At 43.3% G+C, this 72,089-nt stretch overlaps 1 protein-coding gene across 1 annotated transcript; it reads right to left on the bottom strand.

Moving 5' to 3' along the window:
- Positions 1–36,790: 36,790 nt before the first annotated feature.
- Positions 36,791–48,063, bottom strand: PHB1 (prohibitin 1). Its single transcript, XM_020997660.2, has 7 exons — positions 48,012–48,063; positions 46,075–46,200; positions 44,793–44,954; positions 41,257–41,399; positions 40,972–41,088; positions 38,561–38,656; positions 36,791–37,148 (listed from the first exon to the last, which is right to left on the bottom strand). Exons 2-7 carry the CDS (start codon positions 46,160–46,162, stop codon positions 36,936–36,938), a joined length of 819 nt encoding a protein of 272 aa, XP_020853319.1. The 5' UTR covers positions 46,163–46,200; positions 48,012–48,063; the 3' UTR covers positions 36,791–36,935.
- Positions 48,064–72,089: the final 24,026 nt, after the last annotated feature.

Below are 72,089 nucleotides of genomic sequence, written 5' to 3'. Positions count from 1 at the left end.
ATTAAGTGCCTGCTGTTTGCAGGTGCTGTGCTAGACACAGAAGGTACAAAGGCAAACATGAAATGGTCCTTGCTGTAAATGAATCCACATTCCACCTTCCATGGGGGAGGGCAGAGGGAGAAAAGGATGACCCATAGATACATAGTTATTGAAAGACAAAGCATATATATAAGCAATGGCAAAAAGGAGAAAGTGCAAACAACTGTGGAAGCCAGGGATGATCTTGGGTCATAGGCAACATGTGAAAGAAGCTAGGCAGGGGAGAAGCACCACTGCAAAGGCCTGGAGACAGGAAAGGGATTGTTGTGGGGGCAGGTGGGGGAATCACCTGGTCAGTTACATGGGGTATCCTTGAAGCTTTCAAAAGAGATCATGGATCTAAAAGGGTCTTCAGAGGCCATCTAGCCACCCATTTTACAGAAGAAGGAACTGGGAGGTCAAGTGACTTGCCCAAGGCCATGTAGGTAGCAAGTGTCAGAGGGGGGATTTGAACTTAGGTCCTCCTACCCCTAAGCTGGTGCCCCTTCCACTGTGTCATCCTGCCTAGGGAACAAGCAAACCTTCACAAATGATATTCTGTAGCAGACTATATCTTTCCAGTCATACAGTGGACTTAAGGGTACAGAATATACAAGAACCCATTGGGTTTGTTATATGTCAACTGGAAGAAAACATTTGTTTCAGTAGAATAAAACACAACTTTAAAAGTTTTCCTTGTCAGAGTGTTTTCCCATGTGTATACCAAAATACAAGAATCCTTGAAAGATATAACAGTGGATAGATTTGTTTAGCCCTGTGATTATTAATATTAAGTAGGAAGATAGATGCTTGACCAACATATTTGCCACTGTCTTGGAGAATAACTAGTGTAGAGTTCCAATAGAGGAGAGATTCCCTATAGTTGATAAAATTCTTTAAATGTTCCTATTTGCAAATGACATTGTGTTGATGGAGTCAATAATAACTGACATTTATATATTACTTTTAAAGTTTTCAATACCTTTTGTCTACATTGTCTCATTAGAACCTTACAACAACCCAATAACGTAGGTACAACAGCTTTTATTTTCTCCATTTTACAGAAGAAGAGATTGAGGCTTAGAGAGTGATTAAGTGACTTGCCCATAGTCACAGTGCTAATAAACAAATGAGCAAGATTTGAACTCAGCTTTTCCTGACTCCAAGCCCAGTAATCTCTCCACTATACTACTTTGCAGTCATGTGAGTGAAATCTACACTCACTCAAAAAAATTAAGCCTACCTATCTACACAGGAAAAAACAAGTGGATGGAGAATGTCTGTTGTCTAGACCAGAGGTGTCAGACACAAGGCTCTTGGCTGCATTCTGAAGCACAAATACTCCATGAGCCAGATTAGAATGTAATTGAGAAATATTTAATAAAATAACTAAAGATATACTCCAACATAGATGATGCTAATAGGTAGTTTTCTGAGTCTGCAGGGACCCTTGTGTGTGGTTTGAGTTTGACGCCAGTGATAAGCAGTTGGATGGGTAACACACAGTACGAATCCACGTATGTGGTATGTGTATGTCAAGAAGTCTTATACAAACATTGAAGATGGAAAATAAGCTGGGCCTAAAAACTGGACAGAAGGAGGAAAGTGGGCTAAATTGCTTTTGGCAAATTGTGTACTGCAGTTGAAGACCCAAAACAAAGGTTCATCTTTTTTGTTTTAAATATCAATGATCTTCAGGTGATGTTAAATTGCTGCAAGTCATGGGATGAAACAGTCTTTGAAGAATTAATGATGATAATAGTTAACATTTATAGAGTTCCTACTATGTGTGAGGCACTTGCTGAGTACTTTTATAAATATGATCTCATTTGATCCTCGTAAGAACCTCTGGGAAGTAGGTGCTATTATCATCCCCATTTTACAGAGGAGGAAACTGAGGCAAGAGACCTAGCTTCTTTCACAGTCGCCTATGACCCAAGATCATCTCTGGCTTCCACAGTTGTTTGCACTTTCTCCTTTTTGCCATTGTTTTTATACACACACACACACACACACACACACACACACACACACACACACACGCACACACACACACACCTCTCTCTCTCTCTCTCTCTCTCTCTCTCTCTCTCTCTTTGTCTTTCAGTAACTATGTATCTGTGGGTCATCCTTTTCTCCCTCTGCCCTCCCCCATGGAAAGTGAAATGTGGGCTCATTTACAGCAAGGACCGTTTCATGTCTGCCTTTGTACCTTTTGTGTCTAGCACAGTACCGCAAACAGCAGGAGGAGAATCAGGAGCTAACAGGGTCCCAAAAACCTAAAGAGAAGAGGATGATTGACATTGTCAAAGGCTGCAGAGAAATCACTAGAAATTAAAATGCTAATATTATTATGAAAGTAGTTTTGGCCTTAAAGAACCCTGAGAGTCTCAGTGACCCTGAGATATCTTCCAGACCATGTTTTAAGAACCACTGCACTGGATAATCCCTAAGCGCTGACTCTAACATGCTTCTCCCCTATGATTCTAGAAGTAAAGTTTGGGTTCAGAGGTTGGGGAAAGCATCTTGGAGAAGAAACTTGGGTAGGACTTTTAAGGACAAATGAAACTCAAATAAGCTAAGAGGAAGGAGGCTTGGTGTTCCAGGAGGATGGCCCAGTATAAGCAAAGGGCTAAGTTGCAGGGGCAGTTGTTGTTGGCTTTTGGAGACAGAGGAAAAAAATTCTAATCACCAGCTCTTTACCTCCAGCTTTACTTCCCTCCACCTCACTTTTTGGACAATAGCCTTTATGTGGACACACCCTAAAAAGTAACTCCATTACTACCCTTCAGATCTGCTGCCTCCTCCAGTCATTCCAGAGATTTGTCCTAGCGCAACCACAAGAGTCATCCCCAGGGTAATAATGGAAACACTGACTAGGTAGAACACAGGTCAGAAGTAGAATTTGGGACCTGGGAATTGGGCTTCCCATCTTTCTTCATTTTTCTTCTAAAAAATAACACACACCCAAATAATAAACACAGAGAACAGACTAAATGAAAACTGTTCGAGGTCAGTTACCTCTGGACTGGGCAAGAACATCGAGGGTGTGAAGAGCAGTCGTGGGAAGACAACGCTGGGAACTGGTGAATATTCTCTCAAACCCCAGTAACTTTTAAACTCTGTCCGTGCTGGGCACCTCTGTAGGAGAATACGGGCAACTGAGCTAGAATTTCCCTGACGCCTCTTTGTGTGTAAGTTAACTGAAGGCAGAGTACTGCAATGCAAAGAGAGATTTTAAATCAGAAGACCTGGGTTTGAATGCCCACCTGGTTTACCTCTAAGGCCCCTTTTCCACCTAGATCTGTGTTCTTAATCCTTATTCTCCCTGACCTCTCTTTAGTCTTGGGCACTGTTGATCACTCTCTCCTCCTTGCTGCTCTCTTCTCTCTAGTTTTTGGGATACCACTCTCTCTTGCTTCTCTTCTTACCTATCACACTGCCCTTTCTTAGTCTCCATCACTGAATCTGCCTCCAGGTCATGGCCTCTAACCATAGCTGTCCCTCAGGGTTCTGTCCTGAGCCCTTTTCTCTCTCAATATTACTTAATGATTTCATCAGCTCCCATGGATTTAATTACCATTTTTATGCTAATGATCTTTCCTGCCCTAGTCTGTCCTGACCTTCAGTCTCACATCTCCAATTTCTTTTCATACATCTCAAACTGAAATGTCCAGTAGACATCTTAAATTATGTACAAAACAGAACTCATTATCTTTACCCCTAAACCCTCCACACCTCTTACCTTCCCTATAGGGTGACACCATCCTGCCAGTCACTCAGGCTCACTATGTAGGAGTTGTCCTGGCTTCTTCACTATCTCTCACTGCCCCCTCCCCCCCATATCCAAGCTTTACTAAGGCCTGTAGATTTCATCTTTGCAACATCTCTCCAATAGCCCTTCTCTGTGACACTGCTATCACTCTAGTGTAAGCCCTCATTGCCTCACCTCTGGTTTATTACAGTAGCCTGCTGGTGGGTCCACCCCAATCTATCCTTCCTGGAAGGATTCAGCCATTGAAGATTTTCCTAAAGTTCACATCTAATCATGCCACCCCCTTACTCAATAAAACTCCAGTGGCTTCCTTCTTTCCTCTAGTGACACCCCCACCTCTAGCATCTGGCATTTTCTCTGGCTGTCCCCCGTGCCTGGAATTCTCTCTCTCCTCTGCTCAGACTACTGACCTCTCTGGCTTCCTTTAAATCCCAGTTAAAATCTCACCTTCTATGGGAAGCCTTCCCTCTGTTAGTTATTTCCTATTTATCCCACATATAGCTTGCTTTGTTTATATTTGTTTGCATGTTGTCTCCCCCATTAGATTGTAAGCTCTTTGAGGGTAGAGACTTTAGTATCACCATCACTTAGCACAGTGCCTGGCACATAGCAGGCACTTAATAGATGTTTAATGATTGATTAATCTTACAAAGCTGGAGACTACTTGAATTTTCAAATACATGATACTTTCTCTTCTTTTCTCTCTCTTCCTTTATCTCTTTTCCTTTTTCTTTCTCCTCTGTCCCTTCCATTCTCTTTATTTCTGTCTTCCTCTCCTACTTCTTTTCTCTTTGTCTTCCTTTCTTTCTTTCTCTCTCTTTCTCTTTCTCTCTTTCTCTCTCCCTGTTTCTGTCTCTCTCCCTTCCCCCATTCATCCCTGCCCATATATCAAATCAGTTGCTACAACCTGTTGATTTTACCTTCACAGCATCTCCTGTGTGTGCTTCCTTCTCTTCTCTGACACTGCCACCACCCTCGTGCAGGGCCTCCTTACCTCACACCTGGCATACTCCAATAGCTTTCTAATTGGTTTCCCTGACTCAAATCTCTCCCTGCTCCCATATATCCCACCCTCAGATGTCAAATTAATCTTCCTGAAGTTCAGGTCTGATCGTGCCAGCCCCCTTTTCAGTAAAATCCATTGGCTCCCTGTTACCTCCAGGATCACATATAGAATCCTCTGTTTGGTTTGTGAAGCCTTTCAGACCCGGCCCCTTCTTCCCTTTCAGTCTGCTTATACTTGACTCTCCTCCATGGACTCTGAGAGCTCGGTACAATGGCCTCCTTGTTGTTCCTCACACAAAACACTCATTTCCTGACTCAGGGCATTTTCACTGGCTGCCTCCCAAGCCTAGAATTCTCTCTCTCCTCACCTTAGCCTCCTGGTTTGCCTGGATTTCTTCAAATCGTAGATAAAACTCCACCTTCTGCAAGAAGCCTTTCCCAGGCCCCCTAATGTGAGGGCCTTCCTTCTGAGATGCTTTCTCATTTATCCTCTGTATGTCTGTGTACACAGCTGCATGCTGTCTCCTCCATTAGACTGTGAGCTCCTTGATACCAGGGGCTGTTTTTGCTTTTCTTTGTACCCTCAGCACTTAGTCCAGTGCCAGGCACATAGTAGGTGCTTCATAAATGCTACATGACAAACCACAGGTGGGTAACTGTCACAAGAGGAATTCTTCCATGGGTCTTCCAGCCATCCCAAAGGATGAGATATTCTGTCCATCCAAATACCTTCCAAGTCAGTTGTCATGCCACCTCTTTCAGGGCATTTCCCACTCAAAGCCCTTTGGTGTCCCCATTACCCTTCACAGCCACTAAAAAGTCTGTCTGGGGGGCAGCTAGGTGGCTCAGTGGATAGAGCACAGGCCCTGAAGTCAGGAGGACCTGAGTTCAAATCCGGCCTCAGACCAAACACTTGACACTTACTAGCTGTGTGACCTTGGGCAAGTCACTTAACCCCAGTTGCCTGGAAAAAAAAAGTCTGTCTATAAAATGTCTATTGTTAGTCTCCAACAGTTCTATTTAATAAATATATATGGTGTGTGGGGCCTAGGGTACCTAAAAGTGTGAGGCAAAAGATAAACTGTATAAGCAATGGCCCCTGCCCTTTCAAAACTGGCAATATAATATGGAGCTGGGACTTTTTTTTTCTTTTCTTTGTATTTCAAGTGTTTAGTACAAGGACTGGCACATAGTAGGTAACTAATACTGTTTTAGAGCAGCTAGGTGACACAGTGGATAGAGCACCAGGCCTAGAGTCAGGAAGACCTGAGTTCAAATTCTGCCTGAGACACTGTCTACTCCAGGCAAATCACATAAGTTCTGTCAGTATATGTTTCCTTCTTTGTAAAGTGGAGATAATATTAACACCTTCCTTACAAGTTTGCTTGCCTTATGAATTTTAAAGTTCTATACATTGGCTAGTATTATTTATAATTCAACATGTAACTTCCAAAGTCTGCTTCTCTGTTTCCTTCTGCTCTTTTCTGTGCATTTAAAAAAAAATTGCTTCAGTGACTCTCTTTTCTTTAAGGGGTTTGAGCTTAGTGTATGTGTGCAAGGGTGTGTGTAAGGGTAGGTTGCAATACTGCTTAGATTAGAGAGTCCTTCCATAATAGGCAAATTGGATGCAGGGTTCTGGGAAAGGATGAAGGAATGGGGCCCAGAGTCCCAAGGCAGAACTTCTGCAGCCCTATTCAGGGTCCTGAACTTTACTAACTAGCCCCATTGCTCTATCATCCTCGCTTCTGCTTCACGCTAGATAAGGGAAGTCATGAGGGCGATGGGATTTCCCTTAGTTCAGATTAAATGTATGGAAAGTGAATCCCAAATCAGAGAGCCTGGGCCTCTCCTCGAAGCCTACCGGATCTCTCCATCCCTGTCTGCTCTGCTGTGGCAGTGATGGGTTTTGGTTACTGCTACCAGACCACAATCTAGTCCTGGCACAGGGATTCTGTTCCTTTCCCTAGTCTTCTTTTTCCAAATACACGTAATGCTGCCACGAGACAGTCCTTGGTGTTCCTCCTGTCTGTCTCGCTTGCTTTGATCTGGTCTCTGCAGGCAGGGACATGCATCGATTGGAGGTCCAGCACACAGTCATAGACACCTTTCCTTCCCTTCCTTGGAGCCACCCTCTGGCCTGGTGCCCCTTCTCCTAGCCCATCTTTATGAGATCTGGGCTTCTCTGATCCTCTGTTCCAGAGCCTGGCCTCTGACGCCAGAGCACGGGATGCTTTCACTTGTCAGCAGTGTTACCCCACCCCTGCCCACAATGTCCTTTTTTCCTCCAACCCCCCCCCCACAGAGTGTTGAGGAGGACCCACCCTCCTGGCAGCCCCTTCTTGCTAGATGTGAAACTGAGAGCCTGACCTCATGGTGCCCGAAGCACCTGGCAAGGAGGATACCTACTCTGCTATCCTGGCTCCATCCCAGTTCTTTTTCCTGCAATCCACACCTCCCTTGGCCCTTTTCCAAGCCAGGAAAGGTTCTAGCTCACCACTCTTGCTGGGAGCAAGCATAGTCTGGTAAAGAATAGGGGCAGGAAAGTAGGAGGGAGGAGGGCTCTACTGCCTCAGTTTCCTTGTTGGAGAAAAAAAAGGGTGCTTATCCCCAAGTTTCTGGGGCTCAGATGGAGATCAATACCATAAAGTACTCTGAGCTCACTGGGGGAGAAAGCCACAATCACACGGTGTTCCCATGGAGCCAGCAGCCCTACCCCACCCTAGGAGTAGGTACTGGTTGGTGACGCTGGTAGAGAGGCAGGGTCTTGTGGGATGAAAGACTCAGGGAAAACCAGAGTAGGAACAATAATGATAATCATCAGCAGTGGCGTCCTAACCATCCAAGAATGTGAGGCCCCACACCCTGCCCGCTTCACACCTGGGACTCTACCAGGGTTCCTCTCCCTTGCTTTTATTGCCCAGATCCCACAGTCTGAAATTCCCATCCCTCCCCTTCTGCTTCCCCAGAGCTACCGTCCAGCTACCCTTCTCACTTGAAACCCTAGGGTTACGTGGGAATCCTCGGCATAAAAACCTTCATGCAGGCAGCAGGGGAGGATACCCAGCAGCTTGGAAATATAGGCACCTCAGCTTCCCAGGATAGAGATTGCCAGCCTCTGGCCAAGGGCATTTTTCTACAGACCTATAAACCTCTGAATAGCTAGGAGACTTTGACTATTCCAGTTTATGCCCATCCTTTCAAATATGAGGTTCAAACTCTCATTTTGTTATATGTGAAGTCAGCTAAGTCACTTAATTTCTCTGGGCTTCAGTTTCTTTCCCTATGAAATGGACATGTAGGTGGTGCAGTGGATAGAGTGCCAGCTAGAGTCAGGAAGACTCATCTTCATAAATTCCAATATGGTCTCAGACACTTACTAGCTGTATGACTCTGGGCAAGTCACTATACCCTGTTTACCTCAGTTTCCTCATCCATAAAATGAGCTGGAGAAGGAAATGGCAAACTACTCCAGTATCTTTGCCAAGAAAAACCCCAATTCAGGTCACGAAGAGTCGAACACAGCTGAAGAAGAACAAAATGAAGGAATAATCCCTGCACTATCTACCCAAGACTGTTTGGGTAATTTTTTTTTTGGCCAAGGTGGGGGTGTTGGGTATGGGAGGGGAAGGCAGCAGGTTGAAACATATCATTTCATTGGTGTGGGTAACACTTTGGGTGGAGATTGGTATAAAAAATTCTATGAATTTTTGTCCTAGAGCCCAGAGAAATCAAGTGACTAATCCAAGGTCGCATAGCCATTATGTGCCCGAGATCTTCGTGATTCACAGACTGGTCTTCTATCCACTAAGTCAGGCTGCTCCTCCTGACAAAGCTTCTGTCTCTGACAGAGAAAAAAAAAAGAAAAAAGAGTAGGCAGAAAAGCAAATCATTGAGTCATTTTTTTAAAAATCTGGGTTTTTTGTTTGTTTGTTTGTTTGCTTGTTTGTTTTTGAGGCAATTAGGGTTAAGTGATTTGCCCAGGGTCACACAGCTAGTACATGCCTGAGGCCGGATTTGAACTCAGGTCCTCCTGACTCTAGGGCCAGTACTTTATTCACCCACCTAGCTGTCCCTAAAAATCTTAAGAGGAAAGAAGGAAGGCCCAAAAGAATCACAGACAAGTGGGACAGCTCTGAAAGTTAGATGTTGAATTTATTATGTATTTTTTTTAAAAACCAAGCTGTACATAATAGAGATCCACAGTTTCACGTACACTCCTCTTTTGTTCTTCATTGTTTATGGAAATGTCCATTTAATTTGGGGTTTAAGTTCAATATAAAGAAGAATGCATTAAAACATTTTGTAGGTAGTAGGACTCAGGCTCTGATTTCCCAGTGCAGGTGGGTGCTTTTGGTATCTACTGGATGTGGGTTGGTGTTGTGGGGAGGTTTTTACCTCAGAGTATAGTCACTATTCCTGCCCCAATATCTAATATTTTTTAAATGTTTTATTGATGTTTGTTTTTAAAAGTACCCCTGCTTTTGAAGCCTCCATCTGACACATAAAGACTTTTCTTCTAACAAATAAATACAGCCTTAAAAAATTAACGCTTGGTCATATCTGAAAATACATGCTTTGCCTACACTCACTCTGTCAAGAGGCAGCAGGAATATTTCAGTGTTAGTGTTCTGAGGTCAGGATCAGTCACTGCATTGATCAGAGAGAGCTAGGAAGTCTTTTGGTCCTAATATCTGTTTTTCTTCCAGTGAAATGTGAATTCTTTTCTTTTCTTTTTTTTTTGGGGGGTGTGTGTGTGGCAATTGGGGTTAAGTGACTTGCCCAAGGTCACACAGCTAGTAAGTGTCAAGTGTTTGATCTGAGGCCAGATTTGAACTCAGGTCCTGCTGACTTCAGGGCTGGTGCTCTATCCACTGAGCCACCTAGCTGCCCCCCCCCCGAATCCTTTTTTTTACCAGAGGACAATAGCAGCTAGGTGGTACAGTGGCTAGAGCTCAGGATTTGGAGTCAGGAAGACTTGAGCTCAAATCTGGACTCTGACACTTACTAGCTGTGTGACCCTACTGGGCAAGTCATTTAACCTGACTCGGTCTCAGTTTCCTCCTCTATAAAATGAGCAAAATAAAAGCATCAACTTCCTAGGGTTTGGGTAAAGATCAGAGGAATTAACATATGTAAAATACTCTGTAAATCTTAATGCTAGCTATTATGATTATTTCTGGACTTAGGTTTTTGGCTTTCTCACTAGCCACCATTTCTCAAGGATGGCACCTCCAGGTATGGAAGACCTCTGATTTTAAAGGATGGTAGATTTAAAACTGGAAATCACCTTAGAAATCATCTATCCCTGCCTCCTCATTTGACAGATGAGGAGACTGGTGCCAGAAAAGGGAATAGGCTTTTAAAGTTGTTCACGACCTGACTGCTTTCTACCATTCCAGTCTTTACTCCTGAGTAATCCATGATCCAGAGACACTTGTTTCTTACAAATGCTCCTGTCTCCCTTTTTAATGGCTGGCCCTCATGCCTGGATTGCTCTTCCTTCTCACCAACGCTTCCTGGCTTCTCTGACTTCCCTCCAGACTCATCTCCAGTCCTACCTTTGGCTTCCCAGTACATTTAAAAAATATGTTTACACTATGCTGTAGTCTATTAAATGTGCTAGAGTATTGTGTCTTAAAAAAAACAATGTATGGGGGCAGCTAGACGGCGCATAACACTCACTAGCTGTGTGACTCTGGGCAAGTCACTTAACCCCAATTGCCTCACCAAAAAAAAAATGTACATACCTTAATTTAAAAATACTTTATTACTAAAAAATACTAACTATCCTCTGAGCCTTCAGTGAGTTGTAATCTTTCAGGTGGTAAAGGATCTTGCCTCAATATTGATGGCTGCTGACTAATCAGGGTGGTGATTGCTGAAGGTTGAGGTGGCTGTGGCAATTTCTTAAAATAACACAAAAATGAAGTTTGCCACATCAGTTGTCTCTTCCTTTCACTTGAACACTTAGAGGCCATTGTAGGGTTATTAATTGGCCTAATTTCAATATCGTTGTGTCTCAGGGAATAGGGAGGCCGAAGGAGGGGGAGAGAGACGTGGAATGGCCGGTTGGTGGAGCAGTCAGAACATACACACAACATTTATTGATTAAGTTTGCCATCTTATATGAGCATGGTTCATGGTGCCCCAGAACAATTACAATAGTAACATTAAAGATCACAGATATAATAATAATGAAAAAGTTTGAAATATTGCAACAATTAACCAAAATGTGACACAGAGACGATGTAAGCACGTGCTGTTGGAAAAGATGGTGCTGACACAGGATTGCCACAAACCTTCAATTTGTAAAAAATACAATATCTGCAAAATGCAATGAAACAAAGTGCAATAAAAACAAAGTATGCCTTTAATAACTTATAACTATTATAATATTCTCCAGGGAGGTTGAGACAAAGTATCAGAAAATATCGGGCCATACCATACATGTTCCATGTGGCACTGCTACTCTTGCTAAAAAAGGAAGGAAGAGGGACAAGAGAAGGGTCTTGAATACAGATATTCCTTGTTCTAAGTAAACTTCAAACAAAGAAGTTCAAACTTCCAGAATCAAAAAAGTAGGGAATTAATTCATTTCCGTGGAACTGAACCCAAGAATTTAAGGAATTTCCAGCTCAGATCACATCATCATGTACTGGATGGTAACACCTGCTTGTGAAGTATAATATTGCTAAACAGCTTGATTAGACATTTAATGTTGTTGTTTAGTCATTCAGTTGTGTCTGACTCTTCATGACCCAATGGACCATACTGTTCATGGGATTTTTTGGGCAAAGATATTGGAGTGGTTTGCCATTTCCTTCTCCGGTGGATTAAGGTTAAGCAAAGGTTGTGACTTGTCCAGGGCCACACAGCTAGTAGGTATTTGAGGCTGGATTTGAACTGAGGTCTTCCTGACTCCTGGACCAGCACTTTATCCATTGAACCATCTAGCTGCCTCCAAGACATTGAATACTCCCAGGCAAAAGGACAGCAACTCTATAAGTGACCCAACGACCTACATATTGAAAAACATCTGTCTTTGCCAGTTAAGAGTTTATTCTAGCTCTTAGAATTGCCTTCTCTCCTGCTGAATGAGGCCCCCCCCTCCCCGTTCACTCCCCTTCCTTACTTCCAACCCCCTTTGCTTGACTGAAGCGGTTCCGTCACAGGAGACTCTTTGTTCGTTACCTGCTTCCAGTCTCTCAGATTTTCTCTCTTTATTCAAGCAAAAACTAAATGTCCTCTCAAAGTTGGAGGTCACACCTCGGCCACCACACAAATTAGGTGGGCTGTGTAGGTACTTGACTTTGCCCTGCATTGATACTGTGAGTTGTGTGGACTATGCATGTCTAGAGGAAGGTAATCAACTCTTTAATAATTCCAATTTCTTCTCCTTTATGGAGAAGGAGTCCTGTCCAGGGTCTCGAGGACATAGGCTCTTGGAGAGGTGGGGCTAACTTGTTGTTTCACTTCATAGTACCGTAAAGTTCTGTGTCCTTACAGGGAGTCCCACTCTGAAGGATTAGAAATCTGGAGGACTTGCTAGGTCCCTGGGAAGGAAGAACCCCAGGAAAAGGAAGGGGAGTTTTCCTGACTGTTTATAGGCTTTCGTATGAGCACTTTGTGTTATTTGTGGGGTTGTTCTACCTCTCTATTTTAAAAAAGAAGAATATCCCAATGCCCTAAATTCCCCAGCCCTCCCCCCGGAAAAGACAAATAACTCCAGTCCTTCCACAGCTTCATGGGACACATGCTTTATTTTTCTGAGGATGTTCCCCCCCTGATAAAAACTCTATACCAGGATTCAAGAAAGGCATTCACAGCCTTTGTCTTAGTAGGTCATCATGCTCCCATTGAGAAGACCTGATCTAGAACACGCCCTGAGAGGATGGCCATTTTGCCCTCTCACACCCTATGCAAACATCTCCCCTGTGTTTTTTGCAGAAGATGCATAGCACCCATTTACCTGAACCATTTCTGTCAATAATGTCTCATCTTCCTCTGGGGCTTTCTGTCAACTCTTTTTTGATTCAGCCCCACACTTCCTTCCTGTTCTTATTTCTCTTTACAACAAGCTGCATATTTTTAACCTGAGGTTTCTTTTTACCTCTTACTGTCCCTGATGGGGTAGTCTGGGAGTGTTTTTGCTGGCTCTCAAATCTGACAGTTTGGGTCACATCTACCCTACTATCCACACCCTTCCCGCCTCTGCTGGCTTCACCGCTTTCTGCTTCCTGAGGTGGCCACTTTGAAAATCCTCTGGCTCAAGCTTTGAAAGCCAAAAATGGAGGGCTCAGGGGAGTTTGCCAGACACTCTCTCAAAATCTAAAACTCAGAGGCTATGAGTTGAGACCCTAGGTTAACCCCTGGGGCCATCCTTGGACCACTTGGCTACATCTAGTCATGGACTTCAGCATGAGCCATTGGCCCAGGTTGGTTTCCCAGCCTTTCTCCAGAGAGCTCTTCCTCTTACTACCCTTTTCTTTTTCTTTTTTTTAGACAATTGGGGGTAAGTGACTTGCCCAGGGTCACACAGCTAGTAAGTGTCAAGCGTTTGGTCTGAGGCCAGATTTGAACTCAGGTCCTCCTGACTTCAGCGCCAGTGCTCTATCCACTGTGCCACCTAGCTGCCCCTACTCTTACTGCCCTTTTCAATGAACTCCAGTGGCCCCCTGTCACTTTTACGATCAACCAAGTTCTTCTGTTTAAAATTTACAGCCCTTCACAACCTGGCAGTTAGGGACAGGTGAGTGGTGACACAGAGCACTGGGCCTAGAGTCAGACAAACCTGAGTTTAAATCCTGCTTCAGACACTTCTTAGCTGTGTAACCCTGGGCAAGTCACTTTAAACCTTTCTCAGCCTCGGTTATGTGCCTGTGCAAGGTGGATAATAAGTGCTCCTACCTTACAGGATTGTTGTGAGGCTCAAATGGGAGAACACATATAAAGCTTTATAAATCTTGGATGCTGTTTTTATTATCTGCTCCCTTCCTGCTCTCCCCTCCCTGCCCTCAGCTTTGCCGGGCCACTTATTTTTGCTCATGCATGGTGCTCCTTCCTCATTCCTGGAATGCTCTCCCTCCTTGGACACTTGTGGTTTCAACACTGGTCAAACTCTGCCTTCTTTAGGAGGGCTTTCGCAGGCCCCTCAGGGGCTAGTGCCTTCCCTTCTAAAGTTACCTGATAGCTTAATTAGGTGTATCTTTCTAACTTTTTTTTTTATGTGCACAGGTTTGTACCTATTTATGTCCAATGTTTCCCCCATTAGAACGTAAGCCCCTTGACGGGCAAAGACTGTTCTTGTTTTTTCTTTGTTTCCCTAGTGTTTACCATAGTACCTGAGTAGGAGGTATGTAGTAGACAGCTCAAGGGATAGATTGCTGGTCTGGAGACAGAAAGACTCTTTTCATGGCCCCATGTACGCTTGTGGAATGCACGCTGAAACTGTGCACGTTCGCCTGAGACAAATAATTAGGAAGAGAAGTTTGGAAAGGAAAGTCAAAATACAAACATACCTCACATAAAGTCCATTATGATCTTACAATAACATCATTAATACATTGAAATCAAGTCTCGACATAATATAACAAAACCTTACTGGCAAGACACATCTCCCCACAGAAATGCCAGGCCTATCCACCTTCTAGTTGCTATAAGGAGAGATCAATCTCCCTGGGCTCCTTTCAAACTTTGGCCAATCAGGAATTAGGCCTGGGGCAGGATCAATGAATCACAAGGACCTTTCCAGCATTCACACTGGGATTCCGTTAAGGAACCCGTCAGCTCCAGGGAGAGAGTAGGGAGGCACTGCTTAGCTTTAGACCTACCCTGGGAAAAGACCCAGTGTGGCATTGGAGAAGACAGCAAGCCTTTCCCTCTCTTCACCATCCAGTCTAATACGTAGAATAGACATAGAGGGGGATGTGTGGGGCAGTTACCCATCCCCCCTGTGAAGAACTGAAGTATTTTTTATAATTCTGAGGGTGAAATTTGATAGTGGAGCCTACTTTAGGTATACACGTCTGCTTGTATTCACAGGAATGGGCAGAGACCCAGGACCCAGTCAGGTTTGGGTGTGGCACCCCAACTGACTGGGGTTGTAGAACAAAATGTTAAAATCACCACTGGGCTAAACTCAGCTAAATAGACCCCAAGCAATGCATGAGGTTCTGGGAAGGAGAACGGGGATTCTAGGTCAGGCCACAGGGGGAAGAGGCCTGAGTGGAGTGGGCTCCACATCCTGATTAAGTATAGCAAAATTCCATGAGGTAACTGTCCAGAACCTTGTTAGGCTGGAGAAAAGCTAGAAGTGTTTAGGAAATCTGAGAACCTTTTAACTTAGGCAGGTAGTTTCTTTAACATTTTTATTCTCTTTTGCTAAATTTGTGATTCTTGAATATACTCTTTTTAAAAAATCAGCAAACATTTATTTAGTAGCCACAAGGACCTGCATTAGGCACTGGATTAACAGATAGTGAAAAAGACATAGTTCCTATCCTCTAGAAAGGGGAAGCATAGATATGACATGTACACAGCAGTTCTCACAGTTGGCATTTGTTGCTGGGAGGTTTGTGGGAGGCGGGAAGGCTAGGGAACATGTCCTTCTCCCTTTCCACTAAGGGGGCATCTGCTTTGGACCCATGCATGTGGCTCAGTTTGAGGAGGGAGCCTGACTTCTAATGACAGGAATCAGGCTCTTTTGCTCTTACTCTTCAGCTCTTTATATGCCCACCTTGGTGGTCCAGGGGAACATGTAGGGATATCACCAGTCATCCTGGCCTATGGACTCCAATGACTCTGGAGAAGAGAGTGAGGTTGATGACTGTACAGCTCTGCCTCACTTAAATCCAATTCACTTACAAGTCAAGACATTAGTCCTCTTTAAGAACGAAGGACAAGGAGCAGCTAAGTGGGGCAGTGGATAGAGCACTGGCCCTGAACTCAGGAGGACCTGAGTTCAAATCCTGGGCCTCAGACCAAACACTTGACACTAGCTGTGTGACCCTGGACAAGTCACTTAACGTCAATTGTCTAAGGGGGAGAAAAAAACAAGAAAGAAGGACAAATGACAATACTCAAAGCTTAAGTCTGAGCTTATGTCTAGATTTCCTTCCAAGTAGGGAATAGAAAGGTACTCAATGTACCTTTCTACTCCCCACTTGCACAATGTAAGTCACTTATGGGACAGGTATTTATTTTCTACACACAAAAGAAACCCAAGAGACCCTCATCAACTTTCTTTCTCTTTTTTTTTTTGGCAATTGGGGTTAAGTGACTTGCCCAGGGTCACACAGCTAGTGAGTGTCAAAATGTTTGGTCTGAGGCCTAGGATTTGAACTCAGGTCCTCCTGACTTTAGGGCCAGTGCTCTGTCCACTCCTCCACCTAGCTGCCCCCCTCACCAACTTCCACTGATAGAAAGACTTAAAACAGAATCCTGTAACACCATTCGTATTAGAATAATATTTTCAGAAACTTGAAGCCAACTAAAGGGACAATAATAATTTTTGTTGTATTGGGAGGTTGATTTAAATGAACATGAATCAGTTTATATTTGTACTGAATAAGCGTCACTACATTTCGCTTTGGCTCTGTACGTCCAAACAATTCGCTCAAGATACGTATTTTCTGGCCAGCCAGGCCAGCGCTTTGGTTTATCTTCTTATTGGGGAGATGGAGGGAATGAGCATTTATGTTGTACCTACTATGTGCCAGGCACTGTGCTAAGCACTTTACAAATATTCTCCTGTTTGATTTCTCACAATAACCCTGGGAGGAAGATGCAGTTATTATTCCCATTTTACAGCTGAGAACACTGTGGAAGCAGAGGTTAAATGACTTACCCAGGGTCACATAGCTAGTGAGTATCTAAGCTCATATTTGAATTCAGGTCTTCTTGACTCCAGGCCCAGCTCCCTAGCCATTTTACCACCTAGCTGCCTTTTGTTTTGGTTATTTTCTCCACTGCAGAAACTCTTCCTGCTATGAGTCAGCTCTGACCAAGGGACAGAATATTTTCTGATGCTCGGTTTCACAAGGCCACCATCAAGGCTGTACATATCCACCTCAGGATTGATGTTCTATAACCAGGGATTAGGCAAAGAAACACAAAGCAGAAGAGGCAGTCAGAGGCCCAGGGTGTGGACTTTAACTATCTGAGCACCAGTTCTAGCTGCCTTGTGGAGAGTAGGCACTGTATTGCCAGGATGGGGGTAAAAAGGCACCAACCCTACAAGATATTCTTTTTTTTTTTGGCTAGGCAATAGGGTTAAGTGACTTACCCAGGGTCACACAGCTAGTACGTGTTATGTGTCTAAGGCTGGATTTGAACTCAGTCCTCCTGAATCCAGGGCTGGTGCTCTATCCACTGCACCACCTAGCTGCCCAGGTTTAGGCTCTTGATGAAGGGCATATTCAACTATAGGCTTCTGGTGGGTTCCTAGTGGTGAGTGGAGAGCAGGCTCTGTCAAAGAAAATGGGCCAATGAGTGAGTTTCTCACTGGGTGGATTTTAGAGGGAAAGAAAATGTTCATTCTCGGTCTCTTCTTTCTCTTTTCATCACATGTGTAGCTTAGGATTCCAATAGCTCTTCCTTGGACTTCTCACAGAGGGGAAGAAAATTTCTTTTTCCTCTTCCCCCTGGAAGCTATGAAGGCTTCTTAGAGATAGGTGTAAGAGACAAGATAGCTGATTGTCTGGATGAGACTGAAGCTGGATCTCGAGGCCCTTTTCTACTGCTAGCTATCTTCCGTTTTGTGTTTCCAACTGAAAAGCAATCCTGAGATGGATATTTCTAACCTTAGTGGCAACCTCATGAAATTGACAGGTTAAGAGTTCCTGGGTCCAGTGGCTGGTTGTCCAGCAGGAGGAAATGTCCGAAGCAAGAAGAGAAAATGATCGCTTCCAGGAAGAGGAGACCAAACTTACTCTGGGTTGCCAGAAAATATGCACTTGAGAGAGTTGCTTAGACAATGCAAAACTGAAGTAAAGGTGAAATATCTGTTTAGCAAGTTGTAGTATATGAATGTAATAGAATACTATTGTGCTAAAAGAAATGATGAGCAGGCAGACTTCAAAAATACCTGGAAAGACTTGTATGGACTGATGCAGAGTGAAATGAGCAGGACCAGAAGAACATTGTACACAGTAACAGCCACGTTGTGCAATGACTGACTTTGATAGATTTGGCTCCTCACAGCAATGCAAGAATCTAAGACAACTCCAAAAACTCACGATGAAAATTGCTATTCACATCCAGAGAAAGAGCTATGGAGTCTGAATGCAGATGGAAGCATACTATTTGCTCTCCTTTTCCTTTGTTGTTTTGTTTTATTGCTTCATTCTCGTGGTTCCTCCCATTAGTTCTAATTGTTCTTTACATCATGACTAATGGGAAAATATGCTTAATGTGAATGTATAAGTAGAGCTTATATCAGATTGCATGCTGCTGTCTTGGGTGGGGCAAGGAGTGGGAAGGGAGAAAACTTAAAACTCAAAATCTTATGGAAGTGAATGTTGAAAACTAAAAATAAATAATTATAAAAAAAGAAATATCTGTTCAGCTGTCCACAAGAGCTTTGTGTTTCAATTTTTAAGTATCAGTTTCCCAAGGGAGTATGATGTGTGATAGGGAGAAGGGAAGGGGAAGGGAACAAGCATTTATATACCACCTACTCTGTGCTAGGCACTCTACTACACACTTTTTTTTTTTTACAAATAATGTCTCATTTGATCCAAATAGTGACATATATTTTAGAGGTACTGGATTAGGGATAATATTTCAGGGCTGGGCACTGAGTTCATAGTGGTCAGGGGCAAAACATGAGTAAGTAGAGGGGCCAATGACTTTGGGACAGCTTTCTCATTTCAGGATGAGTCTGGTTAAGATCTAGGGCCCTCAGTGAACCATTGAAATAGCATGATCTCAGAGTATCCCCTCAAACCCTTCCTCCACCCACCAGATAAAAAACCCCAATTTCTTGGGGCAAACAAGGATGAAGTTGTGGTGAGGGATTATTCGTATCATTTTTTTAATCATTGTAAAGGTTATTGTCTTAGATAGCTAGCTAGGCAGTTGGATAGATAAATAGAATATCTAGATAGATAGAACATTTATTAATCACCTACTGTGTGTCAGACACTATGCTAAACACTGGGGTTACAAATACAGACGAGACAGTCCTTCACCTTGAGGGGCTTACATTTGGAAGAGGGAGCTGGCTACCTGTCATCCTGAAGTGGCATGAATCTGAGGGTGCATGGCAAGTGTAGCGAGAGAACTGAATAATAAGGCTTGTTCTTATGAGTATGTAGAGTGCTTTTAAGCTTTGGAGCATGTATAGACATTGTGTAATTGGTTTTGGTTGGCTAACGACATGGTGAATAGGAGCCTCTTTTACTGGCTATAATTGCGTTGCTAGAACTAGGGATGCATTCAGAAGCTACCAGTCAACCTCATCCCTTCTCTTGGCTTGACTTCTAGACTGGTGGCATTTTGATGAGACACAATGCCATAAGGGGAGTGGCCTCAGACCCTCCCCATCCAGGGCCGATGTGGCTCTTGAACATGGACCTTGGTTCTTTACTTCAGTATTTGTTCTTTTGTTTTAGGTGAGGAAAGCTTCAACTACTGTAAGAAATGATGAGCCAATTGATTTTAGAAAAACATGGAAAGATTTACATAAATAATGAAGACTGAAGTGAACAGAACCCAGAGAGCATTGTATACAGTAACAGCACTGTTGTTCTAAGAACAACTATGAACAACTAAGTTATTCTGAAAAGTATAAATATTCAAGTAAACTGCAAAGGACCTATGAAGGAAGATGCTACCCACCTCCAGAGAAAGAACTGATAAATAGAAGTATGCATAGTATGGTTTTACATATATACACATATATGTTACATATATGTGTATGTGCATGTGCGAATATGTGTGTCAAGTGGTGGCCTTCTCTAAAGTGCGGGGTAAGGAGGGAAAGAGATGGGTCAAAAACAAATGAAATGTAACAAAAATGGAGCAAAATGAAATGAAATAAAACAAAAAAAATTTAAAAAATAATTTATAGGACACCCCCTGCAAAAAAAAAAAAAGGATTCAACTTTGTGAGTTTTGAAATGTCAGGAGAATGAGCCACCAGGAAGTCCAGAATCAGTGCTGAGGGTTATAGCTAAAAAGTTTAGCTTAAGGACACAGCCCAGTGTGGTAGAGCCAAGAGCTCATCTGGCAGGGATGCTGCTTTGTACGTCAACTTTGTGGGACCGAAGCTATGTAGAAACTGTGTTAAGTTGGAACCTGCTCTTCTCTGGCACAAAGGTAGTGTGGAGGAGAGTGTGCTCCGGAGGTATTGCACGGAAATGTTTGTACTTTGGTTCTTGTTCTAGCTTCAATTAAATATGCCTTTATAAAAACTAATTGGTACTAATTGGTTAAATGGAACTGGGGATCTTACCATTGGTGACTCACAGTAAGGGGGGGGAACCACATTAGAATGGAGGTAATAGTATTAGAGAAAGAAAAACCCCAACCCTAGAGGGACCACCCCCCTAGAACTCCGAGGGGGAGATGTAGCTGGCCTGGCTCTGGGATAGGTCGGCCAGAGAATAGTCCTAGATAGGTAGGAAGATAGCGAGATAGATACATAGATAGAGCATTTATTAATTGTATACTGTGTGCCAGGAAATGTGCTAAACACTGAAGAAGCAAATGCAAACAAGCTAGACAATCCCTACCCTTAAGAAGCTTACATTCTAATGGGGAGCTAGAAAGGGGGGAGGGAGAAAGAAAGGGTGTGAAGGCAAGTTAAGGCAAAAGCTCATCTATCAGAGCCCTGCATCCCAGGGTGCGTCCCATAAATGAGATAAAGGTGATGACTAGAGTGTAGGGAGCATCCTACATAGATGGCCAAGAAGTGGCATCTGTAATGATCCGACTGAAGTTTTTATAAGTATTAATTTTAGTCATCCAGAAATGTATATTGCATTTATAACATTGTTAATTTCTGTAGAACCAAGTGCCCCTTGTAATGTTATTTCATCTGATCTCATACTAGGTGGAGGTATGCCTGAAAAGTATTCTAAAGTTCAATGTACATGGTTCATAGTTATGTTTCATTCTGGCTCACCTGCACCATTGCTCTCTTTTATTAACATGGATGAATAAGAGTTGATTGCATGGGGTTTCCAAACCCACTTTCTCTCTATCACGGCCAATTGTGATTGAGTCGTTTTTCAGGCATGTCTGACTCTTCATGACCCCATTTGGGGTTTTCTTGGCAGAGATATTGGAGCGATTTACCATTTCCTTCTCTGGCTCACTTTACAGATGAGGAAACTGAGGCAAACCAGGGTTAAATGACTTGCCCAGGGTCACATAGCTAGTAAGTACCGAGGCCATATTTGAATCCAGGAAGATGAGTCTTACTGACTCCAGGCTAGGCACTCTATCCATTGCGCCCCCTAGCTGCCCAGCCTAAGTAGTAATAATTATAGGAGCATTGATTTAGATTTGGAAAGGATCTTGGAGATAATCTAATTCAACCCTCTTGTTTTACATATGAGGAAACTGAGGCCCAGAGCCAAGACTCAAACTGAAGTTTCCTTATTCTGATTCCAGTGCTCTAAGGCTCCAAAAAAAGAAGCAAGAAGAGCTCAACAGCACCCATCCATTGTTCTCTATTCTGGGGGACCCTCTGGCTAGGCAGGTTTTCGATATGAGGCTACCATCCAGGCCTCTCAGCAAGGGTTATGGGTAACCCCAGGTTTTATCCTACTGAAAAAAGGTTTTTTGAATGTAATTGCTTTATTCTGAACTTAAACACCAACTAAGAGATGACATTTCCACATGCATAGTAGAATAGAAAAAGAAACTTTGAATCTCTCTTATGCACAGCTTGTTTTTAAAGTTTTTAAAGTCACCATATGACTTTAAAGCTTTCCTGATTGTTATTCCTTCTGTCCATTTAAAAAAAAGTGCGCCCAGTGACCCTCTTTTCTTTATTACTTTTTTTGGTCTACTCTGTCCCTACCTGACCCCCTTTCCTCTTATCTCCCCATTACCCAGTTGAGAAAAACAAAATCTTTGTAATAGGTAAGCACAGCCAAGCAAAACAAATTCCCATGTTGGCCACGTCCAAAAATGTACATCACCTTCTGCACCCTGCTTCCATCATGAGTCCTTTAGAATTGTGGTTGATCACTGCATTAATTAGAGTTTTAAAGTGTCCATCTTTACAATGCCATGCTTATGGGCGAGACAGACCCCACACCCACAGAGTGTCTACATCAGGATGTCTCCTACAGAGAGGGTCAACCTGACCTTTTTACCTAGCTCTGCTGCAGGCTTCAATACACTCCCTATACAAACATTGTGCTTTTTTTTCCCTCAGCGTGGAGGCAAGTCATTTCAATGCTGTCTACAGGTTTCCTGCTGCCACCCAGTGGACATTGCCTCGCATGGTTTTGCTTCAATGCTGGAAGACTTCGGAGGTGGCTAGTGCAAACCTCTTCATTCAATAAGTCAGAAAATTGAGGACCAGAGTGATTTAATGAGGGTCACACAACCAGTAAATGACAAAACTGAGGACCTAGTCTCCTATGAAAAATGCACTCTGGGATTTACCCTATCAATCAAGAAATCAACAACCATTTATTAAGTGCCTACTATGTACCGGGCACTGTTAGTCACAGAGGGAGGAGACAAACATTTATTAAGCACCTACTACGTGCCAGACGTTGTGCTAAGCAGTTCACAAATATTATCTCATTTGATCCACACAACAATCCTGGGAGGTAGGTGTTATTATTATTCCCATTTTACAGTTGAGGAAACTGAGGTTGAAGTTAAATGACCTCTTCAGGGTCACACAGCTAGTAAGTGTCCAAGGCTTTATATGAACTCAAGTCTCTTCTGACTCCAGGTCCAGCAATCTATCCACTGGATCACCTAGCTGCCTCAGGAATAAAAAATGCAAAGAATGAAGAAATCCCTATTCTTTAATATCATCATTATCATTATGGGCAAGGCAATCAGGGTTAAGTGACTTGCTCAGGGTCACACAGGTCATAAGTGTCAAGTGTCTAAGGCTAGACTTGAACTCAAGTTCTCCTGACTGCAGGGCTGGTGCTGTACCCACTGCGCCACCTGGCTGCCCCAATTCCTGTTTTTTAGAAGCTTATGTTCTATCAAGGGAATAATATACATACATACATACATTCATACATACATACATACATATATGTGTGTATATATACACATATATATATATACACATATACACACATACAGAATAAATACAAATAAAGTAAGCTAAATAAATAAAAGGTGGTTGCAGAGAGAAGGCACCAGCAATTGAGGGGGGTTCAGGAAAGACTTTATTTCAGAAGGTGGTGCTTGAGCTGTTTCTTGAAGGAAGAAAGGAATTCTATGAGTTGGAGGTGAGGAAGGAGTACATGTTAGGGATGGAGATGGCCATTGCAAATGCATAGAGATAGGAGATGAAGTGTTGTGTCTGAAGAACGGAGAGAAGACCTGTACAGGAGGATGCTAGAGTGTGGGAAGGGGAATAATATATGTGAGCAGTGAGTAGTGAGTAGTGAGTGAAAAGAGATGTCAAGGATAGCACCAAAGTTGTGAGACTGGGTGACTGGGAGGGTAGTATCCATGGCATAAGCTGGAAGGTTTAGAAGAAAAGCAGATTTTAGGGGGGAAATGAGTGGGTTCATTTTTGGATGTGTTAAGTTTGAGAGGCAAAAGTTTGAACTGGAGAACGGGTGACACGAGATAAGCTCAGGAGAGAGGTTAGGGCTGGATGCATGGATCTGTCAGTCACCTGTCTAGAGGTGACAATTAAACCTATGGGAGGTGATGAGGCTACTAAAGAAACTGCAGAGAGGGCGGAGAAAGTGAGAAGATACAATGATGATCCAGTAAGGAGACTGAGAAAGAACAGTCAGAGAAGAAGTAGTAGAACCAGGGGGAGAAGTGTCATGAAAAGCCAGAGAAGAGGGAGGGAGGGTCAGATGCAGCAGAGAAGTCAATAAGGGTCACGACTGAGAAAAGACCGTCAGACTTGGTGAGTGACAGGATCACTGGGACCTTGGGAAAGAGCAGCTTTAGTAGAAGGATGAGGTTGGAAGGTGGATCACAAAGATTTGAAGAGTGAATGACAGGAGGGCAGGTGAGGCAAGGATGGTAAATAGCTTTTTTTTTTCTAGGAGATTGGTTGAGAAAGGGAGGACAGATAAAGGTCAATAGCTTGAGAGGATGTAGGCTCCAAGGTTTTTTAAAGGATGGAAAGACTCGGGTATGTTTGAAATCAGTAGGGAAGTAAACAGTATGTAGGAAGAGGCTGAAGATTCAAGAGAGTGGGGATGATTGTAGGGGGCGATCTGCTGGAGAAGATGGCAGGGGATGGGGATCAAGGGCCATGTTTCTTTGGCAAGGAAACGCGCTTGTCTTCTTTTATCTCTGTAGGAATGGTGTTGGAGGCTCTTCTCTAAGCTAGTAGCAATCACATTCCATTAGACCCCTGGACAGGATTTTCAGGAACATCAGGACCTCTCCTCCTTTAAAACCCTAAAGGACCCTCTGTCCCCATACACAACCCATTGCCTCATTTTGGGGAGTGGGGACAGGGAGGAAAGGGAGGAATAGATCCTGCTTCATTCAGGAATTTCATCAGAGTCTATTGGTTCATATATCATTACTTTATAACCATCCAAGTAAAAGAGGCTCTTGGAGTTGGGAGGACCACATCAGATCACTGAACTTTTCAGAGCTCCAGTCAGTTCTGTGTGATTAGAAGTTGTAAAGAAGTGGTTAATCAGTCTACCTAAGGGGAGTTTCCACCTATGTAATCACAAGTCTAAACCAAACCCAAAATAAAACAAAACAACTCAGTCATGCAAAGTAAATGTCCAAAGGAGCAAACAAAATCATAAATAATACTGGATACTCCAAACTATTTATTATCTGCTGCAAAAGGTAGAGGAAAGGGGATAGACAAATACTTATATAGCACCTACCGTATGCCAGGTCTGGGACAGCAAGGTGGTACAGTGGATAGAGTACCAGGCCTGGAGTCGGGGGGACCTGAGTTCAAAAACCATCAGGAGAAGAAAAGCACAAACCACTTCAGTATCTTTGCCAAGAACTTCAAACGGGGTCATGAAGAGTCAGACATGACTGAAGAACGGTGTGTGCCAAGTACTGTGCTAAAGAGCTTTACGAGTATTATCTCATTTGAACCGCACAACTTTTAGAGGTAGGTTCTGTTACGACCCCCCATTTTACAGTTGAGAAAATTGAGATAGACAGAGTGATTTACTCAGAGTCACAAAGCTCTTAAGTGTCTGAGGCTGGATTTGAATTCAGGTCTCTAAACTCCAGATCCAACACTCTATCCATTGAACCACCACATAGTGTGTTTCTGTTTAGTTGTTTTTCTCCTGGGCAGAGATACTGAAATGGTTTGCCATTTCCTTCTCCAGCTCATTCTCCAGCTGAGGAAACTAAAGCAAACAGGGTTAAGTGACTTGCCCAGGGTCACACAGCTAGTAAGTGTCTGAGGCCATATTTGAACCCAGGAAGATGAGTCTTCCTGACTCCAGGCCCAGAACTCTAACAATTGCACCACCTAGCTGCCTAGTAGTGTCATAGAAACTTCAATTAAAGAATAGCCATCACATTTTGCTTTGCTTCCAAGTCACTTTTTCTCATCACTTTTTCTTCTGTGTATATTATCGGATTTTGTTAACATATATTTTAAATTTTTAAAAAAATTAAAATATTTTAAAAATAATATATATTTTAAAATATATAGAGTCAGAGGCAATATATTTGTTGTTGTCCCAGTCTTGCTTTCTTCACTCTGTATCACTTCACGTAAATCTTTCCATATTTCTTTGTATTCTTCATGATTACAGCATAATGATGACCCATTACACTGATATAACAAAAATTATTTAGCTCTTCCCCAGTCAACAAGGAGGAGGCATCCAGGTACAATGGAAATGGCCTTGAGGTTGGAGACAGAAGACTCGGGTATAGATTCTAGGTCTTTTACTCACTCTCTGTGTGACCTTGGATATTTCCTTGACCTCTCTGGGCCTCTTTCCTCATCTGTAAAATGAGGGATTTGTCCATATTCCTGACTTCAGATTCTATGAGATGTTTTCAGGTTTTTGCTATTGTAAGTAATGAGTATTTTTGTACAGAGAGTTCTTTTCTGTTTCCTTCCCTCCTTGCTAATAATATCCTTGAGCGGTTACTGAGGCACATCCAGGCCTCCTGGCAGGAATATGGGCAATCCTGGTATAGTCCTAATAGTGGATTTGCTGGGTCAAAGGGTCCAGTCAGTTTTGTAACTCTTACTGCAGCTTGCTAGATAGCTTTCCAAAAAGATAATATCAATGCGCAGTTCTACCAGCAGTGTGATAGTATGTCTAGTTTCCCAAAGCTGTGCTAATGTTGGATTTTGTGGGGGTTTTTTAACCATATTTGTCCATTTTTGGTTGTTAGGTGGTATTTCAGAGTTGTTTTAGTTTGTGTTTATTTGACTATTGGAGTTCGAACAGCTAGTTATTTTTTTTTAATTAAACATTTTTGAATTTTAAATTCTCCTCTTTCTTATCTCCTCCCTACCCATTGAGAAGGCAAGAAATATGATATCAATTATACATGTGAAATTACGTAAAACATATTTCCATGTTGCAAAAAAAGTAAGAAAAATAAAGTAAGAAAAATTATGCTTCAATCTGCATTCAGCTTCCATCAATTCTTTCTCCGGATAGCATTTTTCATTATATGTCCTTCAGAACTGTCTTGGATCATTGTATTGATCAGAATAGCTAAGTCATTCATGGTTGATTACTGTACAATACTGCTGTTACTATATACAATGTTCTCCTGTTTCTGCTCACTTCACTTTGCATCAATTTATACAAGTCTTCCAAGCTTTTTTCTGAAACCATCCTATTTGTCATTTCTTTTTCTTTTTTTAGGCAATTAGGGTTAAGTGATTTGCCCAGAGTCACACAGCTAGTAAGTGTCAAGTGTTTGGTCTGAGGTTGGATTTGAACTCAGTTCCTACTAACTTCAGTGCTCTATCCACTGCGCCACCTAGCTGCCCCTTGCTTGACATTTCTTATAGCACAATATTATTCCATTGCAAACATATACCACAATTTATTCAGCCATTCCTCAAATGACGGGCATCCTCTCAGTGTTCAATTCTTTGCCACCACAAAAAGAGCAGCTGTAAATATTTTTGGTACATATAAGTCTTTTTCCTTTTTCTTTGATCCCTTTGGGATACAGACCCAGCAGCGGTATCGCTAAGTCAAATAGTATACACAGTTTTATAGCCCTTTGGTATAGTTCCAAGTTGTTCTTGGTTTGATCCAAATTGGATCATGAACAGCTGGTTATTGGCAAATTTTGTTTCTTCCCCTGAAAAATATTTGTTCATATTCCTTATCCCTTGGGAATAGAATTGATTTTTATTTTTAAGATTGTGCCAATTCCTTATAGATTCTGGATATAAGATTTATATCAGATATGTTTACCATATTTTCTCCCATTTGTTTTTTCAGTTATGGAAACTTTTTTTAGAATAAAATCTCATAATTTCTTCCATGTTCAATAAATAAGATTTCTTCCTCTTTTTCACAGTGGTGATAAAAATCATTCTCTTTTCTTTTAGTTTTTATTGTATTGTTTAAAAAAATGTAAATTATTGAGCCATGTGGAATTTCTTGTATGCTATCACAGATCTGGTAGTCACGTGACAATCCAGGATTCTAGTCTCTGGGATAAGAACTAAAAAAGAATACTTCATTTTGATAAAAAGCCTCTCTCATTAATCTCAAACTACTCAACCGTTGGCTCTGTAGTTATTCAAAATTCCAATTGGAACCAACATGCATTTATTAAGCACCTACTATATACAAGTAGTCAATTTGTGCTCCAGTCATTTTCTTGTGTGTGTGTGTGTGTGTGTATGGTTTTTTTCCTTTTTTTTAGGCAATTGGGGTTGACTTGCCCAGGGTCACACAGGTGGTAAGTGTCAAGTATTTGGTGTGAGACCAGATTTGAATTCAGGTCCTCCTGACTTCAGGGCTGGTACTGTATCCACTGCACCACCTAGTTGCCCCTGTGTTTTTTTTTAGTCGTTTTCTTTAATTGACAGTTTCCTATGCAAGTTTTTATGTGTGTGTGTATTAGCTTTCTACTCCTCCAACCAGCACTTGAACTCTGACCCTTAGAACCACGGACTCTTGGTGGTGACCTTTTAGATTAGCTTGTCTAGTCCCTTACTATTCCACTTTACAGTCATCTTCAAACCACACTGCCATCCATATGCCTTCCTGTCATGCCTCCTCCTCCAACTCTAGCTCCTCCATATGTATCATCTTTCCCCATTAGAATGGAAGCTCCTTGAGGGCAGAGGCTATTTGGATTGATATATTTGTATCCCCATCACTTAGCACAGTGGTGCCTGGTACTTACTTAGTAAATGCTTAATAAAGGCTTTTTAAACAATTTATTCACGTATCATATTACTCCCATCTGAGTGTGGGTTCCAGGAGAGTAGGTATCTATCTCCCCCATCAGACTGGTTTCTCTTGGAGGGAAGCACTATTCATCAATTGAGCATCAATTCAATGAAATAAATTCAAGAAGTATTGTTAAAGTGTCTACTGTCTTCGAGGAACTGGACCAAGCCTTGGAAATACAATGATAAGAATGAAAAAGTTCTTGTTCTCAAGGAGCTTGCCTTCTATTGGGAAGACTCAACGTGCAGATAGTTTGTTCTTTAAATGTTCGTGTTTAAATGATCCAAGATAATGCCAAAGGACTCATGATGAAAGATGCTATCCATGTCCAGAGAGAGAACTGATGCACTGAGTACAAACTGAAATATAGTGTTTTCACTCTCTTTATTTTTCTTGCTTTTTTTTTATCAATATGGCAAATATGGAAATATGCTTTGCATGATTTCACAAGTATAATTGATATATTGCTTGCCTTCTTGGTCAGTGGGGGGAGGGCTGGAGGGAGAGAATTTGGAACTCTAATTTTTTTGAATGAATGTTAAAAATAAATGAATAAAGGGGCAGCTAGGTGGCAAAGTGGATAGAGCACTGGCCCTGGATTCAGAAGGACCTGAGTTCAAATCTGACCTCAGACATATAACACTTACTAGCTGCGTGACCCTGGGCAAGTCATTTAACCCCATTGCCTAACCCCCCCAAAAAAAATCCTCAAAAAAATAAATGAATAATACAATTTTAAAAGTTTTCATGTGTGTGGTCTTGTGTCGTATCACCCCCATCAGACTGGATTTTCTGTGGGTGGGCATTTGTTTCCCCCATCAGCCCCTATCTCTCCCTTACCTTCCTCAGAGGAACTGAATCCTTCCTTACCTCCTCTCTTGCTGCTGGCTAGCCATGTGGGATATACAGGAGCCACCGATATTGTTTCACCCTGTAGCAAGGGCTGTTCACCTTTTTTGTGTCAGGGACTCCTCCTTTCAGGAAATTGTTTTTAAATGCATACATATTAAAAAGGTCCACTGGATTCCTATTGCCTCTAGCTCAGGGGTTCTTAACGATTTTTTGTGTCAGAGACCCCATGGACCTAGCCCTTCTCAGAATGTTTTAAAAATGCATAAAATAACATGATTACAAAGGAAACCAATCATATTAAAGCACAGTAATAAAAATATTTTTTAAAGTTCAGAACCCCTGCTCTAAAGGTGCCTGAAAAACTTTCCAGTTCTTCTTTGGGTAAGCAGCTTTTCTAGGACATGAAATAAAGAAGAAGAAAGCTGGTGAGGCTGGAACAGCTCCTCTTCAGCCAGTGGTAGAAGTAAATGATCTTTCCTTTTTTTTTTTTTCAATCAGGGTTAAGTGACTTGCCCAAGGTCACATAACTAGTAAATGTCTGAGGCCAGTCCACCTGACTCCAGGGCCACTGCTCCATCCACTGTGCCACCTAGCTGCCCCAAGTAATGATCTTTCACACCCAGTGTTCAAGGACTTGCAACAGGTACTGTTCCTTAGTATTTCAAAAGCTTAGTAGTAGACCTGTCAATGCCAGCATTTCCTCCAACAGTATAGCTTGACAGCCTTTCCATGCCTCCTCAACTCTTATAATTTTTGTCCGTGTTTTACCATAAATTTTCCATAGATTTTACTACATATCTCTCCATTGCCCCCAGGTTCCCTGCAGTTTTGATCCTTTGGACACTGTGGAGATTCATTACTTGTGGACATAGTACATCATCATTAGAATATTCACTTCTTGGCCCAGTTTACTATCCATTTGTGCTGTCTCTATGAGAGAGAGAGAGAGAGAGAGAGAGAGAGAGAGAGAGAGAGAGAGAGAGAGAGAGAGAGAGAGAGAGAGAGAGAGACAGAGAGAGAGAGAGAGAGAGAGAGAGAGACAGAGAGAGAGAGAGAGGGAGAGAGAGAAAGAGAGAGAGAGAGAGAGAGAGAGAGAGAGAGAGAGAGAGAGAGAGAGAGAGAGAGACAGAGAGAGAGACAGAGAGAGGGAGAGAGGAAAGAGAGAGAGAGAGAGAGAGAGAGAGAGAGAGGAGAGAGAGAGACACAGAGAGAGAGAGAGAGAGAAGAGAGAGACAGAGAGAGACAGAGAGAGAGAGAGAGAGACAGAGACAGAGAGAGAGAGAGAGAGACAGAGAGAGAGAGAGAGAGAGACAGAGAGAGACAGAGAGAGAGAGAGACAGAGAGAGGGAGAGAGAGAGAAAGAGAGAGAGAGAGACAGAGAGAGAGAGAGAGAGAGAGAGGAGAGAGGTATGTGTATATGTTTGAATGTATACACAACATACACATATATGTGTTGTTGTTATTCAGTTTCAGTTGTGTCTGACTCTTTGTGACCCCATTTGGGGTTTTCTTGGCAAAGATACTGGAGTGGTTTGCAATTTCCGTCTCCAGTTCATTTCATAGATGAGGAAAATGAGGCAAACAGGGCTAAGTGACTTGCTCAGGGTCACACAGGTAGTAAATGTCTAAGGCTGGATTTGAACTCAGGAAGATGAGTCTCCATGACTCCAGGTCTGGCACTTTATCCACTACACCACTTAGCTGATACATTCACACGCGCATATGCACGCACACACACACGCATACACATGCATGTGTGTGCATTTATATTTGTGTGTGTACATACATGCTTTTTCCCCCTATGATAACTAAGCTATTGAGAAATAATACCATGTAGGAATATTTAAGTAAAATGGGATACACCAATAAAAGAGAGAGAAAGCAAATATGGTCTCTGTCTCTAGGGAGATAAAGCATGCACACATGAAAACAATGAGTAAGACTTCCATGGTAATTGGGACAACTAGGTGGCTGCCCTAGGGGATAGTGCACCAAGCCTGGAGTCAGGAAGACCTGAGTTCAAATGTGGCCTCAGAAACTTCTAGCTGTGTGACCCTCAACAAATCATTTAACTTCTGTTTGCCTTAGTTTCCCTCTCTGTAAAATGGAGATAAATAATAGCACCTACCTGTCATGGTTGTTTTGAAGATCAAATAAGATAATAATTGTAAAGTGCTTAGCACAGTTCATTGTACATAGTAAGTACTATATAAATGTTAGTTATTAACAGAATACAGATTTCCTGTGTTTTTTTTCACATGACAAATATGGAAATGTTTTGCATGACTGCATATGTATAACCTGTGTCAAATTGCTTGACTTCTTAATGAGGAGGGAGGAGAAGAAAGGAGAGAGAGAATTTACAACTCAAAAAACAAATGTTAAAAATTGTTTTTATGTTTAATTGGGGTTTTTTTGTTTTGTTGGCATTTGAGGTTAAGTGACTTGCCCAGGGTCACACAGCTAGTAACATGACAAATATTTGGTCTGAGGCCAGATTTGAACTCAGGTCGTCCTGACTTCAGGACCCATGCTCTATCCACTGCACCATCTAGCTGCCCCTTGGTTTCTTGGGGTTTTTTATGTTTAATTGGAAAAAAAATAAAATATGTATTTTTTAAAACACAACAGAATACAAACTTCTCCTGATTTCAGATTCCCAGCTCTGCAAAATCAGAGGGTTGGATTGGACCTCTTATGGTCTCTTCCAGCTCTGACATTCTTGTGTATCTCTGCATTATGATGTCAAGTTAAATCAAGTCAACTAGCATTTATTAAGCATCTATTTATGTCTGAAGAACTGTCTAAATGCTGGGAATAGAAAGAAAGGCAAGAAACAGTCCCTGATCTCAAGGAGCTCACAGTCTAATGGGAGAGACAATAGGCAGACAGTGGTGTACAAACGAAATGTGTGTGTGTATATGAAGGAAGTCAGAGAAGATGAAGACGAGATAATAAATGAAGGCTTCCTAGCAGGAGTGAGTGGTGAGCAGGGGCTTTAAAAGGCATGGATTGATGCAGAGGAAGGGAAGCCTTCAAGACACCGCAGAGGCAGACCTCTTGACAGAGAGAGAGGTGATGGACTAGAATTCACTGCATTCTTCTAGTTGAAGAATGAAATATATGTTTTTGGCCATGGATGACGTGTTGATTTGTTTTGCTTGCCGATGTTTATAATTTATTAATGCAGTTCTGGTGGGTATTCCCTTTTCTCTAGGAGTCAGGCTCTATGAATCCAACCTGAAAGTTTGTACAAAATAGTGACCTAATAATGGAAGAAAAATTTGGGGGGTTTTTGTTTGTTTGTTTTTTACCAGAGAGAGGAAGACCTAGTAAAATCCAGTGGGGATCCAGACCTAGGTCTAGACTCTAGGGTTTCAAGGAATTCTGGATAGTGGCAAGATTTTTTTTTAAGTCTGGAAACCAGGAGACTCATAAGTCCTATTTCTAGCTCCTTTATGAAATAAGTCAATGCAGCTGTTCTGACTCAAGGTCCCCAGGTTCAAACTAGGCCAAGATCTCTCCAATAATTCTGTGACCTCTCCCCCAAAGTTAACATTACTCTCCTTCCATGGCTCCCCTACTTGGGCTCTTCACTTTCCAATTCCTATACCCTGTTGGCCCAGACCTGCCATCCCCACCTAGTTCTCTCGGACTTTTCTGTAAAACCAACTTCCCAACCCCTGCCTGCCTCAGGTCACCCACTACATCTAAGCTTAGGTTCCAACCATGATTCCCTTTACTTCCTGCACTTCTCTTCAGCTTCCATGCCACGTAGTAGTCTTTTGCCCCTTTATAGTGTTTGGAACCACAATCGAAGTAACTTGCTCCTGGAATATCGGTATGGAACTCAAGGAAAGGGTATGTCAATCCACTCCCTTATGGCTCCTCTCACCATCCCTCTAACTTTCTAAACCAATATTCCTCCCTGGGCGCCATACCCTCTATGTGTTGTCTCTCCCTATTAGAATGTAAACTCTTTGAGAACAGGGACTGTCATTACTTTTGTATTTATATCCTTGGCCCTGAGCACAGTGCTAGGTGCATAACAGGAACTTAAATACCTTTCATTTAGTTATTCATTCCTTTTTCTAGGAATTCACACTCCTAATAGACTATCTAATGTATCTCTCCTTTATTTCGCCTCACTTTATCATGTACTGTATTCATTTATTCTTGCTTAGGGGTTGTTTTTAAAATGTTCTTCAGTTATGTCATATTTATGTTGCTCTTCTTCAACTATACTATAACCAGAGGTATAACTAGGAATGTTGTATAACCTGAGGTAAATGGGAATTTATTTTTTTTTTACCTGGCAAAAAAATAGTTGAGGGGGTGGGGGAAAGGAGAACCATGCAGACACAGTGGAGGGAAGACAGCAATTGGCCAGGTGGGCAGCTTGTCTTCACACCCCTCCCCTATGCCCTCTGGCCCACAGTCCCACTCCCCTTGTCCTTTCCTGGATCCTGCTTTCTGTCCTCTCTCTTCTCTTCCCTCTCCTCTTTCCCCTCCATACCATGAGGTCTTGAGAATTGTAAAATGTTGGCAACTGAAGGAAAAACCCAGCCCTCTCTTTCTAGTTATGGGTCTAATTGTAATTAGTAATTAATCCTAAAGGCAAGAGGCATTTCTATGAACTAGTGTCCTCTGGTCTTAATTCCTTTGACTATACTTGAATGTGGCTTGTTTAAATATTGAATTTTGTTTAAGTATTTCTTAAAACTGGTAAGCTTAAGGAATTAGAATGCTCTTTGTTGAGTAGACATTTTCCTTGTAATGTTATTTTAATCCCATTTGTATGCCCTACCCTTCAAACCCCGCCCCCACACTGATCTTACCCCAAACTTCTGTATTAAGTATATATGCTGTCTGCTGCTTTGGCCACTGTTAAGTGTGTCTAATCCTCTAAGGTAAAGGGGTTATCTTTTTTCCATTTGTCATTCCAAGATCTAATGCCACCCTGGCCTGCTGACCTTGTCATACAAATGTGGCAGCCAGAACAAGAAAGCCAGTCCACCTACACCCTCTCTAACAATCAAGACATGACCTGATTCTGACAGAAGGCCCAGAGAAACCAGAGTTGATGAAAGTCCATTGTGGCAACTCCTAGGGAAAGCCAGAGGCTATGGGGGGCTCAGGGGTAGGCAGGCAGTTAACAACTCTTGAACATTTGTGAAAAGAATTACATAGGCAGCTGAGAGAGGAAGTCAAATCCAAATGAGGCCCTGGGGCTGCCATTTGGATATGCCTCTGCCATCTAAGGCGGGAAGGCTAACAGCAAAACCAGCAGGAAACCCGACCTGCTCAGCCGCTGAAAGGATGGAGCTGCAGGCAGAAGGAACACAGAAACCGAGAGCAGGGAAGGGAAAGTATGGGATGGAAAACAGAGGAGAGGAAAGGGAAAGGAAAGGATGAGAAACAGAAGAGAGGGAAGGGAAAGGGGAACATCCTTCAGCTTGGAGCTCTCCTACTGACACCTGGAGCATGAAACCCAATCACCCGCCAAAGGCAGGAAAAGCAACTGTGCTTTTAAAAAGGGCCTAGGGAGGAGAGAGGAGCCTCCCTGCAAAAGGGTGTCCAAAGCAATAAAAGGCAGGAAAGGAGGAGGGCCCCGCAGTGGAAGTTGGTCTGGAAGTTATTTAGAAATATGCTCCCTTTCTGCTCAGCTCTTTAACGTGCTTTGCAAGTTCAGGCACCTCATCATTCTCAGGCCCCACTGTTCTCACAATAAAAAAAAAAAAGCAGGAGACACACGAAGCTCTGAGAAGGATAAATGACTCTGGGGGAGGTAGCAGAGAGGCAGGCTGGATGGGCAACCCAGGGGAGCATCAAATAGGATATGAGGCTTTTGTTCAGAGATTTGGGGTTCACATCGGGGTCAAGATCAGAGGCACACACTGAAGGCCTTTTGGGGAGGGGGAGCCAGATGGCAAGAGGAGGTTCATAAAGAGCTGAGTTTATGAGATGGATTTGGAGTAGAACCTGGGATGACACTTCAGTCTTCAGTTCCAAACCTGTGTATCAACCCCTGATCTCTCCAGCTGACAGCTGGCCCAAGTGCTCTGGGAGAGGATATGGGCAGTTCAGGTCAGAGACCAGCATATGGGGCCCTATTAATGACCCTCTCCTTGGAATTAAACTGGGAATGGAAATCAAAACACATTCTCAATGATCTATTTCCAGGCTCATTTTCAGACTATTCATCCTCTCCAATTTCAATGGGGGCTCCCTTCCTCTGCCCCTCACAAAAAACCCCACTGACACATTAGCTGCTATGTCAAATCCTTTTTATACTACCAAAATAAAGTAGAATCTGGTATACAAACCTGACTGGAAATATCTTTTTCTCCCCATTCCCACCTTCACTAACAAACACTTCAATCAAAACAAAGCAATTTAGGGGTTACCTGCTGTTAGGTCATCCATCATTGTTCTTCTTTTGTGCATTAGTAATAGTTTACATTTCTATAGGTTGAGAGCTGGTGGGCACCTGCTTAACTTATGGCTGGGGGTAGCGGTCCCCACAACCAATGATGGTGAGTTGTCTCATCCCCACCCACCTCTAACCGCTCCAGTTCAATAGCTCATCTGCTGACAAACTTCAGCTGACTCCAGGGAAGATTCATTTCAGGTTTGGGATATGCCTGGAACAGAAACACCAAGTTCTTTTTACTTAGTTCAAGACCTCTCCCCCTGCCAGAAAGGAAAAAGACATGCGGCCCAAACCTGCCAGAAAGCTTTGTTCCAATCTCAGGACTCTAGCAAATAACACACACAGTCAAGATAGGGAATTTGGGTGTCATTTATTGTAGGCAGGTTACACAATTTGTTCTCTCCTCACGGCTGTTCCCATTCCCTCCACAACACAAGCCACAACACTGTCCGAAAAGGCAATGTCTCTGAACAGAAGAGCCGGGAACTCAGGACTCACAGCACATTCAGTCAGCGCTGAATGTAACCCCTCAGACTGAGTTCCCTCCTAAGCATTTTAAAAGGGGCTAGGGATGAGGGGGAAGCTTCCCCATCTTATTCCAGGACCCTCGCCCAAAGACCATTCCATCCTTAGAACCCTTTGGGGTACAGGAGGGGGAAATCGTCTCCCTCATACCTCCAGCAGGGCCAGCTCTCTTAGCACCAATCACATACACATCTGCTTCTACTAGCCGCACAGTTAATGATCAGCCTCATGGCAATAGAAGGACCATTTCCTTCCTGAGCCTCCACACCTCCTCTAAACTGTCCATAAACAAAATGCTGGAATGAATGGAGGGCTACCCTCTCTCTTACTATAGTCAATAGCTAACTAAGGCTCTGGCTGCCATCCTTTTCTTATCTTCTCTCGCCAAATGGTGGGAAGCTCTGGTCTACATCAGTTCATTAAAGTTGTCTACTTGCACATCTCTCTGTGCCCTTCTTCCTTTGACCTGTTCCACGTTCCCAGCAGCACCAAGGTTGTACTTCTCCAGAGGGTTGAGAGCAGTGTTACCCCAGCCACTTGTTCAAGACAGACATCAGTTCTTACTTAAAGTAGGGGTGGACAGGACAGATGTAAAGAATGAAAGAGCTTAATCTCATGGAGAAATTCAAGATCCCAAAATGTCTTTAATTTTATTTCCTTTGTTTAAGCCAAATCATTAAATCTCACAGTGATTCTGGGTGGGGGGATAGGGAAAAGGCTATGGATTGGATCATGGCTGAGTGGGGTAGGATCGGTGGTGCCGCAGGCCTCACTGGGGAAGCTGGAGGAGCACCGACTGTCCAGCGGGCAGGTAGGTGATGTTCCGAGAGCGGGAAAGCTGGAATGCGATGTCCTCTGCGGCTTCCAGCTTACGAAGCTCTATTAGGCCATCTCCTGCGGTGGCCAGTGAATTGGCAATCAGCTCGGCCGCTTTGGAGTCACCCTCTGCTGAGATGATGGCTGCTTTCTTCTGTTGCTCAGCCTAAAAGAATTGGGGAAAGAACCCACAATAATGAGGAAACTAACAACCAATGAATGAAACTAACAAGTTAATGAATGCTATGGAAAAATTCTACTTTTACTGGCACTTGCTGCCAGAGGGGCTCAGCGCTCCAAGTGTTTATTTCAACTCTTCTTCCCTCAAGAGCCCAAGCCATCTAGAAGTTTTCTTGTCTCCATTCAGTTCATTTTTCAACACAACTCAACCCTTTTCCTTCCTCCATTCCCTGCATATAGCCATTTATCGTCGTGATAGATTCCTGCTGGCTCCATCTTATTTCCCTGACAGCCAACATCTCCTGTTCTGAGCCAGATAAAGCCAGAGACAAGGAGAGCATAAGAAAGAATAGACATAGGGAGTTCAAGGGTCAGTCTAACCCCTAACTCTCAATCCCCAAATAAAGCACAATGCCCATCACATCCAGCACTTTCAAGAAAGGAATTTGGCTTTTATATCTCTCTATAGATAGATGCTTAACGGCTACTAGTGGAACTCTCTGGTGTCACACAAGTTTATTTTGAGGACTCAAATCCCTGCCCACATATCCTGAGTCCAATTAAGTCCTAGATGGAGTATCTTTTGGTTCTTTCCCTACTAATGTCAATACAAATATAGCCCTACAATAATTATAAAAGCAAAATGAAGAGAAGACAACGAACTGTACCTTAGGGGAACTTAAAGGAGGGATAACTATAAGCATCTATGCTATGGTACCAATTCTACACAGAAATATTTTTAAAAAGGGATTAAGAAAATACTAGGCTAATGATGACATATTAAACCATTTAGAGTTTCATTTAGTTCTGTGGTATAGGAGAGATGGGTTAGGTTTAGAGATGAAATCTAACTATTTTAGATAGCAGAATGGGGGTCCTTGAGAAAATCCAGTTGAACTCACAGAAATAACTCAACATTGGGCCCTGTTTTCTTTCTCTCTGCTCTGAGCCTTTCCTGAGAGAAATTCAGTTAAAGTGGGGAGGAAGTGAAGTGTACCACAAGATATTATTGGGTTCAACTGGCTTCATCCATTAAGTCCTTTCTCCTACAGGATGTCCACAGAAGACTATATTACTGTGGTTCAAAGGGGTTTCTCAGAGAAGCTGAAAATATTCTGGGAGAAACATTTTTATTCATAGTAGGGATATTTTTTATTTTAAGGATGATCTTTCTTTTTCCATAAGTGACTTAAGACTGTAAATTCAAATGCCCCTACCATTCCTAGAGGACTATGGGATGGAATTGAGTCCTGTTTCTTCATTCTCCCTCTTCCCCAAAATTGTCCCAGAAGAACATATGACAGAAGACAGATCTTCAGGCCACCCAGCAAGCAGAGGAAAGAATGAAGGAGAAAGGGACAAGAAAGAGAGGTTTCCGCCATATGGTTGAGCACTCACCTTTTCCACTACAAATCTGGCCCTCTCTGCTTCCTGCTGAGCCACCTGTTTGGCTTCTACTGCCTCCGTGAACTCCTTCCCAAAGGTCAGATGTGTCTGAGGGGAGAAAGGGAGCACAAGATGAGGAAGCATAATTGCTCACACAGCTTGGTCATGAGGCCCCCACAGCCTCAGGGAGGAAGAGAAGTCAGGAATGGTTCCAGCAGCTGGAGGAGGCAGTGAGGCCACAAACTTCCCTCCCTCCCCTGTTCTCTGATCCAAACAGTTTTCACTAAAGGTTCCATGGTAATCCAGAAATATCCAACTTTGTACGGTTCGGTCACACCCAATATAGCAATTTCACACGGAAAATGACAGCTGGAGCCTTTCACAATAGCTTATGAGCACTAGAAGAAACTGGCTCTAAACTTCCTTAGGGAGCTTACAGAATTCAGGCCCCCCACCTCTAGCTAGTTTTCTCCCAGGGTCCTTTGATTTCCTCCGCTTAAAGCTCCAAAGATGGTCAGATGGAAAAATGGAGTCTCAGATAGGTGAGGATTTGGCCAGCTCAATGCCCCAGGAGTCCAATGCACCATCCCTATGGATTATCCAGTCCCACAGACTTCTCCAAATCTTGGGGCCAATTCACTTCTCAGTAGCACCTCCACTACAGGATGGGAAAAGGAAGAGCTCAAATTAGGGCCCTTCTGGTAAAAGGTTTAAAGAAGAGGAAGGCAGGTAAAAACACTTCTCTGAATAAGGGTTCCAAATTCTCATTATCTATAGCCCTGTTCCCCAAATATATGGGTAACTGAAATCAGCTGGCTGGTCAAATGTATCCTACCAAATCATAAGAACGGTGGGATCAGATCACAGGACTGCTACTGGAGGCCGGTCAGAGAGCAATGGATGTGTTTACCTTCTTTATTTTTTAAATCAAGGAAGTTAAAGTATTGATTTTTCTATCTGATGTTGGTTGCCTGCCTGTACTCTCCCTAACACAAAAGACCAAGGCCCCTCTTCCAAATAACAGCTCAGCATTACAACCTGGGTCCTACTTTGTAGTCCAATCCTAATCATTCCCCCTCCAGAACTGCAGCTGTCTGACTGCTGGCTTAGCCTCTAATCTTTCTTAGTTAGTTTTGGGGAGGAAGGGCACACAAGCAGTACTGAGATATGAGCTACTACAAAAATGAAAGGCCTTGGGTGCAAATGAAGTAGAATTAGATTTCACTATAAAGGGGCTAGTTGAGGGTAACATTTTTCCCACAAAACCATCTCAAGCTTCTAAGATAAAGTTTCTCATGGGCAGCCCACATTTTCCCAGAGTATAATAGGTAGTTGAAACTTAACAAAACACCAGCTCCTTGGCTCCTTACTTAGTGCATTCTCACACTCACTGTGTTGAACTTTAGGACATTTTGTGCCATTTGCCAAAAGGCTGCAAACCCACAATTCACCAACAGAGGGAGCCCAGAGTCCTCTTTCGCATCTATTCCAAGGTGTGGCTGCTACCTCTTTGGATTTTTAGGGGGATTGAATGAGGTGGGTGTTGGGGAAGACAGGGTGACTGTTTGAACAGCTGCGTGTGCTTGGGGGGAAATGGTGCCTTTGCTAGCAATGTGCTGTAGAATGGAACAGGAAATACTCTCCCTCACCACCCTCCTGGACAAATTGCTCCAAATGACTTTTCCCAGGGTGTCCAGAAACAAGAACCCTTTTCCTCACCCTTCCTGATCTGAAATGCTATCCCACCTGTACTGTTTTTCGTCTGGGCTATGACATTCAGTGCCATATAAATGCACAGACTATAACATCTCAAGAGAATGGCTTATGCCTTGGAGATGTCCCTTGCCCCTCATATCAGACTTTGGGGAAACAAACCAGTTATTTACACTGTATCAGCTTTCATCTGGGGCTTTCTGGAGCTCAACTGACAAGAGTGTCAGACCAGAGGTGTTATGGAATTCCCAGGGCCAGTCAGGGAGGTCTAAGCTGGGCAGAAATTGCTAGAGCTCGCCCAGGTTTTCCCCCCTTACTCTAGTTAGTTTTTCCCATGTCAAACAGGGTTAATGAGACTTCACTTCCTGGGGGGTTGTGAGGACAGCTCACATTTCTACAAGGGTAAGAGATTCAATGGCAAGGGGGAGTCTGGGGAGGGCCAGGGGTTATAAGAAAAATGTGCATGGCAGAGGGCAGCCTTATAAGTTGTCAGACTTGTGCAGAGATGACTAAAGCTTATACTACCCCCAAGAAGACCGCTTCATATTGACAAGAAGCCTCAGCACTCTCAAGTCTAACACAAGTCTCGGTCATTGGCCTCAATATATGGCTGGGAAGTTAGCAAGACAGGAACTGCTAATATCTATAGGGACAGTCAAGTACAAAATCAAGGGCTGCAGACTTAACTCATTTGTCCCTAAGAATCTTACCAAAGAAACATCATCCAGGATGAGCCCAAAGGTTGCTGCTCGCTCTGTGAGGTCATCACTTACTTGCCTGGAGACTAGTTCTCTCTGGGTGATCAATTCTCCAGCATCAAATCGAGCCTGGCTCAAAAGAAGATTGGAAGACAGGAGAGCAGTGAGGAAGCAGGAAAACAAACAAACAAACCAAGACACCACACCCAGATCCTAACTAACCAAAAGCTAAATTTCTTTGCCTCCTGCAATACATAAGGTGTCTGGTTCCAGCCCACGTGCTGTCCGATTACTTACTACCACTGACTTGAGGATCTCAGTGGTTATGGACGGCAACACCCGCTCGTCGTAGTCCTCACCAATGCTGGTAAAGATTCGGGGCAGCTGATTGGCAACAGGTCGGAAGAGAATACGAAGAGTGATATTGACATTCTGTAAATCTGCACCCAAGGAAGAAAAAAGGTGACATGACAAGTTGGGTTTGGGAGCCACAGAAATCTTACATGACCAACTTCCCACCCCAAACTTGTCCCAAGTAAGAAAAGAAGCCAATTTGCTAGGCTGTTTTCGTGTCAGGAAACTACCCTGAAGCACTCGATCCTGTTGACCACCCTCTCCTCCCAGATTCTCTCTCCTTTCTAAGGTTTTCATGACACTGTCTTCTCTTGGTTCTTCTACCTGCTGGGTCACTCCTTTCTAGTATCTTGTCCCAGATCATCTTGAAAGTCGCATCCTCAGCTGTAGATGCACCTCATGATTTTGTCCTGGGTCTTGTCTAGACCTTTTCTCTCAGTGATCTCATCATCTCTGTACATGACTCCCAGATCTACATATTTAGTCCTAGTCTCTCTTGAGTTCTACATCACCAGTGGATAGGCAGGAACAAGGCTTCCCACTTCTCTTATGGCACAATGGGACCGACTAGTCTACAGGGGTTTCTTGCCTCAGCCTGGGGTGCTGCTCCTAATCCTCCACCAAAAGAGTTAAACACACACACACACAGAGCATGTTTTCTTTGGGGACCAGTTTACTGGACTTTCATAATTGGAAGTCCCATAGGCATGTCAAACTCGTGCCTAAAACAGAATTCATTTTCTCCCCCACCCTCCCCCAACTCATCTGTCTTCATAACTTTCACTATTCTTCCAGGCATACAGGTTTGGAACCTAGGAATCATTCTTGAATTTTCCCTCTCCCTCATTCCACTTATCTTTTCAATTGCCAGTCCTTGTTGATTCCATGTTCACAATAGCTCTTATACCTGTCCCCTTCCTCCACTCATAGAGCCACTGTCCTAGCTCAGGCTCTTATCACTTCTTGCCTGGACTATTCTGATAATTTCTTAATTGGTCTCCTTGCCTCAGGATTCTCGTCTCTTCACTTCATTCTCCACACAGCTTCCAAACTGATATTCCTAAAGCCCAGGTCTGACTATGTCATTCCTTATTCAAAACTCTACAGTCCCTACTTCCCCAAGAATAAAACTTCTGGAGGGCATTTAAATTTAAAGCTTTTCTGGCTCCAGTCTACTTCTCTAGGCTTATTACACATTACTCCACTCATGCCCTCTATGTTTCAGCCAAAATGGCCTTTCTGTTCCTTGTATACAACTTTCTACCTTTTGTCTCCATGCCTCTGCAGCCTGTCCTCCATTCCTGGGATAAATGCCCTCTCACTTCTACCTTTGAGAAATCTGAGATCCCTTTAAAGTCTAATTCAAGGCTTCCTGCATCTGTTGTTCATGCGCTCTGTGTGTGTGTGTGTGTGAGAGAGAGAGAGACTACTGAGGTAAAGTGACTTGCCCAAGGTCACACAGGTAGTAAGCAGAAGAGTAAAGATTTGAATTCTGGTTCTTTAAATCCAAATCCAATATTTTTTTCATTGTGTGCGAGTGTGTGTACACACAAACATGCTCACAGAACCTAACAGGCCACCTACCACATGCAGTCAGGCAATTAAAAGTTTCCCAAGAAGGATGGATAACTTTTCATTTATCCTAAACCTCCCTTGATTATTAGCAATTAAGACTGAATACTCGAAGATGCTAAGTGACAAAGAGAATCAGTCAATAAGACTACTATGTGTTAGGTACTGAGAAGAAGCCCAATATGCCAAGTGAGGAGACAGATGAATGATGTCATAACTTGAAGCACAGATAGGCCTTCAGAACCCTGGGAGTACAACCCACTTTTCCCCAAGGCCAGAATTAACTTCCTCACACACATTCCATTTGTCATTACTTTAGAGAAGTTACAATAACAAATAGCATTTTACATTTATATGGTGCTTTTGAGATTGCAAATTACTTTCCATATATATTCTAGGTTAGCCTTCAGGACATCTCTGAAAGGAGGCAAGATACCATTCCCACTTTATAGATGGGAAAACTGAGGAAGACAGGTTACCTGACTGCATACAGTTATTAAGTGGAAGAACTGAGACTCAAACCTAAGTCTTATTCCAAGTGTGGTACTTTTCCTACAACACTGTTTCCTATAGTACGATGATGGACATTCACTTTTGTTTGAAAGTAAATCTTTCAGCAATGTGTTGGTATTTATCAAGCCACCCCTCTCCAATGCTGTTAAAGCTACAGACTGTCCTCACTATCTGGCAGTCCTATATCCCACCCTGATATATTGTGGGTAGAGAGAGGTGATTCTGAAGAAACAGGAAAACCAAAACCAATCTCTGTCTTCAAGGACTTTCCCAAGAGAACACATATGAGAAGCCACCTAAGAACAAAGAGGCACAGACTTAAATGCATATAAGGTGGGGAGTTCAGAGTTAGGTTTTCCAGTTCAAATTCCAATGAGCTCACCCCAGCCAACCTTTCATCTCCTTTCTTGGCATCAGATAAATGGACACCCAACAGAAGTGCCTCCTTGCTGCCGGGCCAAGCTTTACTAAGTAGTTTAAAAAACATCCAATCATCCAAGGTGGATCAAAAAGACCACTAGGCTGTTTTATTTATCAGCTTCAATATGGTAAAGCAATAACTACAATACTGTTATTCTCATACAACGATAGTATTAGTGATGAACCCCCAGTAAGGCATGAATTAGGTGGGAGAGTGAGGAGGGGAAAGGGGAAGGAGAACACGGCATGGGCAGAAGTATTACATTTTTAGACTTCATATGTATACAAACATTCAACTATATTTATATTCACATATTAGATATAGTTTGTTACCATGCCCATACCAAAAAGCCATTCTAGGTTTGAAAGGCCTGTCAAAGGTCTATGCTCCATATAGTGTTCAAAAATCCAAAGTTACTCTTATCTTCACAACACAATTAGGGACTGGAATAGAACTTCAGCGAAGGATGTGCATGTGTGTGTATGTTTATACATGTGCATGCATGCATACACACACATATACATCCTGTGTCTCTTAGCTTTGTATGTCATAGCTTATCTTCCCCTCATCCCCCAATTATACTGTAGTAGAAACTCACAGAAAAAAGAAATACATGTTTTCCTCAATTACCTTGGGGGCTTCTATTGTATGGGGACTGGTTTCCTCCTCCCTCTGGATTTTGCTAATACCTAGCACTGATTGAGTCATTTTTCAGTTGTGTCTGACTCTTTGTGACCCCATTTGGAGTTTTTTTTTTGACAAAGATACTGGAGTGGTTTGCCATTTCCTTCTCTATCTCACTTTACAGATGAGAAAACTGAGGCAAACAGGGTTAAGTGACTTGTCCAGGGTGTGTGTCTATTCACTACACCACTCGGCTAACTCCATCTAGCACAGCAAATGCTAAACATATTTTGGGATCAACTGACCATCCAAAGCTACCTTTCCATAGTGACCCATAAGGAATACTCACCCTTACTACCGGTGATTACTGGGACATTCCGTGGCCGGGAACGGCAGTCAAAAATAATTGGTTTCTGTACCCACGGGATGAGAAAATGAGTCCCTTCCCCTACAACAATGTCTTGGACTCCACGGAACCTATCAAAGATGACAGCTCTGTGGCCAGCATCCACTAGAAAGGAGGAAGGAAAAGAACAAGTCAGGAAACTGAACTTACTGATAAACTCTTTCACACATGGGATAGGATGACTTGGTGCTTTAAGTCCATTTAGTAAGACTTCATCCTTTTGGTTCCTCTTCCTGAACTTCTATATCCCTAAAGGATTCTAAAGCGTCACATAAGCAAGTAATCATTTCCTATCCCATGTGCTTCCCCAAGGACTTAGGTAATAGCATCTGTTCCCTACCATCGGTTCTCCTTGGAAGATGAAATCGCTGATTTTATGATTAACCACCTTCTCCCTTGAGCATATTTCCAGGAACAGACAATCCACATTTACAAAAAAAAAGTCTCCATCTGGGTCATCACACTGGGGTCACATACCACACTTTCAACTTAACTGAATGCTTTTCAGGTGCAGCATCAGTTAGAGCAGCACTCTAGATGGAAGTCTGACATTTAGAACTTCCACTTCTAATTCTCTGATGCCTTTTTCTCAAAGCTTTATTGGGAGGGTAACATATCCTATGCAACATATACTAAGTCAAAGATCATGTCTAGCGAGGATTGCCATCTATGTGTATAGATGTGGCTATTGGACAAGAGAAACTGTCCCAGGAACCTGCCATACAGGTGTTTGCATCTCTACTCATTGTTGCCATGAAGGAGAACTTTCCTCATTCCTATAGCAGCATGACCAGAAGGCTGCCTTTCTGCTACTTCCTGACTGTGCACTTAGGATGTGCTATTTTAGCCCTATATAAGCAGTTATGGGATCTGATAGGCTCCCCAAAACTACATAGGACACCTATGAAGACATTCCACACAAGGTAGAAGGGAGGTAACATCTCTGTTAGTTATCTGATCCTGAAGAGCATGATTTTAACAATTCAGCAACATCAAAGGCAGGGACACTTGTAAACAAGGGGTGGGAAGAACAAAAGTCTAAAAAGTTGTCCAAGGTCTTTTTAAACAGCAACAAACCCAACATGATAGTGGGTATACACAGCATGGAAGGACCAGTCTTATTAGACAACCACTTTCATAGATAGTGATCACTACCAGGAGTGTTACACTGGACAATAGGAACCCTTAGTAGGAGTCAGGAAACTGCTGTTCCTCAGTGCCTCACCATTATATAAGGCAGAGTTGACAACTCCTCCTACAACAGCTAAGCCCAGGCCAAACTTGCCAACAGATTCAAACAGTTTAGCAGCCATGTCTTCTTCAGATGGTCTTGGCCTTCTGCCTCTCAGACCTAAAGGGAGAAAACAAAAGACTAGCCTGGCCCATACATTCCCAAGCAATGAGTTCATTTTCTAATCAGGATAAGATTTCTACTTTCATGAGGGTTCTGCCTGACTTTAGCCCAGCAGGTTAATACCCCAAGACAGGTTTAAGAATTCAGTAAGTTACAGCTCCCCTGTGTTCATCTTCAGTTACAAACACTTGATGATGGGTAGGGGCTGGAAGTGGCTGGGAAAAGTAGTTCATTAGGTAGGGCATGGTAAGCCTAAGGCCAAAGTCATGGGCCGGATCTCCAGCACCATTTAACTTCACACTGTTAAAGCTCCTTCCCCCTTGACAAAACAAAAACAGATTCTAGTTGTCACAGTAGGGATGAGGTAAGAGGATGGGGAGTTCATCAAAAGCCATTCCAATTTTAAAAAAAGAAAATCAATGTGCAATGCAATACTGATTGTAGGCCTACTAACACCTTTTTCCTCTATGTTATCAGGTCATGTTATCAGAGGAAGGAAAGACTGGGAAGAAAAGTCCTCTGGATGGATGGCAGCATGACAGTAGAGCATGGGGAAGGAGTGTTAAGGAGGGATAGTCTTGGAAAGCTAAGAAAGTTTCTCAGAGATCAGAAGAAATTAGATTAGAAACCAGAAATCTCACTTAACTGTAGAGATGGTCTCATTTTTTCCTCCCCTCAATCCCATATTATTCTCCAATACACCACATGTTAAGAGAACAGGTTTTCTAACTATAGGGACTGGACCTATAACTTCACTGTAATAAACAAGGGGTCTTTTTTGTATCATGGACCCTTTAGGAAATCTGGTAAAGCCCATGGATCTTGCCTCAGAATGTTCACTGCCTACATTCATTAATAGATGGAAATGCTAAATTTCAGTTTGAGACTAGTGAAAATAAAGATGCAATTTTTTTTTCTTATCCAAGTTCATAGACCCTCTGAAAACTATCCTTGCACCTCAAGTTTAAGAACCCCTGGTATGGTGTGAGAAAACTTCTAGCACTGCAGGTTGGCACCTTCTCTGCAACTTATGGTCTTAGAGTTGCCTGGAGCACTGGGAAGTTAGGTGACTGGCCCAGGGTCACAAGCCAGCATGTATCAGAGAAAGAATTTAAAGATAATCTTCCTGGCTTTGAGGCCTTTCTATCCATTCTGCTTCTGCATAGCTAAGAAACACCTCAAAGACCAAATAGTTCAAACTCCTCATTTACACATAAGGAAAATGACAACCAAAGCAAGCCATGCCTAGATTTTCTGATTTAGAATTCAAATCTTTTTCACTAACACCAGGCTACTAACTCTCAAACTCTGCCTCTTAGGAGTCTACTTCCACTCCCATACCTCTACCATTTCCTTCCTTCCATCTCTCCCATTATCACACTAAGCTTGGCCTTTCCCCTCCATTTCTCCTTTCCCTCAGGCTTCCCCCACCCTTCCCTCCTGCAGTCTTCCCCCTCCATTCTTTCCCTCTCTCAGCGTTCCCCTCCATTCTTTCCCTTTCTCAGCGTTCCCCTCCACTCCTCCTCTCCCTCAGCCTCCCCCTCCATTCCTCTTCTCCCTCAGCCTCCTCCTCCATTCTTTCTCTTTCCCTCCCCCCTCCACTCCTCCTCTGCCTCAGCCTCCCCCTCCATTCTCTCCCTCAGCCTCCTCACACTTTCTCTCATTCTGGCTCTCAGCCCCTCTACTTCCCTCCCCTTCTTCAACTACCCCCTCCTTTCTTCGAGCTCCCTCCCCTCAGTATCCCACGGGAGCACGCGGGAAGGGGGGCGCGGCGCGGCAGTCACCAAAGGCCCAAACCCTTAGCTCACCAGACACAACTCTGACCTCCACATGAATTCCCCAACCCTACTTACTGCGCCTGCGTAGAGTCCCTCCTTCCCTTCACCGCCCCCTCTTGAAGGACCTTTCTTCCTGTTGGTTGACAGGGACGTGGCGCCTTCTGGGATTGGTGGTTCAAGAGTGGGTCCTGAGCTCCTACTTTTTTAATAAGAGGGAACTACAATTCCCGGTATGCTTCGCTGCCTTTTAACTTGTGAAGAAAGTCCTTTCCCATTGGTTTGGACTGGTACGAAGTTAGCCCCCCCCAAAGGCTGCTGGGGTTGTATTTCACCTGGGATGAGTACACGTGCGGCCGGAAGCGTCTACTATGCCCTTGCATGTGGGGAGGTAACCTCAGGGCTTTTTCGGGCTAGTGGTTGAGGGAATGGGGCTGGTGACATAGAAAACGACTCAATGAAGGCATGACTTAGGGGACTAAGAAGGAGAAAGGGCACTGAGTGCTCACTGCTTAGTCTTGGCAATGACTTCTTTGCTCTCCTCTTTTTCCACATGTCGTATTGCTACACGTGAAAAGACCAAAATCTCTTTGGGTATGCTTAGGTCCGAGATTGACAGGTGGAACCCCTTCGTTGTATAGATAGGAAAACTGAGGCACAGAAAAGTTGAAGTGACTCTCCCAGAGTCACAGTGGGGATTCCAAAGCAGGGTTGCAGAACTCCTTAAGCCTCCACCTCAAGTTATAGACCTTAATGCAGTCACTGTCACTTGTATGAGAATCTGATGCTCCCACTGAATCCAATTCTGCAAATGTTTATGATATGTGCAAAGCATTGTACTAGGCCTTTAGCTACCAAAATAGCTAAGACACTGATCCTGCCACCCCCCAGACTTGTAGAGAGAGTATACAAATATAAAAATAGCTATCATGCAAATAGAAAATAAAAATATAAAATAGCTATGATTCAAGTTTTAACATGATAAATACATAGCAGAGTTTTAAACAGGATAATGTGAAAAAGCCTGGAAGGGAGAAATTACTTCCAATTGGGGTGATCAAGGAAAATATTTATGGAGGTCATAAATCGAAGCTGGGCCTTGAAGGAAGAGAAGGATTTAAAAGGAAGAGATTTGACTCTATTTTAGTTCAACATCCGTTTATTTATTAAGACTTACTATTTGAAGGGCACTGTGTTGGATGGTAAGGATTTAGGGATCAAAAAAGGTGAGACCCTGCAGGGCCTCATGGATATAGGGGAAGACCATTAGGGGTAAAGAGCAAACTTGTTCAAAGGTGGGAAAAGTTAGAGATTGGAGAATGGTGAGAAGGTGTACTCTGAGTTGTTTCTCCCATAATGAGTACAGGTTTGGGCTGAGCCATTAATAGTCTTCCCCCAAATCCCTTTAGAGGCAGCTGGTGGTATAGTTGACAGAGTACTGGGCCTGGAGTCAGGAATGGCTGAATTCAAATGAGACCTCAGACACTTAACTAGCTGAGTGACCCTGGGCAAGTCACTTAACCTCTGCCTACCTCACTTTCCTCAACTGTAAAATAGGGATAATAATAACACCTACCTTCCAGGGTTGTTGTGAAGTTCAAATGTTTGGGTTTTCTTTTTTCACTTTGTATAGTATTTAATTTTTTTCCCCTGGTTACATGTCAGGAAAATTTTTAGCATTCATTTTTACAAGATTTTGAGTTCCAAATTTTTCTCCCTCCCTTCCCACCCTTCTTCTGAAAATGGTAGGCAGCTTGAAATAGTTTATACATGTGCTGTTGTGTAAAAATATGTCCATATTAGTCACAGTTGTGAAAGAAGAAACAGATCAAAAGGAAAAAAGAAACATGAGAAAGAATAAATTAAGTGAAAAAAATATTCTTTGATCAGCATTCAGAATCCATCAGTTCTTTATCTGGATGTGGATAGCATTTTCTTTCATGAGTCCTTTGTACTTGTCTTGAATCATTGTGTTGCTGAGAAGAGCTGAGTCATTCATAGTTGATCATCACACAATGCTGCTGATACAATGTACAATGTTTTCCTGGTTCTGCTCATTTCACTTTGCATCAGTTCGTACAGGTCTTTCCAGGTTTTTCTGAAATCTACCTGTTCATCATTTGGTTCAAATATTTCTAAAGTGTTTAAAACAATGCCTGGCACATAGTCGCCTCTTAATAAATGTTTGTTTCTTTCCTATTCTCTATGACATGCATTATTAATGAGCCTGGGTAGACAGTTGCTAATTAAAAAGCACTGAAATTCAGGAATCTTGAATATTGGTTTTGCTAGAACTTTGCTTCCTAATTCTTTTTATTTCTGACTTTTTGTTATTTACTTCCATATTGCCAAGATCATTCACTTGGAAGTGGGGACAGGAGTGCAGTCCAAGGGTGTTATAAAGGTTGTAGCAGAGATTTGAGGAAGTCCTAGGCTCCTGGGGATTGTATAGGCATAAGATTATCCTCTGAGGATGATTTAGTCCAACACTCTTATTTTCTGTTGAGGAAACTAGCAAAGTAGGCATTTTAAAGAGTGTTTAATTGACTATAGTAATAAAGAAATATTATGATGGAAAAGACTGTGGCCTGGGATTCAGGAAAGGAGAAGTCATTTATTTAGTAAGCATCTACTCAGCACTGTGCTAGAGACTGGAATTCAAATACAAAAATGAGACAGTTCCAGTTTACGTTCTAATGAGGGGAGTGTAGCATTCACATAAACAAATCTGGGATTTATTTATTTTTAATGCAGTGATTTTGAGAATGGGAGCAATAATGTCATAAAAGTAGTCAGGTTCTTTGAGAGGCAGTATGGCAGTATGGATAGAATGAATGAATGAAAAGCACTGATTAAGGGCCTTTTGTTGAGTCATTTCAGCTATGTCCAACTCTTCATGACCCTATTTGGGATTTTCTTGGCAAAGATATTGGAATGGTCTGCCATTTCCTTCTCTGGCTAATTTTACAGATGAGGAAACTGAGGCAAACAGGGTTGAATGACTTGCTCAAGGTCACACAGCTATTAAGTGTCTGAGGCCAGATTTAAACTCAGAAATATGAATCTTCCTGCCTCAGGCCCAGTATGCTACTGCACCTTGCTTGGGTATTGGGGAGAAAATGCTTTGCAAACCTTAGTCTGAAGAAATGGAGTTGTAGTATTCTTTGTTCATCTACATAAAGACTTTAAAAGTCATTCCAGGGTTGGCCTGAAACCTAACTGTGCTTTATCATCTTGTTTCTATACAAAAGCATAGAATGTGAGCTCCTTAAGAAGGAAGTTTGTAAGATAAATTAAGATAGACGAGTTAGTAAAAACAAGTTGTTCAAGCAAGATAAAGGCTAAGTAAGTTAAGGGCTAACTGGCTATCTACAAATGAGGGAAAAAGAGTCACGAGTCACGGCTTGGGAGCTGAAGACTGCACCAAGAAGTTGCCACAAGTTGGTTTCCAGGGGAACTCCTAACAAGCATATCAAAGAGCTGAGGATTTTAGTTCCAGTAGGTATGGAGAGCAGGGGTGGATTTTGTAATGTGTTGTGTTTATTTCCCAGAAGGCCAAATGACTGCTGTCTCTGCTAAAAGTACAGGCTGGTCTCCTCCTAGATAAGAAGGTCAAGGGACTCTGAGAATGTTTCTTCTCTCTACAGACAACCAGGGAGGATAAAGTGTTTGAAACACATGGAAAAAACCCACAGTTCAGAAGACTTTCAGTGTGAAAGCACAAATGAAGGATTTGAATATTTAGAAATGAATTCTGACCAATGTCAGGAGGTTGAAGGATAATAATAAAAAAAAATAATGATAAGATAGAGGAGAAAGGGAAGAAGAAGGATCACCACGGCACAGTCTTGAGACTCTTCCTGGAGGGGAGGGAGTTGCTTGCCATTCCAAGGAATGATATTGTGGATGAGGTCAATTGAGAGATCATCCAGTAAAACAGTCAGAGGATGAAGAAGTGAGGAGTGCTGACTGGTGCCTCGCCACTCAGGGGGACTGACTGAGGCAGCTGTTCATTAAACTTTAATGACAGCAGAGAAGTCTGCCCTCTTCCCTGGGTGTGTACTGAAGACAGGACAGAGAACTTTCCCAAAACATGTTACTACCCACTTTTGGTGACTCATATGGGTACCAATAACAGCAGCAGCAATGAAAACAATAATAGCAGCTAACATTTATAAAGTGCTTACTGTGTGTCAGGCACTATACTAGTGCTTTATAATTATTATTTCATTTGATCCTCACAACAGCTCTGGGAGGTAGGTGCTACTATTATCCCCATTTTACAGATGAGGAAACTGAGGCAAACCAGGGTTAAGTGACTTGCCCAGGGTCACACAGCTAGTAAGTGTCAAGTATCTGAGGCCAAATTTGAATTCAGGTCCTCCTGAATCCAGGGCTGATGCTCTATCCACCACTCCACCTAGCTGCCCCCAAAGTAATATTATTAAAGGAATCTGGAAAGCATTGTTTTTGTAGTTTGGGGTAAGAGATTGAAGACCTTAGGAGCATAGGTAGCATTTTCATCCATGCTACCAATTGAAGGCAAGGATTTCACAAGAGAAGGTAGATTTGGCAGTTGAACAGTGGGTAAAGACAATAGTGTCTGAAAATAGGGTTTTGGATTTTATGGACAGTGGTTTAAAATACAGGTTCCTGGCCACAGATGGAGTTCATCTGACCAGGACTGGTAAGAATGTATCTTTCTGCAAGGGGCGGAGCCAAGATGGCAGAGTAAAGAGGTCTTCCAAATTCCCCTCCAAGCAACTTCAGAATAATACCTCGAAACGAATTCTGGAGCAGCAGAACCATCGCAAAGATGGGGTGAAACAGCTTTCCAGCCTAAGGTAGCTTAGAAGGTCTGGAAAGGTCCATTTCACTGGGTAGAAAGAGGAGTGCAGTCCGATATGGGCTGCATCCCGGCAAGCCAGCCGCAGGCTGTGGGGACAGCTGAACTGGCAGCAGCTTCTGGAGCTCTCAGCCCACAGACAGTAAGAGGTTGGACAACTGGTCAGAATGAGATTACAGGGGCCTCTTTACTGGTATTGAGAGCAGGACTCTGTTGCATTGCCCATACTCAGTTCCCAGTTGCAGTCCCAAGGTGAGAAAGAGTGCTAGCACACTAGAGTGTGCAGCAGCAGGGAAATGGAGACATTGATTACAGTTCCAGGGCAGAAAAGAGTACTTGTGGTCACCCACAGATAGGAGTGCAGACTCGGAGAGCAGTGAGCTCATCTGTCCTTAGATCATACCACCTTGGAAGAACTGAAAACTTACAGATCCCCAGGATTAGCTCTGAAAACAGCAGCACAAAAACCCGAGAAGCTTGGGATAGTGCCCCCTTCACTCTAGGAGCGGAGCCCAACTTTAACATGAAGTTAAAAGTTAAGAAATAGGTTGGAAAGTGAACAAACAACAAAAAAGAACTTCATCACAGGAAGTTACTGTGGTGACAGAGGCAGTCAAAACACAAACTCAGAAGACAACAAAGTCAAAACAGCTACATCCAAAGCCTCAAAGAAAAATGTGAATTGGTCTCAGGCCCCCAAAAAAGAATTTTAAAAATCTAATAAGAGGGGTAGAGAAAAAATTGGGAAGAGAAATGAGAGTAATGCAAGAAAATCATGAAAAAAGAGCATCTTGGTAAAGAAGGCTCAAAAACATACTGAAGAGAATAACGCCTTAAAAAACATAATAGGCCAAATGGTAAAAGAGGCACAAAAATCTACTGAAGAGAAGAACTCCTTAAAAAAAGCAGAATTGACCAAATAGAAAAAGATGTACAAAAATTCACTGAAGAAAAGAACTCATTAAAAAGTAGAATTGGCCAAATGGAAAAGGAGGTACAAAAGCTCACTGAAGACATTATTTTCTTTCTTTCTTTCTTTTTTTGCTTTTTGGTGAGGCAATTGGGGTTAAGTGACTTGCCCAGGGTCACACAGCTAGTAAGTGTCAAGTGTCTGAGGCCATATTTGAATTCGGGTCCTCTTGACTCCAAGGCCAGAGCTCTATCCGCTGTGCCACCTAGCTGCCCAAGACAACATTTTCTTAAAAATTAGAATTGAGCAAGTGGAAGTTACTGATTCCATGAGTTAATGACTCCAAGAAACAATAAAACAAAGTCAAAAGAATGAAAAAAAATAGAAGACTGTGAATATCTCATTGGAAAAACAACTGATGTGGAAAATAGATCAAGGAGAGATGATTCAAGAATTATTGGACTACCAGAAAGCCATAATCAAATAAGGAGCCTACACATCATATTTCAAGACCCTGATATCCTAGAACCAGAGAGCAAAATAGATATTGAAGGTATCCACGGATCACCTCCTGAAAGAGATCCTAAAGTGAAAACTCCCAGGAATATTATAGCCAAATTCCAGAGCTCTGAGGTCAAGGAGAAACATTACAAACAGTCAGAAAGAAAGAATTCAAATATCGTGGAGCCACAGTCAGGATAACACAAGATTTAGTGACTTCTACATTAAAGATTAGAGGGTTGGAATATTCCAGAGGGCAAAGGAACTAGCTAGGATTGCAAACAAAAATCACCCACCCAGCAAAACTAAGTATGTTCCTTCAGGAGAAAAAGTGGATATTTCATGGAGTAGAGGACTTTGGAGTATTCCTGATAAAAGGACCAGAGCTGAATAGAAAATTTGACTTTCAAATACAAGATTCAAGGGAGACATAAAAAGGTAAATCAAAAAAACAAATCATAAAGGATTTAATAAGGTGAAACTGTTTACATTCCTACATGGAAAGATACTTCTAACTCCTAAGAATTTTATTATCATTAGGGCAGTTAGGAGTATACATAGACAGAGGGTGTGAGTTGACATCCTTTGATGGGTTGTCCTTTGGTGATATCTAAAAAAAATAAAATTAAGGTGTCAGAAAGAGGGATATGTTGGGAGAAGGGGGAAGAGTAAGGTAGAATGGGGTAAATTATCTCACATAAAAAGGCATGAAAGAGCTTTTGGAGGGGAAGATGGAGGGGTGGTGGGCAGTGCTTGAAACTTACTCTCATTGGAATTAGTTCAAAAAAGGAATAGCATACATACTCAGGTATAAAAATCTATCTTATCTTACAGGGAAGTAGGGGAGGGAGGGAATAGAAAGGGGAGGAGACTGATAGAAGGGAGGGTAGATTGGGGGAGGCAGTGGTCAGAAGCAAAATAATTTTGAGGAGGGACAGGGTAATAGAGAAAGATAAACAGGAAAAATAGGATGGAGGGAAATATAAATAATTATAACTGAAAAAAAATTTACAGCAAGTTTCTCTAATAAAGGTTTAATTTCCAAATATGTAGAGAATTGAGTCAAATTTATAAAAATACAAGTCATTCCCCCATTGATAAATGATCAAAGGATATGGACAGGCAGTTTTCAGATGAAGAAATCAAAGATATCTGTAGTCATATGGAAAAATGCTCTAAATCACTATTGATTAGAGAAATGCAAATCAAAACAACTTTAAGGTACCATCCCACACCTATTAGATTGGCTAACCTGACAGAAAAGGAAAGTAACAAATTTTGGAGGGGATGTGGGAAAATTGGGACGTTAAAAGAGTATTGGTAGAGTTGTGAATTGAGCCAACTATTCTGGAGAGCAATTTGGAACTATGCCTGAAAGGCTATAAAAATACCACCACTAGATCTATATCCCAAAGAGATTAAAAAAAAAAAAAAGGAAAAGGACCTATATGTACGGAAATATTGATAGTAGCCCTTTTTGTGGTGGCCAAGAATTGGAAAGTGAGGGGATGCCAATCAATTGGGGAATGGCTGAACAAGTTGTGGTATATGATTGTGATGGAGTGCTAATTGTGCTATAAGAAATGACAAGCTGTGGTTTCAGAAAAAAGTTGGGAAGACTTGTATGAATTGATGCAAAGTGAAGTGAGCAGAACCAGGAGAACATTGTATATAGTAACAGCAATATTGTATGATGATCAACTGTGAATGACTTAGTTAATCTCAGCAATACAGTGGTACCAAGGGAGTTCTGAAGGATTTATGATGAAATTTCTCTTCCAGAGAAAGAACTGATATAGTCTGAATGCAGATCGAAGCATACTTTTTTAAAACTTTCTTTATTTTTCTTGGGTTTTTTTTTTTGGGGGGGGTCTGTGTTTTTTTTTTTTTACAACATGACCAATATGAAATATATTTTGCATGACTGCACATGTATAGCCTATATCAAATTGTTTGCCTTCTCAGTGAGGGGGAAGGGGAGGAAGGGAGAGAGAACATTTGGAACTCAAAATTTTAAAAATGTTAAAAATTGTTTTTACATATAATTGGAAAAAATGATTTAAAAAAAAAGAATGTGGGGGCAGGTAGGTAGCACAATGGATAGAGCACCGGCCCTGGAGCCAGGAGGACCTGGGTTCAAATGTAGCCTCAGACACTGGACACATACTAGCTGTGTGACCCTGGGCAAGTCACTTAACCCCATTGCCTAGCCAAAAAATAATAATAAAAAAAGAATGTGTCTGGAGTATTGCAAATTTAATCAAAAGGGCTTAAACTGAAAAGGATGGAGGAAGAGACAAAACCTACCTACATATATCTGCTCAAGCTGTTTACCACCGAACTCAGTGACAGCGTAGGGGAAAAAAGAATAATAATGAGAAAGATGCCCAGAAATTTATGGCATGCAAAAAGCCAAGGAGGGAGCCAGCTCTAAAACACATAGCTTCAGGTGTCTGTCTATACACAAATACATCAAGACTTGACTAGACGGTTTGAAAATGATCTGGAGGTTTTAGTGGACTGGAAGCTGTCACATATCACAAGTGTGATATTATGGCCAAGAAAGCTTATGTGATGTTAGGTGGCATATAGTGTCCAGGACTAGGGAGATAATAGACCTGCTTGACTCTGACCTGGTCAGACCATCGCTTAGAGCAAGGGTTCTTAACCTGGGGTCCATGAACTTAGATAGGAAAAAAAAATAAAAAAAAATATATATATCTTGGTTTTCAAAATTGGTTTCCTCTGTAATCCTGTGTTTTATTTTATTCATTTAAAAACATCCTCAGAAGGGGTCCCTAAGTTTCATCAGACTGCCAGAGAGGTCCAGAACACACAGAAAAAGGTGAAGAACCCCTGATATGAAGTATTATGTTTCTTTCCAGATATCATGTGTTTAGAAGGACATTGATAGATTGATATGTTTAAAGGAGGGCAATGAGGATAGCAAAGGGACTCGAGTTCATCATTAAGTCAGTCAATCAATAAACATTTATTGAATACCTACTATGTGTCAGGCACTGTGCTCTGGCTTCATACCACATAATAGTATAGGGTGAAGGAACTGAGACTGTTTAACCTGGAAGAGAGAAGACTTGGGGTGGAGGTGAGGGGGATGTAATAGCTGTCTTCAAGTTTTCAGGGGATGTCATATGGAAGAGGAATGAAACTTCTGCTTGGACCCAGGGCGGAAGTAGAAGCAAGGAGTGGAACTTGTAGAGGTAACTTTAAGCTTCATGCAGAACCCCACCCCCCCAACTTCCCAAGTATTATATAATCCAGAAATGCAATGATCTGACCCAGGAGGAAGTGGGCTCATCCTCCCTTGAGGTCTTTAAGCAAAAGCCAGATGACCATTTCTCAAGAGCGTTGTAGAGGGTTTCCTTTTTTCACATCTGGGTTGGATGGAATGGCCTTGGAGCTCTTTTCCAGCTTTGAAATTCTGACACTTTCTGGCTTTTTTTGTTCTTGCTACAACATGGGTAACCGCCTCATGCAGAGACGTACAGGGGGAGTCTAAGAGCTGAAGACAGGAAAGCTTAATTTATGGCATTAGCAATAATCAGGGGTGGGAACCTGTAGCTTCCAGGCCATATGGGACCTTCTAGGTCCAAATCCTTTTATGAAGGGGATTTGTTCTGTGAAGTTTTGATTGAGTGAATCCTTAATACTTAATAAGAGGATTTGGCTCCGTAAAACTTGGACTCGGTCAAAAGGCCTCACCCGAGCGCCTAAAAGATCACACGTGGTCTCGAAGGTGCGGGTTCCCCACTCCTGACCTCAGTCCTGTCCTCTAGGGTCCTGGGATCCAAGCTGGGTTTGAATAAAGAGCAATTCGAAGGATAACCACAAGGGGGAACCAGTGCCCTCAAGTCGACTGGTTTGGATGGAGTGTCTCTTGGGAGTAGAGTGTGGAGTGGTTAGCGATGGGAAAAGCTTTCTGGGATGTTCTGCCTGTTGTCTTTGGGCTTTGGGTGACTTTCCTTCTCTATCACATCTCCCAAAGATTTCTTTTAGCTGTAACATTCTATGAGTCTTCATTTTGCAGGTGGCTGGGGTAGTGGTGGCATGGCTCAGCAGAGAGAATGGTCAACAGAAAGTCCACTCCTTTTACCGAGTCAGCTAAAATGCATAAGGCACCCCCCCCACACACACACACACCCCTCACCCGATATGGCACTGTGGGGAGGACACAGAACCACAGAAATTCCTAAGCTAATTTTCTTAGCATCATCCCCTTCTACCCTTACTCCTAGCCACAGTCCATCCCTCCAAGCCTGGGGCCAAGTCCATATTAGCCACACCAATTAGAAGGCCTCTTGTCCCTTGTTTCTCCAGCCTCCTAATTCATTGAATGGCAGGAGGCTTTTTGGAGGAATGGGGAGCTTGACCCAAGTCAGAGTCAGCCTCCACTTTCCCTTTGGAAGACGGCTGGGAAGCTAGATGCTTGGGAATTGGGTCTCGGACTTGTCTCTGATCTGAGGTTGTTGGGCAGTCACCACCAGCAGTCAGCTTGTCTTTTTTGGCTCAGATAGTTGGCCGTTTCCTGCCCTGGCAAGAGGTACAGATGCCTGAAAGCTCCTATGTGTGGATACTACCACCTGCTCCATATTTACCCTCTATCCTTCTTGTTATGGGAACCTCTGCTAAAGCGGGCATGGCAACGTAGTTTTTACACAGTGGGCATTTTTTAAATATACTTCCCCTACCTCTCATTGAGCATTTGGTTGTAACAAAGAAAAACAGTTAAAACCAACCAACCTAGTGACTTCCTCTGATTAGTAACATGGCATCTTCAGTTTCCCCAATCTACTTCCCCCCACTGAAAATGGGTTTTAGCATCTGTTTTCTGGAACTGAGATTCCAGTCCCCCCACCCCCCACCCCAGAATACAGAGAGGGGAAGTGTTTTGCTCAAGGTCACACACCAAATTAGTAAGAGCTCAGTTGAGAAGGATGAGGGATATTTGTGGATCTCCTTTTTCTGTTACTTTCAAGGGTCGGGGGAGGGGGGAGGGCAGGACGTTAACCCTTTATGTTTTTGGAGCAGTGCTGAGGAGGAAGACTAGGATGGGGTCCTGGGCTTAACAGACTCCACTGACCTCCCTCCTTCCCTCTCCCCTTCTCCCCTCACCACTCCTGCCTTTCTTCCTACCTCACCCAGCTGCTGAGGGAGGGGAAGGGGAGAGGAAGGAGCTTGAAGAGCTGTTGTTGGGAGTCAGGGCCAGGGGGCGCGCCCCTCGGGTGACATTTTCTTGAATTGTGTCCTCTGAACAAAACCAAGTCTTATTTGTGGAGCTTGAGGGGGGAGGTTGGGCGAGAGGGGCCAGGCGGCCAGATGGAATTGTGGCTTCAGGGCACAGTGATTAGTCATCAAAGGCAGCCAGCCTCTTTGTGTGCCCGCTGCCTGAGTGCCCAAGCCACTGGCCCTCCAGATCCCCCCCTCCTGCCCCCAAATCCCACAGTAGAGAGCTGAAAAAGAAGAGGACCCTTTAGTGGGAGGATCGGAGTTGGGGTTATTTATGTGTGGGGGCAAATGGCATATCTGGGGGGATCGGAGAGACTCGGGATTGAAGGATTGAAGAAGGGAAGTGTTCTCCGAGGAGGGGAATGTGGAGCTGAGCTGTGAAGGAAGGGAGGAACTGGGGTGGAGGGGGTGAAGAGGAGATGGAAGGGCTCTTGTTTCTGCAAGGGCCTAGAGCTGGGGTGGAGGGCAGGTTTGCCTGAATGAAGTAGAAAATTAGAGCAGGATCTCAGAGGACAAAGAAGTGAGATGAGGGGAATACAATGTGTGTGTGTATATTGAGGGAAGGGTGAGATACCTTGAAGGTGTCTAACCTTAACCCCCACAAGGATTGTCCAGGAGGGGTGTGGTAGGTGGGGGAGAGGACCTGCTTCCTGCCACAGTGGCTATTTTGGGGTCTGAATCAAATCAAATCCAATCCATCCCTTAGGCCGCAGAGTCCTCAAACGAGTCTCGGAACAGCTGTGGAGAACAGATGTCCAGTCCAGGATCTAGAAAGAAGGCTGCCCCCTCTCCCCAGCACTGATCTCTCTGGCTCCTGGGAGGAAGGTGGGGAGGAAGAAGGCTTGGCTGGAGGTGGAAGGATGTCCAGCCTTTTGGACAAGGGCCAAGAACTCTGGGTTCCTATCTTAGCACCCCTTCTCTTGTTCTATGTGACTTTGGGGATATGCCTTAATCTCCCTTGGCCTCAGTTGAGGGAACGCAAGGGAACTGGGAAGTTGGATCTACCTTCTAGGGGGGGTAGGGAAAAATCAGGTGATTTCCCACCAGACCATTTTAGGTTTAGTTTAGATCAAGCCCACCCAGGGCCCCCACCCACCCACCCACTCAGAGACATGCAGTGGCCACTTTGTTCCATCTTGTTAATCTCCTATCATTTAATAGGAGCCCCCAATTTACTTACTACTACCCCTTGTTCCCCTGATGATGGAAATCCATTAAGAAAAATTCTAAATTAAATCACTCTCCTCCCCTTTAAACCTTTGCTGCTCATCTTCCTCCTTCCCCATTTTCCAGGCTCACAGATTCTACCCTGTCCTCCAAGAAAAATGCTCTAACTTACCCCATCAAGCTCTGTTCCTTTCATCCCACTAGTGCATGGTCTGTCCTTGTCTCTCAACCTCATTTATGTTGCTCTTTCTCTGTATTCTTACTTGTCATGTTTATCAGTAAGGATCATGTGGGTACTCTCTGGATATTCTCCTACTACCTATTGTAGTACTTGGCTCATGGGTTTCATTAGTTTGAATATGGGGCTCCCAGGAATGAGGTGAATTAGGGATGTGTCATTGTTTGGGGAGCTGTGGTAGAGAGAGACAAAGTGGATCCCTGAGTCCTGCTGATCAAGGCCCCAAACAACGATGTTAGGAGATTATTGTGTGATGACCATGGCTGCTCTCCTGGGATAGGCAAAAATCCAGTTTTGTTTAGACCGACATTAATGAGAAGTCTCCTTAAGGGTCTTGAGGAGCCAGAACCCTGGGCTGGAATCCACCCTGGCTCAATCCCTCTCCCCTGGGTCACAAGTCACTGACATAGTCCTCAATTGTGGAGAAAGAGACCCATTGTCCTGGGGGCATAGCTGAGGGGTGAGTTCAGAGAGGCAGGCACAGGGCTCTGTGACCACGGTGGAAGGGAGCCAAGGCAGAACTCATAGTCTAGGGAAGGCTCCTCGAAGATAGTAGTGGGAAGTGTGTGTGGAGCACAAATACACACACACACACACACACACACACACACACCCAACTCTCCCACCATCAGAATCCTTCCTGCAGATGCTCCTATTTCTCCGGATGCTGTGGGCACCAAGGGGAAGCTTAGACCTTGCACCTGTCTCTGCCAGGCCCCCACCAGCATGATGGGGGAAGCTTTGCTTTCGCTGCCTCCTAGAGCTTAAGGAAGGGAGAGGTGGGGTGGATGGAAGGGAGTAGAGAGTGAACACAAGAGCACCTATTAAGAGATCTGAAAAGGTCTCTGTGTAGGGCCTGAGCTGGAGACCCTATAGGTACAGGATTTCTTTCTTTTTTAAAAAAAATTTATTTTTATTTTATTTTTTTAGGTACAGGATTTCTGGTCCCAGCCCCTGGAACTCTCAACCTTGACCCAGCTCTCATCACTACTATTTTGTCTTGATCCCCCCATAAATGCTTTGTTCTGCTGCTACTACTTAGCTTCCTTCCTATGTTCTCATTCCTACAAAGATCAGTCTTACCCTGCCTGTGGCTACTCCATCCATATGTCCAAACTGTAATCTATTTTGCTGTGCTTCTTCTAATTCCAAACAAACTCCCCTAAATTTTGCAACTTACCTTTAATTGCTCCTTCTTTCCTCTGAATTAAGTGAAAGCTAGTTTTGTCCTGGATCACAATCTTATCTTCAGACCAGCCGGTGCCCCTTCCAGGGCATTATTCCAGAACCTTCTGGGTTTTGCCATTGTCCCTCAACCTTTCTCTCCCTGAAGTCCACATCCAATGAAGCCATTCTCCCCATCCTTGTTGCTACCATCTGACCTCCCGAACCTTCTCCTAGTTTCCTCAATGACTTCAGCATCAGGCTTTCTTTCTTTCCATCCCATTCCTCACCATTATCCTCTTCCATGTTATCGTTCATATTTGTGAGCCCTCTAACACCCTGGCATCCCAGTTTCTCAACCTCCTCAGCTCTAATAACCATTGTCTCCATCCTTTAGCCACCTGCCGGTATAAACACCTGCAGTGATCCCCCTTTAAGGTCCTGAGCTCTTAAATTTCACTTTGATGCAGTGCTATGGTCTTCCACCCCCTCCACTCCTGACCTTATTCTATGTCTTCTAGTTCCTAGATCAGGGGTGGGGAAAAGGGCTGCACTTAAGGACCTAGAGGGCCACATGTGGCCTCGAGGCCCCAGGTTCCCTACCTCTGCCCTAGATCCTTCCTCTTTCTCTGTTTTTACTTGCATGCTTGCCGGACCTGGGCCATTTTAACAGTTTGGTGACTACCACTCCAACAGTCATTCAGTATGTGACCTTCTGCCATTCCTGCCTCATAAGTCCACAATCCTGGGCAGCTCCTACCTCCTTGCATTTTGTCACATCTGTGCTTTTGCTCCTTCTTGGGCTCCTTTCCTTCTCTCTTCTAGTGTGGAAATTGTACTCATCCTTCAAGGCTTGCCTTGCTTGCAGCTTCTTTTTTGATGCCTTTTCTGCCTACCCCCAAATCAGAAGTGATCCCTTCTTCCTATGAAATCAATAAGGGGCAACTAGATGTCTCAGTGGATAGAGCATCATCCCTGGAGTCAGGAGGACCTGAGTTCAAATTCTCCCTCAGACACTTACTAGTTGTGTGACTCTGGGCAAGTCACTTAACCCCACTTGCCTAAAAATTTTAAAAAAAAAAAGAAAGAAAGAAATTGATTCACACTTTGGACCTCCCACTCTCATGCACTTACCATAGTCTGTTTTGTGTTATACACATTTCCATATCTGTCATATCCCCTATAAGACTGTGAACTCCTTCAGGGCAGAGACAGTGTAGTATTCATTTTAGTATCTTCCCCAGGGCCTACCATAGTGCTTTGTGTAGAGTAGGTTCTCTATTAATGTTTTTTGAATTGTTGCTAACTTTCACTACCTAACATTTAGGTCCCATCCCTTACGCTTTTTATTGTGGTAGTTTTTATGTTATTTCAGTCATGTCCAACTCTTTGTGACCCCATTTGGGGTTTTCTTGGCAAAGATACTGGAGTGGTTTGCCATTTCCTTCTGCAGCTCATTTTACAAATGAGGAAACTGAGGCCAACAGGGTTAAGTGACTTGTCCAGGATCACACAGCTAGTAAGTGTCTGAGGCCGTATTTGAACTCAGAAAGATTAATCTTCCTGACTCTCACCACCTACCTGCTTCATCCCTTACACTTAAGGCTATCCTTAATACCTAGGCCTCATTTTTGGTTTGTGCCATCTGTCTCTCTTAGCTGGATTTCATCTCTAAGTCTGTCTGCTTTTTCTCTCTCAGTCCATTCCCCCCTTTCCATCCCCACTGCCACCTGCCTAGTGCAGACCCTCCTTACTTCTTTCCTGGCCCTTTGCAATGTCCCTTTAACTGTTCCCCTTACCTTCGGTCTCCTTGCTATGCACCACGGCCAGAGTAATCTTCCTAATGCAACAATGTGGTCACATCACTAGCTGCTCAGAGCCTTCTGTGGCTTCTCATTACCTACCAGATAAAGTCCAGGCTCCTTCACTGACATTTAAAGCCCTCTATGATTTGGCCCCAGTCTGCTTTTCATATATTAACTTATCATTTATTACTCTCCTTCATGGATCTTAAATTCCAGCCAAACTGTATTAGTAATACTATTAATAAAACCAATAATAGCTAGCATTTGATGTTTGCAAAGCACTTATAAGTATTATTCATTTGACCTCACAACAATCCTGGGAGGTAGGTACTATTATTATCCTAATTTTACAGATGAGGAAACTAAGGCAGGCAGAGGTTAAGTGATTTGCCCAGGGTCACATAGCTAGTAAGTGTCAGAGACTAGATTTGCACTCAGATCTTTCTGTCTCCAGGTTCACTGTACTACCCAGCTGCATGGGCTGTTTCATGGAAATAACCTTCCTTGTCCCAAATTAGTGTCTTTGCTCATGCTATCTCCTTCCCTGGCTCTTCAGTCTAATTCTTAGCCATTCTGAAAGCCCATATGATACCTTTTCCCTCATCTCCCTGGCTGCAAGTGATTTCTCTCTCCCCTGTGCTCCAACAGTACTTTTCATTTCTGTCCTTGTACTTCCACCCTTTATCTAAGTTATGTCTATACTTGTCATTTCCTCTACTCAGCTGTCAGATCCTGTCCTGCTCATCTCTGTATCCCCCACCGTACCTAGACAGGGTTCTACAAGTAGGTTCAGTAGATGTTTGATGAATGAATTTCTGGTACTTAAGCCCTGTTCTCAGTATCTGTCCTCTGGGATGGGCTTAGAGAGGATCCAGGTGCCCTGGTCCAGAGCTTTCCTCTGTCCATGGATCTTAGGTCACCTTCCTCTTTCCCCCAAGGATCTTTGCCTGCCCCCAAACAAACCAGACCCGATGATTGCCTGTTGGCAGGAGCTAGCCCCAATTACCCCCTCTTTCCCTTCCGCTTTGGTGACGAGAGTATATATATTTGCTGACTGTTTCTTTCATGTTCCTAATCGCCCGGCCTCATCTAATTGGTAATTAGCCATAAGAGTACAAGCAATGCTCAGCTAATTGATGTTTGTCTCTCACTCATCTCCGGCAGAGGAGCTGTGCCAATGCTTCCTCCTAGGTCCTATCCGGACCCTGTTGGCATCGGTGCCAGGCTCCTTGGCACTCTCTCTAACTCCACCCTGTTCTATCTGCTCCAGCTTTGGCCATGAAACTGTCTCCAGCTGTGTTTATCACAAGAGGAGGGGCTAGTAGGATTAATGCTCATAAGGTCACAAGTTCTAGAGAAGGTGTGACTATAATATTGTTGTTTTTCAGTTGTGTCTGACTCTTTGTGACCCCATTGGTGCTTTCTTGGCAAAGATACTGGAGTGGTTTTTGTTTTTGGCTAGGCAATTGTGTTAAGTGACTTGCCCAGGATCACACAGCTAGTGAGTGTTATATGTCTGAGGCCGGATTTGAACTCCTGACTGGTCAGGTCATCCTGACTTCAGGGCCAGTGCTCTATCAACTGTGCCACCTAGCTGCCCGGTGGAATGGTTTTGGTATTTCCTTCTTCAGCTCATTTTACAGATGAGGAAACTGAGGCAAACAGAGGTTTAGTAACATGCGTAGGATCATACAGCTAGTGAGTATCTAAGCTCAAATTTGAACTCAGGTCTTCGTGACTCCAGGCTCAGTGCTTTATCCACTGTGGCACCAGATGCTTCTAGCACCTAGGGATATGGGTAGAAAGAAGGATGACAATGCAACCTGGGAAGGTTCCCCATAGGACAAAAATTTTATTTCATATTCATTAAGTATCAGATGTGTGTGTGTGTGTGTGTGTGTGTGTGTGTGATGGGGGGAGGAGGGAGAGAGGAAGGGAGGGAATAGGAGGAGCAAGAAAGAGGAGAGAGAGGAAGAGAGAGAAGAGAGAAGGGGGGAGAGGGAGAGATATTGATTCATCTCTGCCCAAAATACTCTGCCAAGTCCTTAGACTTCAGTCATTTTCTGTTTGTTGAATGAGAGGACATGCTTTATTAATTAGTAGCAGTGTTGTCCTATGCTTCTTCAAGTGGTTTTCATTTCCTTAGTTATAGTTATGGTGCAGTTTTGTCCTTCTGGTCCTGCTTTCCTCACTCTGCAGCATTTCATACAAGTCATCCTATATTTCTTATAATTCGTTAAAGTTATCATTCCCTAGGGATAGGGCCTAGACTTGTAATTTCATTGGTATAGAGAACTTACCCCTAGAAGAGGGAACTCTCTCAACTTTCCCTGCATCTTACAGACTTAGAGAGCATTGAGAGGTTAAGTGATTTGTCCAGGGTCCCACAGCCACCAGGCATCAGAGGTGGGATCTGAACCCAAGTCTTCTTGGTTTTGAACCAGCTGCTCTCCATTACATTCATTTAGTCCAATTTATTTAGCCATTCCTGGACAGCTAGATGGTGTAGTGGATGGAGTGCTGGGACTACAGTCAGGAAAACTCATCTTTGTGAGTTCAAATCTGGCCTCAGACTCTTACTAGCTGTGTGACCCTGTTTGCCTCAGTTCGTCATCTGTAAAATGGGCTGATGAAGGAAACCACTCCAGTATCCTTGCTAAGAAAACCCCAAATTAGGTCATCAAGAGTTGGATATGACTGAAACAACCCAAATACAACAACAATAATTCCCCAATAATCCCCAATTATTGGGCACACAGTTTGTTTCCATCTTCTTGTATGTCCTGAATAATAGTGTAGTAATGAATATTTTGAAGCAGACACAGATGAGTTTCTTCAAGTCAAGGTATTTCTAATAAATGAGGCCAGGCCTCAGAACAGGAATGGTGCTCACATACCTGCTTCTTGATGTTGTCCAAGTCACCAGTCCATGAGCAATTAGGACTGACTTCTCCTTATTTCCTTCTTATGCTTCCCCTTTACTTTCTCATCAGCTTCATCCCATTGTGTCCCCAAATCACAAATTCTTAGAGTATCTCCCAAAGTGTGAAGAGATTTTAGAGGTTCCACTCTCTTTGTCTCCTTACTTTACAGAAGTAAATGTCAGAGGCAGGAATCCAGCCAAGGTCTTCTGACTGCGAATTCAGTATACTTTCCATACCCCCACATTGTTTCCCTAAGGAGATAAGGATACCGTCCCCAAAACACACTAGGTGGATTCCATTTCTCTTAACCTTGTTTCTTATCTAATGCCTCAAGGTTTCTGCAGCCCGTCTCTCAAGCTGCTTAGCTGTTTCAGAGGCCAACTTACCCCAAGGTAAAGGGATGGACAGAATGAGCAGAAAAGTAGACAGAATGACTTCTAAAGGCTTTAGGACATCCTGATATCCCCCTTCTTGACCCCCACCTCTAAGGGATCACCAACCAGAGCAGGAAGGCAGAAGAGACCCAGGTGTATTGGGCCCCAGAATGAAGCCTTCCATCTCCGGAAACTCATCAGCCTCCCCACCTCTGAGAACATTCATGCCTTTGAGAAGATGCCTGCCCCATCTGCCTCCATCCCCCCTTGCTTGACAAAGGGGGCTTCAGAAGGACAGGGGTAGGAGGACACAGCCCCTTCTGTGAATGGGAGCCTGCCTGCCAATCTGGTGAGTCTCATTGTAGACATTCCTTGAAGGGTGGGGAGGGCAGAGGGGGAGGAGAGAGAGGGGTGGGACATGCCCTACTGGCCCCATGTCCCAGCCCTGAACCCAAAGAGCAGCCATCGTGGAGGTCCAGGGCAGGCAGGATCGTGTAGGTCTAGACAATGGTTTCCTCTTCCTGTTGGCCCTTTGGTTTCCCCCCTCACCCCACCCCTCCCGGGGAATAGCATCACTGAGAGTCTGTCCCAGAGCCAAGGAATGGAAGGCATGAGAGAAGGAGGGAGGCAGCCTAGACTGGACTAGGAGCCAGGATATATGTCACCCTCTAGTTGTGTGACCTTGGGCCAGTCATTTAACCTCTGTTGGCTTTAGTTTTCTCATCTCAGAAATGAGGAGTTGGATTAAAATGCTTTCTAAGGTTCTTTTCCATCTGTGACATTCCATTTCTAACTTGGAAAATGTGAGTGTATGTGTGTGGGGTATGGAAGGCAGGGTGGTTTTGCCTTGAAGGCCTCTATTCCAGCATCCATGGCCCCTGGTAGAGTGGCTGCCTGAGGGCAAGCAAGGCAAGGCATGAGATTGACTGTCCTGGTCAGATCCAAGCTGCAGTCCCTTCATTCTTGCCTTCTCCACAGTTGCCCCAGTCAGCTGGGGTACTTCACTGCCAACTCCTAGCCCACGGAGCCGTATTTTACTTTCATTATTCCCATGGTTCTTGAAATCTTCTTCTCCAAAAAGTGTTCCTGAGAGGAGAAGGGATACATCTCCCCAACTTCTACTGTGACGGGCCAAGACAACTTCTGTGACTCTCCTCCAGATCAGGCCCCCAAAGAGGTTCTATTTCTGGCCTTTGATATAGGAGCAACAGTTATTAAGTGGCTATAATCCAATTACCTGCCTGTACCCTATTTGGTCATCTGAGCCTATGTATATGTCTGACACTACAAAACATAGACCTTCTTAATGAATGTCAGACTCCCAACATTGTGTGCCATGACAGAGAGAGGCCTGAGGATAACTTCTGAATCCCACAGAGCAGGGACATACCTCATTACATTGCCCTATTCAATTAAGTGCTTAACTAATTACTAAATGATCCTGGGTACCAAAGGTAATAGAGAGTAAGTTAAAGGTGTTGAGGAAATAGTGATGATAAAGATGGTGAAGAAGATAAGCTTTCACACCATTGAAAGCGCAGAGAAGATAATGAGTCAGAAAAGGAGAAGGGTGAAGATGGGAGATTCTGGGGAGGTTTTCCTTTATGCTAGTTGACTAGTCATTGAGTAAGAATGAGGAATAGCAGTCCAAATGTGGCACAGGGATCCATGAAGAGTTAGAAGAGGGAAGCGAGCAGAACCAGGAGAACATTGTACACAGTAACAGCCATGTTGTGCAATGACTGACTTTGATAGACTTAGCCCTTCCCAGCATGCAAGGATCTCCAAAAGTCTCATGATGGAAAATGCTATCCACATCAGAAGAAAGAGCTATGGAGTTTGAATGCAGATGGAAGCATACTATTTGCTTTTTACTTCTTCTGTTTTGTTTTGTTTTCTCTTTCTTGTGGTTCCTCCTATTGGTTCTAATTTTTCCTTAAAACATGACTAATGTGAAAATATGTTTAATAGGAATGTGTATGTAGAGCCTATATCAGATTGCATGCCATCTTGGAGAAGGAGGCAGGGAGAGAAGGGGAGAAAAATTTGAAACTCAAAAGAGTATGGAAGTGATTGTTGAAAACTAAAAATAAATTAATAAAAAGAAAAGAAAAGAAAAAAAGAAACAAAGAGAGAGCTCTGCCCTGTTGGCACATCCTCTGTGGAGGATTTATGGAAGGGCATGCATGGGAGTTCCATTGGATAAGGGGGGTAGTGATGGATTTCAGTCACAATTAGTGGAGAGGACCCAGCATCGATGAAGTCACAGACACACTGAAGTATTAAGGTCTTCAGTATAGTTCTTGGGAAATTAGAGAGTAGTTAAGCCTTGAACCTCCCATCCTAGGAATCTTTAAATAAAACCCTTGATTATCCCCCACCAAAAGGATATGGGAGCTGCATGTGATGGCACACATGGCAATAATAGCTGCTCCTGAGAGAGGCTGAGGCTGGGGAGTTCCTGGAGCAAGAGAGTTCTGAGATGCACTAGAGCTAAAAGCCAATTGGATTTCAACACTAAGTCTGAGACCAATATGTTAAGTCCTTGGGACTGGGGTGGGGGTGGGGTTGGCACCAGGCTATCAAATTAGGGGCCCAGGTTGGAAACAGAACAGGTGAAAGCATCTGGGCTGATCAGCAGTGGCATCATGCCTGTGAGTGGCCACTGTACTTCCAGCCTTGGTGAGGTAGGGATTCCTAGTCTCAAAATAAAGCAACCAACCAAACAAAATAAAAGGATATGGGAGAGGGTGTCCCTAAAGAGGAGGGTGAGAAAGTACCCATGGGAGGAGGGGTGAGGAGCCTGTTCTCTCCCATCTGTCCCCATCAGTTCCCTGGAAGGGCTTTGTCCAGTGTCTGTATCAGGAGCCTAAATATAGTCTAGACTAGGAGCTGAATTAGTGCCATTGAAGGGACAAGCCTAGAGAGGCCTTCTTCTCTTCTTCACTCTCCCCTCCCCAGTTCCTGTCTCCAGTCCTGAGTACAGAGAGGGGTCTAGCGAGGAGGAGAGCTGGGAACAAAGTGGGGGGATGGGTTGCAGGGAGGATTTCTTGGGTAGATGAGCAGAAATAGTCCATGCAGCATTTCTGAAGTGGGAGAAAGTGAGATGGGGATGAGGGACGAGGCAGGTTTGCCAACTGGAGTGAAGAGTTTGAGCTAAGATGTGAGACAAGGCTGGAGGGTGGGGGAAAAGTTATTGTGGGGAGAAATTACCGTGCTTGGCTGGACCTGTCACTCTTCAGGAGTACTTCGGACCCTCATTTCAAGCTCCCTAGAAGAGAAAAGGCTCTGCTTCCTTGAGGAATGAGGGTTGGGGCCTTCCACTCTGGGCATGTGGAAGCCCTACTTTTAGCCTAACCCCATTTTTTCCTTTTTAAAAAAATATTTTTAATTTATATATATTGTAATAAATTATTATAATTTATTTGTTGGACTAAAACAAGCATTTCTGTAACATAGTATGATAAAAAAGATGACACATGAAACTGCAAATCTACTATGCACAATTTGTTATTCCTTTCAAATGTACAAAGTTTTAAAAATTAAAAATTAAATTAAAAAACCCCATTCTTTCCTGCTGCAACAAGGCACAAGGGATGTAAGTTAAAGGCAGCTGTGGGGTGCAATTAATAGGGTGCTGGGCCAGGAGTCGGGAAGATCTGAGCTCAAATCCAGCCTCAGACACTTAGTACCTTGGAAAAGTCACTTAACCTCGGTTCTACCTATCTCAGTTTCCTCAACTTTGAAATAAGGATCATAAGCTGTGAGGATCAAGTGATCCCGGGCTTTACAACGGTATTTATAAGGCACTTAGCAAACTTTAAAGTACTATATAAATGCTAACTAGTTATTATTCCTTACCCTGACACATACGAACACACCATATGCACGAAACAACTAACCTAGAAGTGAGACTGTGAAGGAAGCCAGCGAAGCATCCTAAGGAAACACACGTGAGCCATGTACAGATGAATAGACACCCATCATGCTTGACCCAACCACCACAGCAGATCTTTTCCCCAGGCTCCACATGGAAACCCCCACCCCCTCCCACCCCCCACTCCCCCAGCCCCATCTCAGTCTCAGATTCCTGGCCCCGCCCCAGCTGGGTGTTTAGGTAAAGAGTTAGTGTAGCACCTGAGCCAGAGGCACATTAAGGATTAACATTTCCCCCATGCTGTGGGATTCCTCCTTCCTGTTAGAGAATTCTGTGCCAGCCATCCAGCCCATGGGTAAGGCTCTGGCTTAACTGCAGCCTGCCTGATGGACCCAGGACAGACCACCACATTGCCAGCATCGCTTCAGGTCCACTTGAGTAAGTCAACAATATGTGCTGAGGGTGGTTACTGGTCCCCCAACCTGCTACCCTCAGATTTCTCCTATTTCTTCTCCTCTCCTGGAGAACAGCTGGCCTTGTCTTTGGGATTCTCAGGTTTGAGGGAGTAGCTTGCATCGGTTCCTTAGTTCTGTCCAGCAACGATGACTTGGCTGTTTCCTTGGCTGGGCTCCACGGCCAAGGGAGTGGTAAACATGTGGTTCTTGCCTCCAGTGGGAGCTCCTAGTCCCCATAGGGAGGCACAAGTACAAACATAGATAGTCAATAAGCATTTATTAAGCACCTGCTATATACCAGGCAGCTAGGTGGTAGAGTGGATAGAGCACCAGGCACCAGGCCTGGAGTGAGGAAAACTTATCATCCTAAGTTCAAATCTGGCCTCAGTCATTTACAAGCTGTGTGACCCTGGGCAAGTCACTTAACCCTGTTTGCCTCAGCTTCCTCCTGTGCAAAATGAGCTAGAGAAGGAAATGGCAAACCATTCCAGTATCTCTGCCAAGAAAACCCCAAATGGGGTCATGAAGAGTTGGAAACCACTGAAAGGACAAAGCAATAAATATGCCAGGCACTGTGCTAAGCACCGAGAATACATAGAAAGG

The sequence above is a fragment of the Phascolarctos cinereus genome, unplaced genomic scaffold, assembly GCF_003287225.1.
Source record: "Phascolarctos cinereus isolate Bilbo 61053 unplaced genomic scaffold, phaCin_HiC Scaffold_5;HRSCAF=322, whole genome shotgun sequence".
Classification (NCBI taxonomy): Eukaryota; Metazoa; Chordata; class Mammalia; order Diprotodontia; family Phascolarctidae; genus Phascolarctos; species Phascolarctos cinereus.
This window is presented reverse-complemented; position numbering and strand designations above follow the sequence as displayed.

Excerpts from the sequence above, each read along its gene's own strand:
- PHB1 (XM_020997660.2), bottom strand. The coding sequence starts at position 46,162 with ATGGCTGCTAAACTGTTTGAATCTGTTGGCAAGTTTGGCCTGGGCTTA. Across the intron at positions 44,955-46,074 it reads CAACTCTGCCTTATATAATG|TGGATGCTGGCCACAGAGCT; the intron begins GTGAGGCACTGA and ends CCTCCTTTCTAG. Across the intron at positions 41,089-41,256 it reads AGATCCTCAAGTCAGTGGTA|GCTCGATTTGATGCTGGAGA; the intron begins GTAAGTAATCGG and ends CTTTTGAGCCAG.